This window comes from Phyllobates terribilis, unplaced genomic scaffold, assembly GCF_046119375.1.
Source record: "Phyllobates terribilis strain yellow unplaced genomic scaffold, ASM4611937v1 Scaffold_239__1_contigs__length_3013552, whole genome shotgun sequence".
NCBI classification, from domain to species: Eukaryota; Metazoa; Chordata; class Amphibia; order Anura; family Dendrobatidae; genus Phyllobates; species Phyllobates terribilis.
The window spans coordinates 9162-81250 of NW_027362999.1; the positions used below are offsets into that span (position 1 = coordinate 9162).

General features: G+C 48.5%; 1 protein-coding gene across 2 annotated transcripts; it reads right to left on the reverse strand.

Annotated features, from left to right (window-relative positions):
- Window positions 1-10291: 10291 nt before the first annotated feature.
- On the reverse strand, window positions 10292-50704 carry LOC141217365 (isovaleryl-CoA dehydrogenase, mitochondrial-like). Of its 2 annotated transcripts, XM_073665791.1 has the most exons (4): window positions 50403-50704; window positions 47757-47843; window positions 14849-14921; window positions 10292-10781 (listed from the first exon to the last, which is right to left on the reverse strand). In XM_073665791.1, the coding sequence occupies exons 2-4, from the start codon at window positions 47799-47801 to the stop codon at window positions 10648-10650; spliced, it is 252 nt and encodes an 83-aa protein (XP_073521892.1). In that variant the 5' UTR covers window positions 47802-47843; window positions 50403-50704; the 3' UTR covers window positions 10292-10647. The 2 variants fall into 2 exon arrangements, 1 of the variants encoding a protein (XP_073521892.1); XR_012286207.1 differs by lacking the exons at window positions 47757-47843; window positions 50403-50704 and adding an exon at window positions 18850-18926.
- Window positions 50705-72089: the final 21385 nt, after the last annotated feature.

Here is a 72089-nt window from a genome sequence, read left to right on the forward strand (position 1 = left end):
AACAAAATACCAGCGTATACATATATACATAAATATATAACAACAAAATACCGGCGTATACATATATACATAAATATATAACAACAAAATACCGGCATATACATATGTACATAAATATATAACAACAAAATACCGGCATATACATATATACATAAATATATAACAACAAAATACCGGCGTATACATATATACATAAATATATAACAACAAAATACCGGCGTATACATATATACATAAATATATAACAACAAAATACCGGCGTATACATATATACATAAATATATAACAACAAAATACCGGCGTATACATATATACATAAATATATAACAACAAAATACCGGCGTATACATATATACATAAATATATAACAACAAAATACCGGCGTATACATATATACATAAATATATAACAACAACATACTGGCATATCATATAAACATAAATATATAACAACAAAATACTGGCGTATACATATATACATATATATATAACAACAAAATACCGGCGTATACATATATACATAAATATATAACAACAAAATACCGGCGTATACATATATACATAAATATATAACAACAAAATACCGGCATATACATATATACATAAATATATAACAACAAAATACCGGCGTATACATAAATATATAACAACAAAATACCGGCGTATGCATATATACATAAATATATAACAACAAAATACCGGCATATACATATATACATAAATATATAACAACAAAATACCGGCGTATACATAAATATATAACAACAAAATACCGGCGTATGCATATATACATAAATATATAACAACAAAATACCGGCGTATGCATATATACATAAATATATAACAACAAAATACCGGCGTATACATATATACATAAATATATAACAACAAAATACCGGCGTATACATAAATACATAAATATATAACAACAAAATACCGGCGTATACATATATACATAAATATATAACAACAAAATACCGGCGTATACATATATACATAAATATATAACAACAAAATACCGGCGTATACATAAATACATAAATATATAACAACAAAATACCGGCGTATACATATATACATAAATATATAACAACAAAATACCGGCGTATACATATATACATAAATATATAACAACAAAATACCGGCGTATACATATATACATAAATATATAACAACAAAATACCGGCATATACATATATACATAAATATATAACAACAAAATACCGGCGTATACATATATACATAAATATATAACAACAAAATACCGGCGTATACATATATACATAAATATATAACAACAAAATACCGGCGTATACATATATACATAAATATATAACAACAAAATACCGGCGTATACATATATACATAAATATATAACAACAAAATACCGGCGTATACATATATACATAAATATATAACAACAAAATACCGGCGTATACATATATACATAAATATATAACAACAAAATACCGGCGTATACATATATACATAAATATATAACAACAAAATACCGGCATATACATATATACATAAATATATAACAACAAAATACCGGCGTATACATATATACATAAATATATAACAACAAAATACCGGCGTATACATATATACATAAATATATAACAACAAAATACCGGCGTATACATATATACATAAATATATAACAACAAAATACCGGCGTATACATATATACATAAATATATAACAACAAAATACCGGCATATACATATATACATAAATATATAACAACAAAATACCGGCGTATACATATATACATAAATATATAACAACAAAATACCGGCGTATACATATATACATAAATATATAACAACAAAATACCGGCGTATACATAAATACATAAATATATAACAACAAAATACCGGCGTATACATATATACATAAATATATAACAACAAAATACCGGCATATATATATGTTTTTCTGGGCCCCGGGCGAAAGAGTCTCAGTGGGCCCCTTTAACACATACCACGATTCATGATGCAGAGATACAGCAGAGAAATATATATATATAGTACAATGCAAAGATTTCACTTCTTACATTACATGAGCGATATCTATTGTAAATTCCACAATAGCTCAGAAACCGGCGAATCGCTCCACACAGAATACTGTCCCCCATATAACGCTCCATACGGAATACTGGCCCCCATATAAGGCCCCATACGGAATACTGGCCCCCATATAAGGCCCCATACGGAATACTGGCCCCCATATAACGCTCCATACAGAATACTGGCCCCCATATAAGGCCCCATACGGAATACTGGCCCCCATATAACGCTCCACACAGAATACTGGCCCCCATATAAGGCCCCATACGGAATACTGGCCCCCATATAACGCTCCATACAGAATACTGGCCCCCATATAAGGCCCCATACGGAATACTGGCCCCCATATAAGGCCCCATACGGAATACTGGCCCCCATATAAGGCTCCATACGGAATACTGGCCCCCATATAAGGCTCCATACGGAATACTGGCCCCCATATAAGGCTCCATACGGAATACTGGCCCCCATATAACGCTTCATACGGAATACTGGCCCCCATATAAGGCTCCATATGGAATACTGGCCCCCATATAAGGCTCCATACGGAATACTGGCCCCCATATAAGGCCCCATATGGAATACTGGCCCCCATATAACGCTCCATACGGAATACTGGCCCCCATATAACGCTCCATACAGAATACTGGCCGCCATAAAATGCCCCATACAGGATACTGGCCCCCATATAACGCTCCATACAGAATACTGGCGCCCATATAACGCTCCATACGGGATACTGGCCCCCATATAAGGCTCCATACGGAATACTGACCCCCATATAAGGCTCCATACGGAATACTGGCCCCCATATAAGGCTCCATACAGAATACTGGCCCCCATATAAGGCTCCATACGGAATACTGGCCCCCATATAAGGCTCCATACGGAATACTGGCCCCCATATAAGGCTCCATACGGAATACTGGCCCCCATATAAGGCTCCATACGGAATACTGGCCCCCATATAAGGCTCCATACGGAATACTGGCCCCCATATAAGGCTCCATACGGAATACTGGCCCCCATATAAGGCTCCATACAGAATACTGGCCCCCATATAACGCTCCATACGGAATACTGGCCCCCATATAACGCTCCATACGGAATACTGGCCCCCATATAACGCTTCATACGGAATACTGGCCCCCATATAACGCTCCATACAGGATACTGGTCCCCTTATAACGCTCCATACAGGATACTGGTCCCCTTATAAAGCTCCATACAGGATACGGGCCCCCATATAACGCTCCATACAGGATACTGGCCCCCATAAAACGCTCCATACAGGATACTGGTCCCCTTATAACGCTCCATACAAGATACTGACCCCCAAATAATGCTCCATGCAGGCTGTCCCCCCCCTTATAATGCTCCATGCAGGCAGTTCCCCCCACATAATGCACTATGCAGGCTGTCCCCCCCCCTTATAATGCCCCATGCAGGCTGTTCCCCCCCCCCTTATAATGCCCCATGCAGGCTGTCACCCCTCCTCTTTATAATGCCCCATGCAGGATGTACCCCCCTCTTTATAAGGCCCCATGCAGGATGTCACCCCCCCTCTGTATAAGGCCCCATGCAGGATGTCACCCCCTCTCTTTATAATGCCCCATGCAGGATGTCACCCCCCCCCTCTGTATAATGCCCCATGCAGGCTGTCCCCCCCTCTCTTTATAATGCCCCATGCAGGATGTCACCCCCCTCTTTATAATGCCCCATGCAGGATGTCACCCCCTCTTTATAATGCCCCATGCAGGATGTCACCCCCCCCTCTGTATAATGCCCCATGCAGGATGTCACCCCCCCCTCTGTATAATGCCCCATGCAGGATGTCACCCCCCCTCTGTATAATGCCCCATACAAGATGTCACCCCCCTCTCTTTATAATGTTCCATGCCGGATGTCACCCCCCTCTCTTTATAATGCCCCATGCAGGATGTCACCCCCCTCTTTATAATGTCCCATGCAGGATGTCACTCCCCTCTTTATAATGCCCCATGCAGGATGTCACCCCCCCTCTGTATAATGCCCCATGCAGGATGTCACCCCCCCTCTGTATAATGCCCCATGCAGGATGTCACCCCCCCTCTGTATAATGCCCCATGCAAGATGTCACCCCCCACTCTTTATAATGCCCCATGCAGGATGTCACCCCCCCCCTCTCTTTATAATGCCCCATGCAGGATGTCACCCCCCCCCCATATAATGTCCCATGCCTCAGCTCCGGACTCCAGCGTCGCCGACTCGCCGGTATATTCCCGCTCTGCGCGGCCTGTGACGGCTCAGGGGAGGGCACGGTGTAAAGACGTCACCGCACCCTCTGACCTGAGACGTCACAGAGAGCATAGAGCAGGAAGACAGCAGATCTGCGGAGGCACGGGGAGAGGTAAGTATCCGGCTGCCGGGGCGCTGAGCAAGCGGCGGAGAAGGGCGGGCGCTGGCACAGCTCTCCTCCGCCCATAGCCCGGCGGGGTGCGCGACCGCCAGTGGGCCCCTCTACCTGCTCAGGGCCCCGGCATTTGCCCGGGTGCGTCGGGTGCTGACGCCGCCCTGATGGTGACTGTGGAGCTATTTTTTTTTTTTTATATGTAAGGAGGTTTGCTATTTACCTGGAGGATGGGCACCCACCCATTTACAAGTTGGTTGTTTGCTTGTGCTGCTCTTTTTCTTTTCTTTTTTTCTATATTATATATATATATATATATGTATATGTGTGTATATATATATATGTGTATATGTATATATATATATATGTATATATGTGTATATATATATATATATATATATATATATACATACATACATACATACACACACACAACCATCAGTATTATTGCAAGTTAGCCCAGCGGATTATTAACAATGCCCCCTGGTCCTAGACCCTCACCATGTAGATCGTTTAATGGGCACACAGAGTTATTTATTCCTGTAGTCTTCTCACATAGACTATGGACTATTTGCAACTTCCAGGGGGTCAAACAAACCCCAATTGCAGCAATTTACAGGGGTCACAGAAACCCCAATTGCAGCAACTTACAGGGGTCACAGAAACCCCAATTGCAGCAACTTACATGGGTCACACAAACCCCAATTGCAGCAACTTCCAGGGGTCAAACTTCCAGGGGTCACACAAACCCCAATTGCAGCAACTTACAGGGGTCACACAACCCCAATAGCAACAATTACAGGGGTCAAACAAACCCCAATTGCAGCAATTTCCAGGGGTCACACGAACCCCAATTGCAGCAACTTATAAATACCATTAATACTGGACTAATAATATTACCTAATTAATAATAATAATACCATTTTTCTTACCCAAATTCAGATGTGGTCGACTCTCAATTCTCCTTGGCCTCTTTTGACGCCAATTCAGGCGGAGGACTTGTTCCACAGAGGGTATTTCCATCCCTCCTCGTGCGCGGTATCAGCACTTACCTCATGTTGGAGGAGATGATGAATTCCGGCTCGAAGGACCAAGATGACAGGAGAATTTCACCTTTTACCAAGAGGATAAGACGACACCTGAATTCTGAAGTAAAACTCTGTTTACCTGTTAACAAGGAGACAAACAAGCTGAGCGGCTGTCTGACCCTAATACATTGTGATCAAGGTTATACAGACAATGCAGAATCAGATAATAGTCAGTTACAATTAATTCTTGCTGCTGACTATAGAGAACATAACTAAGGATTCAAATCTCCACTAATGGACACAGTGAATATATATATACAACATGGATGACATGATATACTCATTACAGAAATTATTATAACTCTCCCTTACAGATCCAGGTCCAAGTCACAAGAAGTTGGACACTCGGTTACAGGGGTTGTTGGTTATGGATGACCCCTAATAGGATAAATCCCCCCTCCCCTCTACCCATCTCCCCACAGCACCCATGAAATTCATAGGTCTATCCATGTTCACCCTGAGGAGAGGGGCTGTATGTAGAGGGTCTCTCTATCCTCTGCTGCGGACCCCCATCTATTATCTTCATACACCCTGGGGGCGTCTAAAGCGGACAACCCCTCCCCCTGCTAGAACCTCCATATTACACCCAGGTGGGTACATTACGTGGGGGGCCGCGCTCCAGGTCCTCGGTCCATCAGTAATGGCGCTGATCGTGGCAGCGCGGCCTTCTCTCACGGAATCTTCTTTATGACATGTGTTTATGACCTCATAACAGTTGTCATGGTGACTACAGGGGCTATTACTGATGCAGGGCCCCAGTATTAACCCTTTCACCACAGGCCATTCTCTTCACTGTAGCGGCCATTAATCTGCACTTGTTACCAGGCAGGCGCCTTATCATTATGGCGTCCCTTACACGGCCTGAGAATACAGGTTACAGGCTCCATGTAGAGGTGTTTAGGTGACCTGTAACGCTGAGGTCCATAGACCGGGCTTATAACCAGCACCAGGGTCGCCGGCCCACCACAAACTCCAGCACAGAACAATACGGCACTTTATCGCCCGCTCTGGAGAAACAATTACATTTTCTGAAGCTGAAGAAACTTCTGCAGATTATTGTGAGTAATTCTCATCATGTTACAGATGACAGTGACTGCAGCTGACGTTACACATCAGGATTATGGGCTGTGGACATTTATCACTTATAATCACAAGCATTTATTATGGTTTTCCAATGTGTCCGTAATAAATATCGTCTGGCCGTGATTTTTTTCATAAATCGTCTAGAAATAGTAAAAGTGCAGTTTGTCATTTGCAAACAGGTAGTAAACTATTTTTTTAATTCAATTTCATTTTATTGCATAAAGTGTTTTAGGCTGCGTGCCCACGATGCGGATTTAATGCATTTCCACCACGAAAGTGCATTAAAAACGCTTGGTAATCTGCATGTGCTGTGCACATGCTGCAGAAATTTCCGCTGCGTATTATCATTGCGGAAAAATCGACAGCACGTCCATTTCTTGTGCGTAATTGCCGCCATTGACTTGCATTGAACTGCATAACATCCGCATGTATGCATGCGAATGTTATGCGGTTCAATGCGTGGATGGTACCCGGGTCTGGAGCAGAGGAGACTCTCATCCGACCCGGGTACCATTAGTAAAAAAAAAAAGAATTAAAACGTAAAAAAAAAAAAAAACATTATACTTACCTCTTCCGCGGTGTCCTCTGTAATTGGCGTCCTGCCGTGTTCTAAAAGGACCTGCGCTGACGTCATTTAGTCATGTGATGGTCACACGACCGCTGATGTCGGCGGTTGCATGACCCGTTTTTTACATGCGGAAATGCATGCAAAAATGCTTAAAAAACGCTTCTCCCTGGCAGAAAAAAACGCATGTAAAATCTGCATGTGTTTTTTTTTCTGCCAGGGAGAGGCAGAAACGCTCAGGAAAAATCTGCATCTATTCTGCATCGTGGGCACATAGCCTAAATCTGATTTTGATGTTACATACATCTACTGGAGTACGGAGGAGTTTCTGTACAATCAGTACCCATTGATAGGCAGAAGTGCTCACGGCAGCCTGCGTTGTAGGACGCAGATCACTCAGGATCCGGTTTATGGTGAATATATAATTATTTTACATTTTTGGGCCCTATTTTTTGTGGGCGACAGTGTCAATATAACTGTAAAAGGAATCCTCAGGGGGGCATTATTAGCAGTTCAGTGGACACCTAAAGGGCATTATTACACTATAGGGACACTCAGGGTATGATAACTTTCCAATGAATCCACAGGTAGCATTCATGTTTCTAGAAGGCAATTTTACCAACTATAGGGCACAACGGGGACATGAATACTATGTGACTCACGGAGAGGAGCACGTACAGTAATAGGGAAAAATAACTGGTATCTACCACTACATGGCCGCTATAGAAGAGACCTCGGTGCAGATACCTGCGAGCTAGTGAAGGCAACAGTGAAATGGACGTACAGACCCCCAAATTCGGCATATACTGCTGTGAGGGAGGCTCCAGATGAGAAATATTAAAACAGGCTGCAAATATTGTTCCTTTGTCAGTGGCCTTTAAAAGGGTTTTTCCTCATCTTCATAGATGGGCACTGTCAGATAGTGTTGGTAAAAACAAGCACTTTTGCATTTCATTGCTTATTAAACTTTTCAGTCGTTCTTGAGTTAACGCTTTTCTTTTGTTTACAGCTTGTTGCCTTGGAGACCGACCACCGCTGTGGTCTACCTTGTGCTGAAACTGGTTAGGAAGTTGTGGTGCGCTTCAGCGTTTCGGGACAGGTTCAATACAGCGCTTACAAGCTCAATGGAAAAGAGCATGTAAGCACTGCTTATGTTCTGCTGTCCAGCAGCAGTGGTCGGTCTCCAAAGCAATGAGCTGTAACTAAAAGAATAAAGTGTTAATATTTCAAGAACGACTGACAATTTTAATAAGCAGTAAATTGCAAAAATCACTTGTATTTACAAGAACTATCCAACAATACCCATTTGGGAATAACCCTTTTAAGGCCACGACCCCACTATCAGTATTCAGTCAGTATTTTTTCTCAGGAGTGGGAGACAAAACCAGGAGTGGGTGATAAATCCAGAATTGGTGACTTGTTTCTATTATACCTTTTCTCTGATTGTTCCTCATCTGGTTTTGGCTCCCACTCCAGAGGAAAGATACTAACCGAATACTGATAGTGGGGCCGTGGCCTAAGTGTGATTTCTGCCCCTGCCGCGGTCAGTCCGTCGGGTGTCTGGCAGGTTATTCATTTACTGCATATTAAACAATTCTGTGGTGATTATTTCCCATGTTAGGAGCATATGTGCTAATGGATAGAATAACTTTCTTTTAGATTTTAATAATATGCCCATAGGGGCGATCTATTAAATGTTTTATTTAGAAATCTGTCTTGTGCTAAAACTTGCAATTGTTTCTTTTTATAAAGTGTCTGTGATTAGGCCTGAGGGGCGGCCTATACATCTGATAGACTTTCTATAATATACCAGAATTCAGCACATAAAGCAGCTCTATGGCTGCTCACAGCAGATGGAGATTTCAATTTGCTTCAAGAACGGCTAAATCTTTACCTTATTTATTACATGGTGTTCCCCTCTTCATAAATCCAGCACAAATCAGACTGGACTGTGACTCGCCTGTCTTAGGAAATTTCCCTCCTTAGTATTTATTGTGAGATGCAGCAAGAATAGAATTAAAATACAATTGAAAACAAATCCCCACCACTACCAGCAGGGGTCACTAAAGTACATTGTGACACCTGCCTGCAATCTACTAAACCTCCACCGGGGGGATATATTTCTATTATTTTACTCCTCGTATCAACTCTTTCCCCATTTATTCCATGTGTATTTTATTTAGGACTACTGCTAAAGAGAACCTGTCGCTTGCTTAAAAACAAAAAATTGAGTTATATTCTTTGTAAAAATTCCAGATCTCCCCCTGATTCTGCCACAGAAGAATCAGTGATTTTTACAAGTAATTTAACTGAAATTTTCTATAATTTTTCTTAAGAGCTTATATTTTCTTAAAGCCCTTCACATAAATCCTGTAGAAAAGCAGAGTGAAGCCGACCACATACACCACAATAAGCTAAAACCGCCACTGGTGCTGATATAGTCTAATATGTCCAAAAACTCTCATACTCTGAATGTGCAGTATTTCATCAGCACTATAGGAGCTGGAACTGACTTCCTTTCACCTCCCAGCATGCATTTCTCCTGCCATTGCCTTCACTGGACTATGCAGGATGACAGACAGGACAGGAATGAAGAGATGAAGCATCCACTTTCTGTAATGCATCTCTGCTCTTACAGGGTGGGTTACACTTAGACAACCCCTTTAAGACTTACATTGGTGACAGGTCACTAATGTATGATTGGTGGGGGTGAGACACCCGGGACTCCCACCAGTCAGCTGTTCCTGATGTCGGCGGCGTCACAAAACTGCTCAGTTATGGATCTGCACAGCGCCTGTATAGTGGCCGCGGCCGGTACTGCACATCCGCCCCCTATTCAAATCAATAGCAGGTGGAGTGCAGTGCCCGGTGGAGTGCAGTGCCCGGTCGCACCCACTGTGCAGCTCTGTAACTGATCAGTCCTGGCCGCTGACACCAGGAACAGCAGATTGGCGGGGGTGCAGAGTGTCGCACCCCCACCGATCAGACATTGATGACCTATACTAAGGATAAGTCATCAATGTTAAATGTTTAAGTCCCAGACAACTCCTTTAACAGGCTGTAGATATCACTATAGACAGCACTGGGGAAAATAATGACAGATGATTGACGTATGCTTTATTTGTTCCTGGAGCAATACACAGACTCCATAAACAGTGATCAGTGGGGGTGATCAGAGCCCCCCATCTCTTGGATATAACTATACGGTTCATGGTTTCATGTCCCCGGTATAAGAATCTTCACATTCACTTGATAAAGAGTCGGTAGACAGAGCACTGGACCGGTCCGGTCTCCTAACAGTCCAGTCTGTGCGGCCACGAGGCTCGCAGCTACGAGGTAAGTGTTTTAGGCAGTGAGTGCCCATCGCTCCTCATCCACCCGGGTGCAGAGAGATTTTTGCGGATTGAGTTCGGAGTTAGAGCCATGATCGGTGATCTCCAAGGTCGGCAGGTTACTTGTACAGAGCATTGAAGGCTCTTCCTATGACCAGTCTCCGAACCTCGGTAGTACCAGCCCCTATTTCATAAAGCTTGGCATCACGAAGGAAGCGGCCCATCGGGTAGTCGTTTATATAGCCATTGCCCCCTGTGGAGAAATAAACATTTATAAAAGAACAGTGAACATGGGGTGGTCTCAGTCTTCATGGGTAAAATTGCAAAATACGGTAAAAACTTTTCAATTTACTTCTTATTAAAAATCCTCTCAGACCTAGAGAAGAGAGATATTTTTAGGTCACCAGCCACCTCTGCCAGTCTGTCAGAGGTGGTCGGTCTCCTAGGGAAGGAGTGCTGTCCGCTCTGGATCCGGCCGGCTTCATTATGCCTCTGTCCTCTGATTCTCCAGGAGGGAAGGCTGCTTCTGATTGCAGCACTGGAGAGCGCACAGGACGGGTGGCACCTCTGGTCCGAACTGTCAATCATCAGGAGCAAGCAGGAAGCCAGAGGATGGGGAGCAGAGGACGGGAAGAACCTTTTAATGGGAATCTGTCAGCAGGATTGTCTATGTAATCTGAGATCAGAATAATGTCCGGCCAGATTCCAGCAATGTGTTACTACAGGGCTGTGTGCTGCTGTATCAATAAAATCAGTCTTAAATCAGCAGGATATTATCATTACAGCACTAGGTGTCTGATCAGCAGCTTTCTATCAATATATAGTGTACACAGGAAGGTGCCAATCAGTAGTGTGGGTGGGGTTATACACAGCTGCCAATCAGTGGTGTGGGCGGGGGTTATACACAGCTGCCAATCAGTGGTGTGGGCGGGGGTTATACACAGCTGCCAATCAGTGGTGTGGGCGGGGGTTATACACAGGAAGGTGACAATCAGTAGTGTGGGTGGGGTTATACACAGCTGCCAATCAGTGCTGTGGGCGGGGGTTATACACAGCTGCCAATCAGTGGTGTGGGCGGGGGTTATACACAGCTGCCAATCAGTGGTGTGGGCGGGGGTTATACACAGGAAGGTGCCAATCAGTAGTGTGGGTGGGGTTATACACAGCTGCCAATCAGTGCTGTGGGCGGGGGTTATACACAGCTGCCAATCAGTGGTGTGGGCGGGGGTTATACACAGCTGCCAATCAGTGGTGTGGGCAGGGGTTATACACAGGAAGGTGCCAATCAGTAGTGTGGGTGGGGTTATACACAGCTGCCAATCAGTGCTGTGGGCGGGGGTTATACACAGCTGCCAATCAGTGGTGTGGGCGGGGGTTATACACAGCTGCCAATCAGTAGTGTGGGTGGGGTTATACACAGCTGCCAATCAGTGCTGTGGGCGGGGGTTATACACAGCTGCCAATCAGTGGTGTGGGCGGGGGTTATACACAGCTGCCAATCAGTGGTGTGGGCAGGGGTTATACACAGCTGCCAATCAGTGGTGTGGGCGGGGGTTATACACAGCTGCCAATCAGTGGTGTGGGCGGGGGTTATACACAGCTGCCAATCAGTGGTGTGGGCGGGGGTTATACACAGCTGCCAATCAGTGGTGTGGGCAGGGGTTATACACAGCTGCCAATCAGTGGTGTGGGCGGGGGTTATACACAGCTGCCAATCAGTGGTGTGGGCGGGGGTTATACACAGCTGCCAATCAGTGGTGTGGGCGGGGGTTATACACAGCTGCCAATCAGTGGTGTGGGCGGGGGTTATACACAGCTGCCAATCAGTGGTGTGGGCAGGGGTTATACACAGCTGCCAATCAGTGGTGTGGGCGGGGGTTATACACAGCTGCCAATCAGTGGTGTGGGCAGGGGTTATACACAGCTGCCAATCAGTGGTGTGGGCGGGGGTTATACACAGCTGCCAATCAGTGGTGTGGGCAGGGGTTATACACAGCTGCCAATCAGTGGTGTGGGCAGGGGTTAAACACAGCTGCCAATCAGTGGTGTGGGCGGGGGTTATACACAGCTGCCAATCAGTGGTGTGGGCGGGGGTTATACACAGCTGCCAATCAGTGGTGTGGGCGGGGGTTATACACAGCTGCCAATCAGTGGTGTGGGCAGGGGTTATACACAGCTGCCAATCAGTGGTGTGGGCGGGGGTTATACACAGCTGCCAATCAGTGTTGTGGGCGGGGGTTATACACAGCTGCCAATCAGTGGTGTGGGCGGGGGTTATACACAGCTGCCAATCAGTGGTGTGGGCGGGGGTTATACACAGCTGCCAATCAGTGGTGTGGGCGGGGGTTATACACAGCTGCCAATCAGTAGTGTGGGCAGGGGTTATACACAGCTGCCAATCAGTGGTGTGGGCGGGGGTTATACACAGCTGCCAATCAGTGGTGTGGGCAGGGGTTATACACAGCTGCCAATCAGTGGTGTGGGCGGGGGTTATACACAGCTGCCAATCAGTGGTGTGGGCGGGGGTTATACACAGCTGCCAATCAGTGGTGTGGGCGGGGGTTATACACAGCTGCCAATCAGTGGTGTGGGCAGGGGTTATACACAGCTGCCAATCAGTGGTGTGGGCAGGGGTTATACACAGCTGCCAATCAGTGGTGTGGGCGGGGGTTATACACAGCTGCCAATCAGTAGTGTGGGTGGGGTTATACACAGCTGCCAATCAGTGGTGTGGGCGGGGGTTATACACAGCTGCCAATCAGTGGTGTGGGCGGGGGTTATACACAGCTGCCAATCAGTGGTGTGGGCGGGGGTTATACACAGCTGCCAATCAGTGGTGTGGGCGGGGGTTATACACAGCTGCCAATCAGTGGTGTGGGCGGGGATTATACACAGCTGCCAATCAGTGGTGTGGGCGGGGGTTATACACAGCTGCCAATCAGTAGTGTGGGCGGGGGTTATACACAGCTGCCAATCAGTAGTGTGGGCGGGTGTTATACACAGCTGCCAATCAGTGGTGTGGGCGGGGGTTATACACAGCTGCCAATCAGTAGTGTGGGCGGGGGTTATACACAGCTGCCAATCAGTAGTGTGGGCGGGGGTTATACACAGCTGCCAATCAGTAGTGTGGGCGGGGGTTATACACAGCTGCCAATCAGTAGTGTGGGCGGGGGTTATACACAGCTGCCAATCAGTAGTGTGGGCGGGTGTTATACACAGCTGCCAATCAGTGGTGTGGGCGGGGGTTATACACAGCTGCCAATCAGTAGTGTGGGCGGGGGTTATACACAGCTGCCAATCAGTAGTGTGGGCGGGTGTTATACACAGCTGCCAATCAGTGGTGTGGGCGGGGGTTATACACAGCTGCCAATCAGTAGTGTGGGCGGGGGTTATACACAGCTGCCAATCAGTAGTGTGGGCGGGGGTTATACACAGCTGCCAATCAGTAGTGTGGGCGGGGGTTATACACAGCTGCCAATCAGTAGTGTGGGCGGGTGTTATACACAGCTGCCAATCAGTGGTGTGGGAGGGGTTATACAGGGCTAAGCATTTAGAGCTCTGCAGCAGAGAAAACTGTTTTTGTATCAAAAATGACACATCGCTGGAATCAGGGTCTCTGCCCCTCCACCATGCTGCTCTCCGATTATATAACAAAAACCTACTTAAAGATTCCCTTAAAGTGAATACAGGCAACAATCTAAACCTGACACCTTTACTTGCACAAATCGCAACGCTTGTCAACACTGAATTCCTAAACATTGGAGATGCCTATATATGAAAACACAGCGGTGGTGGTGCGCTTGCTCCCAGAGCCATCCCAGTCTTTTCATACAGGTGAAGACACATAGGGCAAGTTTCATTTGCAGTTAAAATTTAAAGTCATTTTCTCATTTTTTTTTTTTTTTTACATCTTGGATCATTACTTGATGGGGTTTTTTTTGCACCAAAATAATTCTTCAAAATGGCGCACACAGTACAATGAATTCTTTATTTTCGTCTTTAATCTTTTTTTTTTTGTGACTTTAATGAAAAAAAAATTGGATGCTCCTCTAACACAGCGCAAAATTTTGTGCGAGAAATGTATCATATAAAATCAATTATGGAGGTTATATTTTTCGGGCACAGAGTTTGCTCAATTGATGAATCGGCTGAAAACATTAGGCAAAAAAAAACCAAAAAAAACCCCCACAGCCGTAATGGTGATCGCTTTGTGTTGTGGACTGCTGGAAACATCGAGGGCAAAACTGAAGAATAAATATGTATCAGTAGTGCTGGTGGATTTAGGTGTTGGCCAAAAGGCACAGGTTAGACTCTCCTTACCTAGACACTGAATACCATCGAGGGCCACTTGGGTAGCAGATTCAGCAGAGTAAAGGATAACGCCAGCACAATCCTGTAAGTAAATGACATGTTCCCAATTTATCACATACAATAACCAGAATTGAAGAAGAACAAAAATTCTACTTTAAAGAGGACATGTCACCAAGTCAGAAGTGACCAGTGTTTGCCCTTACTTTATTCCCGCTGCTCCCCCGAGTATTACACTTTTTCATTTTTTTAAATCCACCATACGGTTGCAGAGATATGGGCCTTTTTATTTAGTGTTGATTGTGTGTAATCTTTATAAGGGGGCGTGGCCCACAGGATAATTATGCAGAGCAGCCTAAAGACACGCCCCTGAGGATCCTGTGAGCCACGCCCCCTTTGATATAGATCATAAAATTTAGCAGTAAGTAAAAAGGCCCATATCTCTGGAACAGTATGGCAGATTTAAAAAAAAATAAAAAATCATGTTCAGGGAAGAAGTAGGAATACAATAAAAGAAAGAAAGAAAAAAAAAAGCTCCCTTTTCATCTAAAGACAGGTCAATGTTTAATAAGACCCCTCTTCGGTGGGGTCTCCTCTTCGGTGGGGTCTCCTCTTCGGTGGGGTCTCCTCTTCGGTGGGGTCTCCTCTTTGGTGGGCCTCCTCTTGGGTCTCCTCTTCGGTGGGGTCTCCTCTTTGGTGGGGTCTCCTCTTTGGTGGGTCTCCTCTTCGGTGGGTCTCCTCTTGGGTCTCCTCTTCGGTGGGTCTCCTCTTCGGTGGGGTCTCCTCTTCGGTGGGGTCTCCTCTTCGGTGGGGTCTCCTCTTGGGTCTCCTCTTCGGTGGGGTCTCCTCTTCGGTGGGGTCTCCTCTTTGGTGGGTCTCCTCTTGGGTCTCCTCTTCGGTGGGTCTCCTCTTCGGTGGGGTCTCCTCTTCGGTGCCAATTCTGGTGTTCTTAACAGAAGCATACAGTCTAGATCACGTGAAGTCATTATCGGTCTTTACTCCTCTTTGGTCAGACCTCATCTGGAATACTGTGTACAGTTTTGGGCACCACATTTTAAAAAAGACATCGACAAACTGGAGCAAGTTCAGAGAAGAGCGACCAGAATGGTGACTGGTCTGCAAACCATGTCCTATGAGGAACGGTTGCAGGATTTGGGAATGTTTAGCTTGCAAAAAAGAAGACTGAGAGGAGACTTAATAGCTGTCTACAAATATGTCAAGGGCTGTCACATTGTAGAAGGATCATCTTTATTCTCATTTGCACAAGGAAAGACTAGAAGCAATGGGATGAAACTAAATGGGAGGAGACACAGATTAGATATTAGAAAAAACTTTTTGACAGTGAGGATGATCAATGAGTGGAACAGGCTGCCACGAGAGGTGGTGAGTTCCCCTTCAATGGACGTCTTCAAACAGAGGCTGGACAGACATCTGTCTGAGATGATCTAGTGAATCCTGCTTTGAGCAGGGGGTTGGACCAGATGACCCAGGAGGTCCCTTCCAACTCTACTATTCTATGATTCTATGATTCACATGCTGTTGTGCAAATGGAATAGACAATAGATGGAAATTATTGGCAATTATCAAGACACCCTCAATAAAGGAGTGGTTCTGCAGGTGGGGACCACAGACCACATCTCAGTACCAGTGCTTTCTGGCTGATGTTTTGGTCACTTTTCAATGTTGGTTGTGCTTTCACACACGTGGTAGCATGAGACGGACTCTACAACCCACAGAAGTTGCTCAGGTAGTGCAGCTCATCCAGGATGGCACATCAGTGAGAGCTGTGGCAAGAAGGTTTGCTGCATCTGTCAGCGTAGTGTCCAGAGGCTGGAGACACTACCAGGAGACAGGCCAGTACACCAGGAGACGTGGAGGGGGCCGTAGGAGGGAAACAACCCAGCAGCAGGACCGCTACCTCCGCCTTTGTGCAAGAAGCAACAGGAGGAGCACTTCCAGAGCCCTGCAAAATGACCTCCAGCAGGCCACAAATGTGCATGTGTCTGCACAAACTGTTAGAACTGACTCCATGAGGGTGGTATGAGGGCCCGACGTCCACACATGGGGGTTGTGCTCACAGCCCAACACTGTGCAGGACGCTTGGCATTTGCCACAGAACACCAGGATTGGCAAACTCGCCACTGGCTCCCTGTGCTCTTCACAGATGAAAGCAGGTTCACACTGAGCACATGTGACAGACGTGACAGAGTCTGGAGACGCCGTGGAGAGCGATCTGCTGCCTGAAACATCCTTCAGCACGACCGGTTTGGCAGTGGGTCAGTAATGGTGTGGGGTGGCATTTCTTTGAAGGGCCGCACAGTCCTCCATGTGCTCGCCAGAGGTAGCCTGACTGCCATTAGGTACCGAGATGAGATCCTCAGGCCCCTTGTGAGACAATATGCTGGTGCAGTGGGCCCTGAGTTCCTCCTAATGCAGGACATTGCAGTGTGTATTTTCTTATGTCCATGTATTTACTACTAAAAGTAATTTTTTACATTTAGATTTAATTTTTCACTGGTTATTACAGACTTATTGCTTCCCTGCACATTCAAGTTTCATGTTTTCTTTGGGCATAGATCAGCTAAAAGGCACTCAGGAAAAAAAAACAGATGAAAGATCTACAAACTCTCCCTTAAGACTGTCAGAAGGAGCTCACTGATAGATTCTCAGTTAGCTAATTTTGCAGCCAGGAATAGACAGTGCAGCACAGATGCTACAGAACGCAACATTTTTAATGAAACTCAATAACGGAAATCAATTTTAGCCCCAAATACTTGCATTAAAGTAAAAAAAACAAATGGCCGCAAAGCAGGACAACCGCTTTAACTCCTTACCAACATCTGCCGTACATGTATGGTATAAGTCAGTAGCGGGTGCATGGAGCAGAGTCAGCTCGCCCCGTACATGGCAGATAATGGCTGTGACAAACAACCAGGACCTGCCTCTAAGAGCTGCGAGTGGAGCGAAGATCTGCCCACCACTGTTAACCTGTTCAGTGCTGCTGTCAATCTCTAACAGCAGCATTAACAGCGCGCCGGCATTGGGACGCATCGTTCCATGCGCCCACCGGCGCTCCTGTGACGCGATCACAGGGCACACACGGACTGCTATGACATCCGGGGGTCTGCTGAAGCCTCCATGCCTGTCATCATAAAGCTTCATTTGGGCTGTAAAGAAGAAAGTGATTTTGCTATATGGAGCATTACTGTGGTATCGCTGTATATAGCACAAGCAATCAGATAATGTATACAAATGCAGTGAAAATTTAAAAAAATAAAAAAAGTTTAAAATATTAAAACCCCACACGTTCAGCTCACCTCCCACTAAAAATAAAGATAATAAAAATATACACATTTGTGGTATGGTCTCTTTCAGAGAAATACAATCTATCCAAATATAAAAAACAAACGATCAGTGAACACAGAAAAAAATTCAAAAAGACAAAATTGCATTTTTTTCGTTCGCCACAATACTGCAGAAAACCCTGTAAGAAGCGATGACCATGTCATATGTGTCCCAAAATGTTATCAATAAAGTCCTCTTGCCCTTCAAAAAATAAGCCCCCACACAGCTCCATCAACCCGAAAAACGAAAATGTTACGGGTCTCAGAAAAACTCTTGGAGAAGTTTGGTCTTGCTGTAATCACACTGAGGAGTAGGATCCTATTACCAGGTCATTTTTACCACACTATGTGCGCCGTTAAAATCCTTCCCAGAAAAACAGTGTCAGGCTTTTTTTTTCCTCGCACTTTTACTGCACTTGGACTTTTTTCCCCGTTTTCTAGTACTATGTGGTAAATGAATGGTGGGATTTATAAGTACCGCTCATCCTGCAAAATAACAAGACCTCACACTATGTGGACAGACATTAAAAGTTATAGCCCTTGGAAAAAGCCAAGGAAAAAACAGAAAAAACCATCAATTGGTTCTGTTGGGAAGAGGTAAAGCTGAAGAAACACATGTAACAGCAGAATATGGAGGAAGGTGAGATATCACCGGCTGGTGGATACTACCTGCTCCATCGCTGGCAGAGTAACCCATCCCCATGGTGGCCGCTGAGATCTTCTCTTGTAGAAACGGATCCAAAATCTATAAAACATGGGGAACAGTCAGCAGAGGGTTTGGTGATTGGCTCATATTGGCGATATACCCAGGGGCATTACTGGGCACAGGGAAGATTGGGAATGAATAGGATTGGCTGTTAGATATGTGATCTCTTCAATTAAAGGGGATGTCTAGTTGGAACAAGTTCTCACTGATCTCTGGATAGGTGATGACTCTTAGATCGGTGGGTTTGGCCGCTATGACCCAATCAGCAGAACAGCATTTATAGATAGAAGTGAGCGAAGTGCAAATGTTCAGCCGCCGGTCCGTTCATTCTCTATGGGGGGCGCTGTACTCAGCTTTCTCCTGCATAGAGAATGAATGGAGCGGTGGCCGGGGAGGTACTAGCAGGGATTAGTTGGGTTCCCAGCAGATCTAGAAGTTGTCACTTATCATGTGTTGGGGAATAATGACTTCTCCTCTGATAAATGTGCTGATTCCTGTCAGTTGTGGTCGCTGAGTGCGTGTGATGGGATGTGGCTCCGTCCGTTATATTATATCACGTCTTATACCTATAATCTCGCTGATCGCAGGTGTCTGTCTTCACACTCAGATGAGATGGAACAAACTGACGATATAGGACTTTTTTTTTTTCTTCAAATTCAAACCGAGCAATCCTATTGGCTGAGTATGAATGCAGTTACCATGGTGACAGAAGTAGCTGCAGATTTAAAGGGACAAGATACTAATATTGTACTAAAGTGTATTTTATTATATACTTCACATAACTGACTGGGTACACCTTGGTGCTGGTGGGATGGCTTTTTTTTTAATCAAACAACATGTTTACTAAGTACCCTATATTATATATATTTCCTATTGCTTTTTACTTACTTATAGCAGGGTATATGTTCATATTGTTTCTATCCTAAGTTTGTCTATTTTCTAATAAAGACATGACCAGTCCTCTTTATAATTTTATAGTGACCCCATTGAGGTCATGGACTGATATTGGGGATTGCAGAGTTGGGGCAAGGTGTTGGTGCTAAGTAAGTGACATCAAATGAAGGCTATGGTGCATATGACTCGCCCCCTGGGCCGTGGGGCACTCGGATCCGGGCAGTAGGGGAACGATGGGAGTAGTAGTGGCAACTCGGTTCCGTGGCTCAGGGTGGTCAGGCCAGTGGTAGTCCGTTATGTGCTGATGTTTATGTCCGACTACGCCACCCGTGGATTTGCGGTTATTAGGAACCGCCGCTGCATGCAGACCGCTGGGGCTGATGAGGTGTGCAGCTAGGGTAGTGTGACTCCCCACGGGAAGAGTGCGGCCCCAGGGCAGTATAGTGGATGGTGGGAGTGATGGTAGTGAGGGTCCCAGTGCTGATAGTGCTGGAGAAGCAAGGAGCACACAGACAACAGGTTGCAGTCCAGGGTCTTTACTAGAACAGGTAAATTGACCCATAAACAGTCCCGGCTAGGAGGGGGACCTGGATGTCTGAGAGTAACGGGGAAATTGGCCCTGGTCAGGGTGAGGGTGTAGGCCTACCGTGCTTTCTGCGCTCCTTCTGGCTATCTCCTCCTGATAGGGTAACAGCCCACGTTTCCGAGCTTTCCGTGTATTCTCGCCTGTATGGCCTGCGACGTGGGTTCCTTTCTGCTCCCAGCCTTGTACGGCTTTACTGGTCCCTTCGGTTGTGGCAGGGCCTCCAGGCTTCTTAGGCCAAGGAATATACAGTCCCTTGCGGACTGGTTCTCTGCTGGGGGATGTGGAATCCTTCCAGCCTCAGACACCAAAGTCTGGTAAGGTCAGTCTCTGATTTGCCAAGACAGGCTCTCTTCGCCTCTCGTCTCTGGCTGGTGGCTCTCCTACTGCCACACTTCCTCTTAGGTGCAATCAACTTTCTGTCCCTGCTCCACTCTGGGACACGTCTCAGTGCTGAGACAGGCCATCCATTCTCTCTAACCCTGCCCCCAGTACCAGCTTTTATAGGGGCAGCCAGCTCCCCCTACTGGCCTGAGACAGGAGGCATTGCATGCTAATGTTCCCCTGACTAGAGAACCTCCCCCTTGCTCTCAGACACAGCTTTAATTACACTTGTGGCATCCAGGCCAGGGTGACACACATACATAGTAAATCAGTCTTGTTGTGCCACAGAAATCCTGTTCTATAACACAAAATATCTTCATATGATGAGGAGTTGTGTTGTGTTTTTCTCCATTTACATTCTAGCGTGGTGATCACATAAAATGTAAAATTCCTATTAAATAATTACTGAATGACAGTAGCCTGTATCCCTGGAGGACAAGTCATTTACCGCTTCACCAGGTTTGATGTTCTAATGCATTTAGATGTTTCAGTATTTGTATATATCTTTTTTTTCCCCCCTTAAGGGTATTCAAGCGCAGACTGTGGCAAACTTCTTCCTCGCCTTTGAAGCACAGCTTTCAATTATTCCTATCGTAAACCAGGTAAAAAGCTTCGAGCCGAGCGCGATCAGACTCCTTCAGTCCCGCAGCAGGTAAATCTGTGAACATCGCCGGCACTCCTGCTGTTCCTAGCACCGATCCCTCTATGAGCGGCTGTGCAGTAATGAAGGCAGGATTCACCCCAAACTTGCTCGTCTTTTTTTTCGATTTCCAGTTCTGGTAATTAGTGATACACATGTGTATATCCAGTGGTCAACTCAAAACCTATGTATGGAAAATCAATTGTTTGCTGTATGCATCTCATTTGTAGGATGCACACTATTCATTTCAATATGGAGCGGAGTAGGAGGAGACTTTCATTGCTGTCGCCCTTTACTTCCTCCCTGCTGATAGGAAATGCCATGCTGTTTGCTTGTGTCCTGTGATTACAGCAGCCTGCAACAGTTTTCAGCGTGCACTCCCCGGCTCAGGCATCAAGCAGTAAATGATAACATTAAAACGCTGCTACCCCTTTGTTAGTCACTTTTTTATCTTCTTCTCCTTCTACGAATGCTATAGTCCGTTATTCTAGAACTGCTCTGAAAATGGTTCTCTGGAGTGTTGGGATTTGGGTTTAGGGTGGGTTATGGGAATTGAAGTTCAGAATGATTTGATTAAAAAAAATATGAAATTAAAATTCCTCTGTTCTTGAGAAGGTCAGGAGAAAATGAAAGGATTCATCTAGTCTGTTCAGCGCTCCCAGGAGACAGGCACCAGGCGGAGGTATTAAAAGTCTTCAGAAATTTACTTAGATAAAAATCATCATAAAAAAACGATACATAGAACAACGCGTTTCGGCTATATATTGGTACAGAATAGCCTTCCTCAGGTAAGATATTGCTTTACAGTCTGTTAGAGTTATATAGTCTATATAGGTTCACTTGAATAAATTAATTAGGTTAAATGGTCAAGACCTGGTGGTTCTTCATTAGCTTAATTGCTGCTTGGTGGTTTTCAGTATGCTTGTTTCTTTTGTTGTTACAGGTATATTTGCAGTACATGATAAAATATATGGTGAAAAACACACACACATGAAAAACATTACAAACATTGATTTGCGTGTGTACAGTAGAGATGAGCGGTGTTCTACTCGAACTGTTCGCCAATCTCAAATTCGAGCTGTTTTGGGCGGTGTTCGAGCCGGTCGGCGAACACGAACAATTTGAGAAAAATTCGGCTGTTCGAGGTTATGTTCGATAACTGTTCGTGCACCAAAATCATAACTGGATTTTTTCTCAGTAATGATGAAAATTAATGTTAATACGCAGTTTGAGTGTACAGCGGGGTGGGGGGAGGGGCAGGGGATGGATCTCTGCAGGAATAATGAAGATCTCCATTTTTTTTTCTCTTTCCCGCATTTGCAGTGGGGAGGTGCAATCTGTCAGCCTATCAGCAGCGCACACACGGAGCGAAGTGCTTTTTTTCACACAAGCAAGGGCATGTGTGATTGGCAGTGTATGTCACATGTCCTTGCCCTATAAGACCAAGCCATTTTCCCCGTCGCCACCATTTTCTCACTGCTGCAGCTGCGTGTTAGACGGCACCGCTGTTGCTGTGTGCGCTATACCTTGTTAATTTCAAGCCAATTTTCGCACAAATCTACAGATAGCTTGGGAGTAGGGAATAGTTGTGATTGCAGTCCTTTTAAGGACTAGGTTACAGCATTTCCTACGACTTTTATCAGGCAGGTCTGTGCTCTTAAATAGATAGATTGTGGGAGTAAAGACTAATTGTAATTGCAGTCCTTTTCAGGACTAGGTTACATCAGTTCCTATCAGTTTTTGCGAGGCAGGTCTGTGCCAGTGCTGTGCAAGTTTTTTTCACAGCATTTGGCTGAATCTAGCAAAGCTAATCCTTTTTGGCCTATTGCAGAGTGTGTTAGTCAGTGGAGTAGCCTATCTGTGTTGCAAGATATACCACCTGTGTATAGAATACCAATTTTTTTACTGCACCTAGTGAAGTAAAATCTTTTGGGCATAGCATCATTCTATTAGTCCATCTATACTGACCTCCATCAGGTTGCAAATTAAAAATAATTTTTATCTGCATCTACCTCTGAAAAAATATTTGGGCTTCTAGCTGTGTGTGGGACTTGTTCTATTAGTCCATCTATACTGACCTCCATCAGGTTGCAAATTGAATATAATTTTTATCTGCATCTAGCTCTGAAAAAATATTTGGGCTTCTAGCTGTGTGTGGGACTTGTTCTATTAGTCCATCTATACTGACCTCCATCAGGTTGCAAATTGAATATAATTTTTATCTGCATCTAGCTCTGAAAAAATATTTGGCCTTCTAGCAGTGTGTGGGACTTGTTCTATTAGTCCATCTATACTGACCTCCATCAGGTTGCAAATTGAATATAATTTTTATCTGCATCTACCTCTGAAAAAATATTTGGCCTTCTAGCAGTGTGTGGGTCTCATTGTATTAGGCCATCTATACCAAGCTCCACCAGCTTTGAAATTAATAATAATTTTTAGCTGCATCTAGCCCTGAAAATAATTTTTCCCAATAGTGGTAGCAATAGAAATATGGGGCGCGCGCCTGGCTAACAAAAATATACGCTTAATAACACAAAACACCAGCCTAGCGCACTGCATTAATAAGATGGCATCATCGTCTCTCCCAGTGCTAGGCCTACTACGCAGGCTAGTATTCCTGTGCCTAAAACACAATGTATGGGTCCGCGCTAGCCACTATGTTGAGGGGTATAAAGCTGCTGCTAACGCTTTATAACAATTCAATTGGCAGATTTTCACAGAGCTCTTCCACAACGCCCACCCATCGGGCAACAGTTGCCCACCCTCCCTATGGGATCTAGTGGCGAATAGTTGATGCCATTAATCAGAGCGTCAGTTGCCCCGTCAACGTGGCAAGCATACGGTAAGGCATGGGAAGAGTGGACACGACTAGTAGCAGGCAGACGGGTTGACCAATGTGAACAAGCCAGATCACAAGTCACCATAGAATTTCTCCACCAGCTAATGATGAGGGGCATATCAGGGGCGTCAGCGCAGCGGTGGCGGACCGGAGTAGCATTTCACTTCCAACTACTGAATTGGGGAGATGTGACAAAGATTCATCATCAGACAATCCATAAAAGGGTGGAAAAGGGGTCAGCCAAGTCAGGAATGTAGACGTCCCGTCCCGTGTCACTAAAACTGATTTCTCACATCTTATCCCTAACACCATTAACATGACACTCACAATTTGAAGCAACACTAATGTCTACTGCATTTGTGATCGCCTTCTTCGGGGCGCTATGTATAAGCGAATTAGTCCCTCAATCCAAAATTACCACCAGTGGACGCTTATTACACCAGGAAGTAGTCATAGCCAATAATGCAATACGTGTACGCATACACCAATCGAAAACGGTTCCAGCGGGCAGGGGTACTTGGGTACTTCTACAACCCACAAACGGTACACTGAGTCGGGTAACAATAGTAAAAACATATCTAACCATCAGATCACAAAGTAATTTCTTCGTATCACACATTGATGGAACGCCATTATCAAGATACCTGTTCCAAGCTATATTTAATAAATGCATAACATCGGCAGGGAACCACCCCAAAGATTACGGGACACACTCATTCCGCATAGGTGCGGCCACGGAAGCAGCAAGAGCAGGACTGTCAGAAACGGAAGTTCAGAGGATAGGGAGATGGCGATCCACGTGTTTGGCGAGATACATAAGACCGGACTTGTTATCCTAACGTGGTTTGTTTCTTTTACAGGTGACGATAAGCCAACAGTGTGAGTGATAGGCCACTCGTATATATATTGGGCACAAAAAAGGGCGAAAGTCCGCCCAGGCGGGAGGAAATTAGAGTTTCATAACACATATTTCAACTGGAGAGGTATTAGAGGCCTGCTATGGCCACAGGTACTAATGGAGGTAATCAAGGTAGGGAGAGAGGCAAGAGGTCCGGTCATCTTAGTTATACAGGCCGGGGGAAACAACCTAGGTCATCACAAGAGCGCATAACTAATGGCAATAATGAAACTAGACACTGAGCGCTTCAGAGAATTTTTCACAAAATTAGCTATAGTATGGTCAGAGATTGTGCCGATAGCGGTATGGCAAGGTGCGCGAGACATCACGGCCATCGAATGGACAAGGCGGGTAATAAATATTCGGATGGCAAAATTTAGAAGAGACAGAGGCAGTGTAGTGATACGACACCGACAACTGGAAGGAGATAAAGCAGGCCTCATACGGCCCGACGGTGTTCACTTAATAGATATTGGACTGGACATATTCCTGTCAGGACTCCAGGACAGAGTGGAACAAGCGTTAAGAGTGATGGGTGGGGGTCAGAGTCCTGCATACGAGTACGCTGGATCCTCCGTGGCCTGGAAATAGAAAGGACATGTTGGAGAGTTACACTTGTTGGCCAACTTGCCGGAGTGGGGACCCAGGGCATGCTGCAACAAGCTGAATTATTTTAGAAATAAAATGCCTTTCTAATGGAATGAGTATAAAGAGTTAATAAAGCTGTGACCGATCCTCACCTATCCAGTTGTAAGAGTTACATTATTGGGTTGTCCATAAAAGGGGGGCGGTAGGGGGGCTGAGCATCTGGGTTTGGTTGGGGGTCCCCACAGTCTGCCTAGGCTAGATTAATTTAAAAATTCTTATTAGATACACAGGCGGTGCAGCTTGCTTCGCAGCTGGGCTACTATGCCCAAAGTATTGCCTAGGCTAGATACAGTTAAAAATTCTACGCTGACTAGCAGACACTGAAGATTTGGAGCAGACCTCTGAGTAAACAGCTCTTCAGACTCAACCATCTGTGTTACCCCAAGCCATAGTGTATGTAGTTTCTTACAGTTAAAAGGGGGGGTGCGACCCAACCCACCTGGAATTGACGATGCCAACGTCACGTAAGACACAGCAAGGGGACTCCCAAAATTGTGGCACAGACACCACTTAACCCTAGAACGCATACCTGTGGCCTTGCAGGCCCGCCCAGTTAATTGTTTTCTATTTTCTGCAAGATTGCTTTAGTTAGAATTTTGAAACTCTAGGTATTCTTCATGTATATAGTTGTTTGTCATTTGAGTTTGAGTTATTCCATGTTATTTGCACACGGGCCTAAAGGGCCCCAGGTATGTGAAAGTGTAGATTTTTATGGTCATGCGTTCTAGGGTTAAGTGGCATCAATTGCCCCACTGTTGCTTAAAACGGTTGGTGAGGTGATTTTACCAAATCCCCAAGCTTTTAGTCTCCCAAGGATGACACAGGGGTAGAAATGTCCTTGCGAATCCATGATTTGATCATCTTTATGAACGTGAGTCTGTCTACATTCTCAGTGGACAGCCGCGTGCGCTTATCTGTCAGCACACCACCAGCAGCGCTGAACACACGTTCAGAGAGAACGCTGGCTGCATGGCATGACAAGATCTCCAAGGCGTGAGTGGCGAGCTCCGGCGATTTTTCAAGATTGGAATACCAAAATGAGCAAGGGTCCAGTGACACAGTCATGGCTTCGATGTTCACTTGGAGATTCTCCTGTACCATCCTCTCTAGGCATTGACTATGTGTCAGACTTCTTGTCTCCTGTGGCCTTGCAAAGGATGGTCTAAAAAAGTGGTGAAACGATTCCACAAAATTGCTGTTACCAGCAGATACTGTGTTACTGTTACTGTTTGAGTGATGAAGACTCGACAGTCCCACCGTTGGCAAGTTAGAACTGTGAGATTCACTACGTGCACCACTGGTGTTTTGTGGAAAAGCACATGTAAGATTCTGCAACAGATACTCCTGCATTCGTCAATACCTTTTTATGGCAGGAATTATTTCGGCAAATATACTTTTGTACCGGGGATCTAAGAGTGTGGCAACCCAGTAGTCGGGATTACTTCGAATTCTGACAATCCGGGGGTCATGTTGCAGGTAGTGCAGCAAGAAGGCACTCATGTGTCTTGCGCATCCAGAAGGACCAAGTCCTTGTTGTGTTGGTAGCGAGGTAAGAATCATGCTTCCTTCCTCTGCCCTCTCCCTCCAACCTCGCACAACAGAAATGTGATCAAGGTCTCCCTCATCTGATGAGTCTTCCATGCCCATTGCCAGTTCGTCCTCCACTTCTTCCTCGGCTCCTGCACCTTCCTCAACAGTTTGGCTGCTACCATGCGCCCTGGTTAATCCCTCTCCCCCACCCTCCCATGCCTGCCGCCTTGGTGCTGCCAACCGTCTGGACCTTGGAGATGTTATCCCTTCCGCATACGACTCCTCCTCTACTTCCTCCACCTCCTCTTGTCCCACCACCTGACTCCGAATTCTGTTTAACATGTGCTCCAGCATGTAAATCACCGTAATAGTCATGCTGATAATGGCATCGTCAGCACTAAACATCTTCGTCGCCATTTCAAGACTGTGCAGAAGGGTGCATAGGTCCCTGATCTGAGACCACTCCTCCAGCGTGATTTGCCCCACCTCTGGATCTCGTTGGCCCAGGCTATACGTCAGAACGTATTGCACCAGGGCTTGTCGGTGCTGCCACAGTCGCTGCAACATGTGCAGAGTTGAATTCCACCGTGTCGGCACATCGCATTTCAGCCGGTGAACTGGCAGGCCCAACGACTTCTGTAGAGATGTAAGTCGTTGAACTGCGGGATGCGAACGGCGGAAGTGAGCACACAGCGACCGTGCACTCTGCAGAAGGCCATCTAGTTCGGGATAATGGGCTAAAAATTGCTGGACAACCAGGTTCAACACGTGAGCCATACAAGGCACGTGTGTGACATTGCCCCTGCGAAGGGCCGCACCCAGGTTTGCAGCATTGTCGCACATGGCCTTCCCTGGTTGCAGGTCCAGTGGAGACAACCTTTCATGAAACTGGGTCTCCAGAGCTGACCAAAACTCCTCAGCTGTGTGACTCACATTTCCCAGACATTTCAAAGTAAACACTGATGCGTTGAGCCCAGCTGCCAGCATAGTAAGGAGGTGTGCAGGATTCCTTCTGCGCAGTTAGAAAGCAGGTGGCATTACCAGACAGGCTTTGGGTGCAGGTGGAGGACCGAGAGGAGGTTGAGGAGGCAGAAGCAGTGGAGGAAGTTCGAGATAAAGAGGATTAACACACAACTCGTGGGGACGGTAAGACTTGGACAGCAGCCCCTTGTCCTGCTGTCACCATAGTTACCCAGTGCCCAGTCAGCGACATGTAACGCCCCTGTCCATGCCTTCTCGTCCAAGTGTCTGTGGTGAAGTGCACCCTGTCACACACAGAGTTTCTCAAAGAAGCGGTGATGTTGTGTGCGACATGCTAGTGGAGTGCAGGCACACCTTTCTTTGAGAAGTAGTGCCGACTGGGCATCTGGTACTGGGGCACTGTGACGGACATAAGGTCTTGAAAATCCTCTGTGTCCTCCAGGTGGAAAGGCAGCATTTCTGTAGCCAACAGCTTGCAGATGGTGAAATTCAACCTCTTAGCTTTCTCATGGCTAGGAGGAAATGGTCTTTTACTTTTCCACATCTGAGGGACCGAGGGCTGGCTGTTGTGCTTAGACGGTGTTGAGTAGGGTGTCCCCGGCAACTGCCGATCTGTGAGGAAGATGCAGGCGGACATGTTAGGTTGCCTTGATCCAAAGGTGGTGCTCTCGATGTCGGAGAGCGCTCAACACTAGCAGGTGTTTCCACTTCCCAATGAACTGACGACCTGCCAATCACACTGGCTGTTGCGGGTAAAGAGGTGGCAGGTCTGCGTCCAAAAACATGTGTGACTGCTGTCCCCCCAGTCACAGAGGATGAAGAGGCTGCGGATGCACAAGATGGGGCAGACGGTGGTTGGCCCAGCCGGCTAGGCCGCATTGTAGCACAGTGAGCTTCCCACTGCAACTTATGCTTCATATCCATGTGACGGTACATGCATGAAGTACTCAAACTATGGATTTTTTGGCCTCTACTTAGCTTTTGCTGACAAATATTACAGATAACACGAGTTGGGTCATCCTTATCGATCTGAATAAATGCCCAGGCTATGCAAGGCTTAGAGCCCATGTGACCTGAAGAGCCACTACGACTTGTGGTCAGAGGCAGAGTTGTGGTTGAGGATGCAGTTGTTGACGTGCTTCCAGTACTCCGTCTCTGTTCAGGAAGGCGCAACCTAACCTCGTCGTCAATAGCATCTGTGATGCCCCGCTGCGCTTGGTATCACAGATCCTACAAGAGTGCATTGATGGAATCCTCCACATGAGGCCCCCATAAACATTTGTAGAGCCCCGAGGGCTCGGCCGCTACAGGGGTATTGCACCTCTGCCAGAGGTGTGGTATTCCACTCCCGGGTAAGGATGGAGTGTGGACCAGGGCTCAGTTAGCTGCATGCAGCACACACACCCCATTTCCGAGGGACAGCTCAACGGTGCTCCCACTAGACATAAGTGCAGGCACGACCGACCATGTCCCTGCTGGAGTGGGGAGGGAGGGGTGGAACACCCAGTGCTGTAGGGGCAGATAGTAGGCGGTTCCTGAGTGTAGGAAGGAGCCCATTGGTTGCTGGTCACCTGGGCTCATGGCTAGAGGGAGGTATAAAAGGTGGGCACCATCTTAGTTCTGGGTCAGTTCAGCCAGAGGAGAAGACAGGGAGTAGAGGCTCTGTAGGAGCTCTACTCCAGGAGGGCCTAGTGAGAGGCCGAGGAGGAGGTGAAGGGGAGCTGAGATTCTGGCTCATCTCAGCTCCAAGAGAAAGGAACAGAAAGGAACAGAACAGGAACTGCAAAGAAGGAGAGACAGAGAAACAGAAGGGCTCAGGAACAAGAAGGTGGAAGGGACCCTAAGAACCCACGAGAATCCAGGGTGCAGGGTCAGGCAGATTAAGGGTACCGGATCCCAAGTTGGTGGAGGAGAAACAACCCTCAGCCAAAGACCGGTCGTCGTGATCATCTATTGGTGCGACACCTCATCAAACCTGCTAGGAAGGCACCATATAGGACAGCGGAGGACGGGGCCCACGTTTAACCGCACAAGTCCGCGGCAGCTGGACAAAAGTGGGTCACTGGTGAGGCAGGCCAGAGAAAGGATTAAAGGGGGTCCTGTGCCATGCTCCTGAGCTGCCTGGGAGTTGACCAAGCCCCTCACCTGGTGGACGCAGCACGGCTCGGGCGGTCACTGCTGACAGAAGTGACCCGGAACAAACGAACTGTGAGTAAAGACCCTGGACTGTAACTTGTTGTCTGTGTGCTCCTTCGCGCCTCCAGCACTATCAGCACCGGGACTCGCACTACCATCACTCCCACCATCCACTACACTGCCCTGGGGCTGCACTCTTCCCGTGGGGAGTCACATCACCTCAGCTGCACCCATCATCAGCCCCAGCGGACTGCCTTGCAGTGGCGGTTCCTAATAACCGCAATCCACGGGTGGCGTAGTCGGACATTATCTAAAGTACAGTAGCAGACTACCATTGGTCTGACCACCCTGAGCCGCGGGACCGGGCCGCCACTACTACTCCCAGCATCTCCCTATCGCCCGGATCCGCGTGCCCCACGGCCCAGGGGGCGAGTCAGCTTTGGCGTAGTCGGCAGGATTTCGTGCCCGCTAACCACGGGTACTGCGCGCCTGAAAAGAGACTGTTTCACGGTACTAAAGATGGCGCCCGCCCCAGAAGAACGAGCGCCATAATGTGCGCGCCAAAAGACCACAGGAGGCCGCCTCCCATCGTGGGCCGGGTCCCAGAATGGCGCCAAAGAGTAAGCCCGCCCCCAACAACCATGAGCACTGCTGTGGAAATGTCCGTCAACGTGGGGGGGCTGCCCCTGAGAGTGATTGTCAGCAGAATGCCCCAGGACCACCCCCCATGGGGGCAGATAGGAAAGAAAACTGCGGGGCAGGGAGTGGTCTGGATCAGTCCAGACAGACCGCACCTGGGAATGGACGCCCTGAGCAGCACCAGCCTCCTGGCCCGAAGCCTGCTGCAGGCCGAACCGTTCTGCAGCCTAGCAGAAGTCCTGGCGCAGCTCCCCAGAGATCCGGAGCGTGCGCAAGCTGCACTGGAGGACCTAGAGCGGAGGATGGTCCGGGCGCAGCGGAGTGCACTCACCGAGTGGAGAGAGGAACTGGCCCGGCAGGCCGAGACCCACCAGCGACAGGCTTCAGCCGCACCCCGCGGTTTGCCTGCCTCGGAGGACGGCGCAGGAGGAGAGAGGACCGGAGGCGACGCCGCAGAGGGAGCCACGAGGACTGAGGCAAGTGAAGGGGACGTCACCACCCCAAGCCCAGCACCCGCAAGCCTGCCCCAGCCTCCCGTCGCAGCACCAGAGGCCCCACTCACCGCACCTGTTGCCGCGCCGCCACTGCTCCCGGCTAGGCCTCAAGCGGCGAGCGCCGCGGCCACGCCCCGCCCAGCGCCATGCCCCTTGACCCCGGGTGCCGTAAAGCAGGAAGCATCATCGGCCCGGTCGCAAGGCCTGGATCATAGAATCATAGAATGTAGAGTTGGAAGGGACCTCCTGGGTCATCTGGTCCAACCCCCTGCTCAAAGCAGGATTCACTAAATCATCTCAAACAGATGTCTGTCCAGCCTCTGTTTGAAGACGTCCATTGAAGGGGAACTCACCACCTCTCGTGGCAGCCTGTTCCACTCATTGATCATCCTCACTGTCAAAAAGTTTTTTCTAATATCTAATCTGTGTCTCCTCCCATTTAGTTTCATCCCATTGCTTCTAGTCTTTCCTTGTGCAAATGAGAATAAAGATGATCCTTCTACAATGTGACAGCCCTTGACATATTTGTAGACAGCTATTAAGTCTCCTCTCAGTCTTCTTTTTTGCAAGCTAAACATTCCCAAATCCTGCAACCGTTCCTCATAGGACATGGTTTGCAGACCAGTCACCATTCTGGTCGCTCTTCTCTGAACTTGCTCCAGTTTGTCTATGTCTTTTTTAAAATGTGGTGCCCACATTTTATGACCCGGGCGCCATCGCCAAGCCTGCGCCCCTGTCCCGGATGGGACTGCCACCTAGCGCAGCCACAAGACCCCCGGCCTGGTCGCAAGGCCGAGTGCCCCCGGGCGCTGCTCCCAGATCAGGTCCCCCCACTATACCATCGCTGGGCGTGGACCTGTTTGCCCATCACACCGGTCCGGATGGACTGCCGCTGGAGTGGCCGGCTGAAGTGACCGGCAATCATCCATGGAAGGCCCAGCCCCCGCGCGAGCCTCTGATACCGGCTCCTGAACCCGTCGAGGTCACCCTACCCCCACTAGAAGACGTCCAATTTGCGTGGGACTCCACCGGCGAGAACTTGATGGGGTTCTCTCAAGAGACCCGGACAGACGCGGTCCGTCGTCTGGAGGCCTGTCACCAGCAACTGGCGACCTTTGAGCGGGAGCAACGAGAGAGGCGCGTCAGGGAGGAACGGCTCCAAGTCCAGAGTGCTGAACAAAAGCGCAAGGCCCGCCAAGACCCCCAAGCAGCCCGTGGTCCCCGAATCACCGGGACCGTAGTCAAGTTCCACATGGAGAACGGCTGGGGCTTCATCAGGGGCCCAGAAACCGCAGGCGATGGTCTTTGTGACCCGCAGGGACGTGGAGAGTCATCTACCTGAGGGGCATCGTGGCCGTGACCTGTACCCTGGTGATGTGGTCGCCTTTACCCGCCACGTGGGTGCAAAAGGACCATACGCCCTACATGTTCATCGGCTCACCGAGGAGGAGCTACAATACCGCGGCTATGAGGAGAGCCAAGAGGACCCGGACGGGTCTGAAGAACCATATGAGGAGGAAGAAGGAGCATATGGAGGACACCGCTACTAGTAAGTAGCAAAGTACCCGTGTACATAGTTACCCGTCAGGGTATCAGAACTGTTTTTGGGACTGTTCCCGTCTTGAAAGTGTGGTCCCCGTTGGGACAAATATTGAACTGCTACCGGTGTGCCCCTCATCCCCTATCAGGCTGAGGACTGTGAGCAGCCATTCCCTTCCCAAAACTGGCCGAGGACTGAGAGCGGTCAACCCTTTGTATATAGTTGCGCTTCCTAAAGCGCCCCCTACTGGTTTTATACAAAAACCGCAACGTCTACCTCAAGATTTACTGGACTGTTGCACCTTTACCTGGTTGCAAGTTGCACCGCAGCCAAGAATCCAAGAATGTGCTTTACTTAAAAATGTGTTACATGAGAAAGTTTTATATGCTGCTAGAAAATGTTTTACATAATTTTGAGACCGTTTTATATGATAAGTGACAAAAGAGTTCCAGAGGCATTAGCAAAGTGTTTTGTGGTAGTGGCAAGAGAAGAGGAGTGTTTCCCATAAAGGGAATTGAACCATGTTACCTGTTTTCTGATGTGAAAAGTTATTGAAAAAGTTTTTGCATGTCCTGTAATTATCTGTTTTTGCTCTTTTCCAGCCCGAGGACGTGCTGTGGTTTACCGGGGGGGAATGTAGCGCCCCGAGGGCTCGGCCGCTACAGGGGTATTGCACCTCTGCCAGAGGTGTGGTATTCCACTCCCGGGTAAGGATGGAGTGTGGACCAGGGCTCAGTTAGCTGCATGCAGCACACACACCCCATTTCCGAGGGACAGCTCAACGGTGCTCCCACTAGACATAAGTGCAGGCACGACCGACCATGTCCCTGCTGGAGTGGGGAGGGAGGGGTGGAACACCCAGTACTGTAGGGGCAGATAGGGGGCGGTTCCTGAGTGTAGGAAGGAGCCCATTGGTTGCTGGTCACCTGGGCTCATGGCTAGAGGGAGGTATAAAAGGTGGGCACCATCTTAGTTCTGGGTCAGTTCAGCCAGAGGAGAAGACAGGGAGTAGAGGCTCTGTAGGAGCTCTACTCCAGGAGGGCCTAGTGAGAGGCCGAGGAGGAGGTGAAGGGGAGCTGAGATTCTGGCTCATCTCAGCTCCAAGAGAAAGGAACAGAAAGGAACAGAACAGGAACTGCAAAGAAGGAGAGACAGAGAAACAGAAGGGCTCAGGAACAAGAAGGTGGAAGGGACCCTAAGAACCCACGAGAATCCAGGGTGCAGGGTCAGGCAGATTAAGGGTACCGGATCCCAAGTTGGTGGAGGAGAAACAACCCTCAGCCAAAGACCGGTCGTCGTGATCATCTATTGGTGCGACACCTCATCAAACCTGCTAGGAAGGCACCATATAGGACAGCGGAGGACGGGGCCCACGTTTAACCGCACAAGTCCGCGGCAGCTGGACAAAAGTGGGTCACTGGTAAGGCAGGCCAGAGAAAGGATTAAAGGGGGTCCTGTGCCATGCTCCTGAGCTGCCTGGGAGTTGACCGAGCCCCTCACCTGGTGGACGCAGCACGGCTCGGGCGGTCACTGCTGACAGAAGTGACCCGGAACAAACGAACTGTGAGTAAAGACCCTGGACTTTAACTTGTTGTCTGTGTGCTCCTTCGCGCCTCCAGCACTATCAGCACCGGGACTCGCACTACCATCACTCCCACCATCCACTACACTGCCCTGGGGCTGCACTCTTCCCGTGGGGAGTCACATCACCTCAGCTGCACCCATCATCAGCCCCAGCGGACTGCCTTGCAGCGGCGGTTCCTAATAACCGCAATCCACGGGTGGCGTAGTCGGACATTATCTAAAGTACAGTAGCAGACTACCATTGGTCTGACCACCCTGAGCCGCGGGACCGGGCCGCCACTACTACTCCCAGCATCTCCCTATCGCCCGGATCCGCGTGCCCCACGGCCCAGGGGGCGAGTCACATTCACACATCTCCACCTTCCACCTCAGTCCAGCAGAGGGAGCCCGTTAGGGATATAAATAGGGAAGGTGGAGCTAGGCAGTTCAGTTCCTCTGAAGAGTTCCTGCAGTAGAGAAGCCTAAGAGAGGTCAGTCTGCAGTGGAGCTCAGTCTAGTCTAGAGAACGCAGTTAATAGTTCAGCAGTGGAGCACGAAGCTCCTGCTTGCTAGATTCAGCGAGCCCAGATAGAGCTTAAGGTGTGCCGGTGCCGTAAGATCAATGAAGCGCGGCAAGCTGCCGTTAGTGTGTATAGCCTAGTGAGGGCCCGAGTAGGCCGAAGGCGAGTGGCGAGTTAGTACATAAGGGGCAGAGGAGCTTAACCAGCTCACCCCGAAGCATTTACCGGACACAGGATCCGAGCTTACCGGTATCTCTATGACCCAGTAAGGCATAACCGGAATCCCTGGAGAACTACAAGTCCCAGGATCGCTAAGGTGCTGATATGTAACAGAGCCAGGAGACGCTTAGGCCCCGCATACTGGGAGCGTGAACTCCAAGAGAAGGCCCTACCACAAGGTCAGCCAGCGCAGGACAGAGACAAAGTTAGGCCTAGCTCCAGGCAGGTCAGAAACTTACTGCGCAGAGGCAAGAAACAGGAGGCCCTACACCCGCTCATTGGGGAGGATCCTGATATGCACCCTTCACCCTACAGTGCTCCGGGATGTGCCTGAATTTCCACCAGTAAAAGGTACTGAAGTGACTACCGTGTCCGTTCCCGTTCTTGCTCTGATCCAGCTGGGTCTCGCCTGTCCTGCATTCCCCCTGCATACGCTGCCCTGAGACCTAGCTCCACCTGTGGGGAGCTATACCATCGAGCTGCCTTATCACCGGCCTCAGTGGACTGCTGCAGCGCTGGTGCTTGTCACCAGATACCACAGGTGGCGTCATGAACTCTTATAAAATTAACAATTATCCACCCTTTTAAAGAGAGACCCCAGGGTACGGGCCAGGGAGCCGACCACCGCGACATCCCCAAGGCCAGGCAAATGTCCGGGTACCGAGTCATCCCCATCCCCAGGGCTAGTCACATCCTCCTCCACCTCCTCTGCTGACCTCATCGACTGTCTGACTGTGGGTTGACAGTAAGTGGGATCTCCAACCTCGTCATCATCACCCTGTGTGTTATCACACCCGTCGCCCTCAGAGCCAACCTCTTCCTGCCCTGACCGAAAAGTCAAGTTGTCGCTCCAATCAGGTATTTGAGTCTCATCATCGTCTTCATCATTGTCTCCACCAACAGGAGTTACAGTTTGGGAACAAGGGTCTACATTATGCTCAGAACCTTCTTCATCTGGTCCTGGATCCAATATATAAAGATTCTGGGCATCGGATCAGATCATTTCCTCATCTGGATTAACAGAAGCTCTGGAGCAGACCTCCGTTTCCCAGGCTATAGTATGAGTAAACAGCTGGGCAGACTCAGCCATCTGTGTTATCCCATACTCAGACGGGCAGCTGGAGACTTGGGAGCTGTGAGGAAGCAAGTGCGATTGGGGTGACACCTCTGAGGACTGGAGTATTTGTGATGTTGAAATTGAGGTGATGGAGAGCCCACTTGAAGGAGCACTTGATATCCGTTGAAGCACCTGCTGTTTTTGTGCCTCATCTAGAATTTGTAGCGATGGGCGTGTCCGTAAGAATGGGATCGTATCACATTGTCCACGAAAAGAAGTCGACATCTTAGTTTGGCTGGAAGATGGTCTTTCTTCTGCAGATGTTACTCCCCCCCCACCGTGGGGGGCCTCGACCCACCGGCGGACAGGCACCAGTATTGGGATAGGGGGGCTGGCCGTCAGGGTCCACCGCGGCTCTGGCACAAACCCGGCGACACGGAGGTGGCACAGGCAGGAACGGACTGGCCGTGTCGGCTTCTCACTTTTTGGATTTTAGAAGGGCATGACATGCCTATATCTGTGTCTCCCCCTCCTTTTACTCCTCCACCTCTTTTCTTTTCACATGACTATATGTACTTGTCACTTTTCCATGTGTTAGTTGTGTCTTCTGAGCAGTTTGTCAGCTTTTGGACACCTTTGAAGGTGTTTTCTATGTGTTTCTATGTGTTTTTGTTTGCCTGCCATTGGTTTCAACGGTGTTCGAAGGTGTTCGACGAACAGTTCGACGAACACACGGGTGTTCGACGAACCGAACCGAACTCGAACACTACGGGGGTGGCTCAACACTAGTGTACAGCATGAGTGGATGTATAAAAAAATGTAAATCTATGGCATTATCCACACATACAGCATATATTCAATGATCATATTAGGACTATTATATTATACTTCTTTTACTAGAAAAACTTTTCTTATGAGAGAAAACACAACACAAAAAAAAAATAATTAAAAAATAAAAAGAATAATCATATTACATTAATCTAATCATATTGTGAGTTCTATATCTTTAATTGCTGTGGGAACTTTTTAGATAAGTTAGTTTTTTCTATTGGGATTGAACTCGTGTAGTCCACACTCCAGGGTCTATTGTGTTTCTCTCATTGGTATTTACTTCTATGCTGTGGATGTCCTCATGATGCTGGCTTCACTAGTCAGGGGTTTATGGGCAAACCCAAGAATATATCATAAAAAATATCTAGCCTGGGTTACCATATATTCCATTCTTTCTATATATTTCTATTGGTCAGCATCGCTGTCCTGATCTAATTCGATGTTCTATATGTTCTCCAGTCTATCATTGAGGCCGTCCGGATGTAGAGAGCGCAATCTGTACATCCAGAAAGCCTCTTTCTTGTTCAGTAGATGGATTCTGTTTGATATATTCTGCGGAATTTCTTCGACAGGAGTCAAACTTATCTCAAAGCTCTTATTATGATTTAGTAAGAGATGTCTCGATAGGCTATGTGATAGTAGCCCAATTTTTGCATTATGTCGGTGTGCGTTTAAACGTGATCTGACCATCTGTGTCGTCCGGCCACCATATTGCATTCCGCAACTACATGTAATTACATATATAACATAGCTGCTAGTGCAAGTCAGGTGATGTTTTATGGGAAAGGTTTCTCCTGTACTATTGGAGGTGATAGATTGATGGCCATGGGTTATTGTTTGGCAGCATTGGCACTTTTTCTGGTTGCATTTAAAAGTGCCATTGAGTGTATTGGTTGTCTTTTTTATTATAGGATTAGTAGTTTTAGATTGGAGAGACGTTTGTTTTTTTCCAGAGCTTTTCACTACAGATTTTTTCAAGCGACTAGGTGCTATAATGTTTCTGAGTGTTTTACCCCTTCTAAAGGTGATGCCTGGTCTCTCTGGTAGTACATCCCGTAGAAGGGGATCTTGTCTCAGTATGTACCAGTATTTTTGTAATATTTCTCTAATTTTTTGGTTACCTTTATTACAAAGGTGAGTGTAACTTTTTTTTTTTTGTTTTTTTTTGTGTACAGTGTGAAAGGGATGAGGGGGCCACACATAAAAGGATTGTGGGGTGAGGGGACCATGTATATATCAGGATTGGGGGGTGAGGGGTACCACGCATACCAGGATTGGGGGGTGAGGGGTACCACGCATACCAGGATTGGGGGGTGAGGGGTACCACGCATACCAGGATTGGGGGGTGAGGGGTACCACGCATACCAGGATTGGGGGGGGTGAGGGGTAACACGCATACCAGGATTGGGGGGTGAGGGGACCATGCATACCAGGATTGAGGGTGAGGGGTGCCACCCATACCGGGATTGAGGGGTGCCATGCATACCGGGATTGGGGATGAGGGGTGCCACGCATACCGGGATTGGGGATGAGGGTTGCCACGCATACAAGGATTGGGGATGAGGGGTGCCACGCATGCCGGTATTGGGGGTGAGGGGTGCCACGCATGCCGGGATTGGGGATGAGGGGTGCCACGCATACCGGGATTGGGGATGAGGGGTGCCACGCATACCGGGATTGGGGATGAGGGATGGAATGCCATGCATACCGGGATGAGGGATGGGGTACCATGCATACCAGGATGAGGGATACCATACACACCAGGATAGTGATGATGGGTGCCATACATACCAGGATAGGGATGAGGGGTGCCACACATACCGGGATGAGGGGTGCCAAGCATAACGGGATTGGGGGTGAGGGGTGCCACGCATACCGGGATTGGGGGTGAGGGGTGCCACGCATACCGGGATTGGGGGTGAGGAGTGTCACGCATACCGGGATTGGGGGTGAGGAGTGCCACGCATACCGGGATTGGGGGTGAGGGGTACCACGCATAACAGGATTGGGGGGTTAGGGGTAACACGCATACCAGGATTGGGGGGTTAGGGGTAACACGCATACCAGGATTGGGGGGTTAGGGGTAACACGCATACCAGGATTGATGGTGAGGGGTGCCAAGCATACCGGGATTGGGGGTGAGGAGTGCCACGCATACCGGGATTGGGGGTGAGGGGTGCCACGCATGCCGGGATTGGGGGTGAGGGGTACCACACATACCGGGATTGGGGATGAGGGGTGCCACGCATACCGGGATTGGGGATGAGGGATGGAGTGCCATGCATACCGGGATGAGGGATGGGGCACCATGCATACCAGGATGAGGGATACCATACACACCAGGATAGTGATGAGGGGTGCCAAACATACCAGGATAGGGATGAGGGGTGCCATGCATACCGGGATGAGGGGTGCCAAGCTTAATGGGATTGGGGATGAGGGGTGCCACGCATACCGGGACTGGGGGTGAGGAGTGCCACGCATACCGGGACTGGGGGTGAGGGGTGCCACGCATACCGGGACTGGGGGTGAGGGGTGCCAGGCATACCGGGACTGGGGGTGAGGGGTGCCAGGCATACCGGGATTGGGGATGAGGGGTGCCACGCATACCGGGATTGGGGATGAGGGATGGGGTGCCATGCATACCAGGATGAGGGATACCATACACACCGGGATAGGGATGAGGGATGGGGTACCATGCATACCAGGATGAGGGATACCACACACACCAGGATAAGGATGAGGGGTGCCACGCATACCGGGATTGGGGGTGAGGGTGCCACGCATACCGGGATTGGGGGTGAGGGGTGCCACGCATACCGGGATGAGGGGTGCCATGCATACCGGGATTGGGGGTGAGGGGTGCCACGCATACCGGGATTGGGAGTGAGGGATAGGGTGCCAGGCATACCAGGATGAGGGATATCATACACACCAGGATAGGGATGAGGGGTGCCACACATACCAGGATTGGGGGTGAGGGGTGCCACGCATACCAGGATTGGGGGTGAGGGGTGCCATGCATACCAGGATTGGGGGTGAGGGGTGCCACGCATACCGGGATTGGATGGTGGGTACAGGATGGGGGCAGCACATACCAGCATGGGAGACGATATACCAATAAAAATGCTCACCACCCGGGCGTAGAACGGGTTCAATAGCTAGTATGTATATATATATATATACACACACACACACAGAGTTGAAATCAGAAGTTTCCATACACTGTATAAATAGACACATCTGCATGTTTTTCTCAATATCTGACATGAAATCAGAATAAATCTTTCCCGTTTTAGGTCAATTAGGATTACCATAATTTTTAATATTTGCTAAATGCCAGAATAATGAGAGAATGTTTTAAGGCATCATTTTTATTAGTTACTGCAAAGTCTGTAACATCTGTCCCTGCTGAAAAGACACTATGATTATCATCTTTATATATAAGTACAAAGTCAATAGGCTATAACATAATTGTGTGACAGGAGCCATGCAGTAATCATCAGTAACTGTAATAGGAGTTTTTAACCCCCTCGGTGGAGAACTTCAGTGGCCCCATATGGTGCCCCACAGCGTAATGGACCTATATGGTGAGCCACAGCGTAATGGCCCCATATGGTGAGCCACAGCGTAATGGCCACATATGGTGAGCCAAAGGCGTAATGGCCACATATGGTGAGCCAAAGGCGTAATGGCCGCATATGGTGAGCCAAAGGCGTAATGGCCCCATATAGTGCTCTACAGCGTAATGGTCCCATATATGCCCCACAGTATATGCCCTCCCCATACTTGTATATGGCCACATCTTCGTATATGGTATATGGTCCCCATCCTGGTTAGGTGTATATGCCCCTCCATCCATCCATTCTGGGTAGGTATATATGCCCTTCCATCCATCCATCCTGGGTAGGTGTATATGCCCCTCCATCCATCCATCCATGCTGGGTAGGTTTATATGCCCACCCATCCAGGCTAGATGTATATGCCCCTCCATCGATCCATCCATTCTGGGTAGGCGTAGATGCCCCTCCATCCATCCATCCTGGGCAGGTGTAGATGCCCCTCCATTCATCCATCCTAGGTAGGTGTAGATGCCTCTCCATCCATTCTGGGTAGGTGTATATGCCCCTCCATTCATCCTGGGTAACTGTTAATGCCCCTCCATCCATCCAGGGCAGAAGTATATGCCCCTCCATCTATCCTGGGTAGGTGTATATGCCCCTCCATTCATCCTGGATAGGTGTATGTGCCCCGTCATCCATCATGGGTAGGTGTATATGCCCCTCCATCCATCCATCCTGGGTAGGAGTATCTGCCCCTCCATCTTTCCTGGGTAGGTGTGTATGCCCCTCCATCCATCCATCCTGGGTAGGTGTATATGCCCCTCCATCCATCCTGGGTAGGTGTATATGCCCCTCCATCCATCCATGCATGCTGGGTAGGTTTATATGCCCCCCAATCCATCCATCCTGGGTAGATGTATAAGCCCCTCCATCGATCCATCCATTCTAGGTAGGCGTAGATGCCCCTCCATCCATCCTGGGCAGGTGTAGATGCCCCTCCATCCATCCTGGGTAGGTGTAGATGCCTCTCCATCCATTGTGGGTAGGTGTATATGCCCCTCCATTTATCCTGGGTAGGTGTTGATGCCCCTCCATCCATGCCGGGCAGAAGTATATGCCCCTCCATCCATCCATCCTGGGTAGGTGTATATGCCCCTCCATTCATCCTGGGTAGGTGTATGTGCCCCGCCATCCATCCTGGGTAGGTGTATATGCCCCTCCATCCATCCATCCTGGGTAGGAGTATCTGCCCCTCCATCTTTCCTGGGTAGGTGTGTATGCACCTCCATCCATCCATCCTGGGTAGGTGTAAATGCCCCTCCATCCATCCATGCTGGGTAGGTTTATATGCCCCCCCATCCATCCATCCTGGGTAGATGTATATGCCCCTCCATCGATCCATCCATTCTGAGTAGGCGTAGATGCCCCTCCATCCATCCATCCTGGGCAGGTGTAGATGCCCCTCCATCAATCCTGGGTAGGTGTATATGCCCCTCCATCCATCCATCCTGGGTAAATGTATATGCCCCTTCATCCATCCATCCTGGCTAGGTGTAAATGCCCATCCATCCATCCTGGGTAGTTGTAAATGCCCCTCCATCCATCCATCCTGGGTAGGTGTAAATGCCCCTCCATCCATCCATCCTGGGTAGGTGTAAATGCCCCTCCATCCATCCATCCTGGGTAGGTGTAAATGCCCCTCCATCCATCCATCCTGGGTAGGTGTAAATGCCCCTCCATCCATCCATCCTGGGTAGATGTATATGCCCCTCCATCCATCCATCCTGGGTAGATGTATATGCCCCTACATCCATCCATCCATTCTGAGTAGGCGTAGATGCCTCTCCATCCATCCATCCTGGGCAGGTGTAGATGCCCCTCCATCAATCCTGGGTAGGTGTACAGTACAGACCAAAAGTTTGGACACACCTTCTCATTTAAAGATTTTTCTGTATTTTCATGACTATGAAAATTGTACATTCATACTGAAGGCATCAAAACTATGAATTAACACATGTGGAATTATATACTTTACAAAAAAGTGTGAAACAACTGAAAATATGTCTTATATTCTAGGTTCTTCAAAGTAGCCACCTTTTGCTTTGATGACTGCTTTGCACACTCTTGGCATTCTATTGATGAGCTTCAAGAGGTAGTCACCGGAAATGGTCTTCCAACAATCTTGAAGGAGTTCCCAGAGATGCTTAGCACTTGTTGGCCCTTTTGCCTTCACTCTGCGGTCCAGCTCACCCCAAACAATCTGGATTGGGTTCAGGTCTGATGACTGTGGAGGCCAGGTCATCTGGCGTAGCACCCCATCACTCTCCTTCTTGGTCAAATAGCCCTAACACAGCCTGTTGTCCTGTTGAAAAATAAATGATGGTCCAACTAAACGCAAACCGGATGGAATAGCATGCCACTGCCAGATGCTGTGGTAGCCATGCTGGTTCAGTATGCCTTCAATTTTGAATAAATGCCCAACAGTCTCACCAGCAAAGCACCCCCACACCATCACACCTCCTCTTCCATGCTTCACGGTGGGAACCAGGCATGTAGAGTCCATCCGTTCACCTTTTCTGCGACGCACAAAGACACGGTGGTTGGAACCAAAGATCTCAAATTTGGACTCATCAGACCAAAGCACAGATTTCCACTGGTCTAATGTCCATTCCTTGTGTTCTTTAGCCCAAACAAGTCTCTTCTGCTTGTTTCCTGTCCTTAGCAGTGGTTTCCTAGCAGCTATTTTACCATGAAGGCCTGCTGCACAAAGTATCCTTTTAACAGTTGTTGAAGAGATGTGTCTGCTGCTAGAACTCTGTGTGGCATTGACCTGGTCTCTAATCTGAGCTGCTGTTAAACTGCGATTTCTGAGGCTGGTGACTGGGATAAACTTATCCTCAGAAGCAGAGGTGACTCTTGGTCTTCCTTTCCTTGGGCGGTCCTCATGTGAGCCAGTTTCTTTGTAGCGCTTGATGGTTTTTGCAACTGCACTTGGGGACACTTTCAAAGTTTGCCCAATTTTTTGGACTGACTGACCTTCAGTTCTTAAAGTAATGATGGCCACTCGTTTTTCTTTACATAGCTGCTTTTTTCTTGCCATAATACAAATTCTAACAGTCTATTCAGTAGGACTGTCAGCTGTGTATCCACCTGACTTCTGCACAACACAACTGATGGTCCCAACCCCATTTATAAGGCAGGAAATCCCACTTATTAAACCTGACAGGGCACACCTGTGAAGTGAAGACCATTTCTGGTGACTACCTCTTGAAGTTCATCAAGAGAATGCCAAGAGTGTGCAAAGCAGTCATCAAAGCAAAAGGTGGCTACTTTGAAGAACCTAGAATATAAGACATATTTTCAGTTGTTTCACACTTTTTTGTAAAGTATATAATTCCACATGTGTTAATTCATAGTTTTGATGCCTTCAGTGTGAATGTACAATTTTCATAGTCATGAAAATACAGAAAAATCTTTAAATGAGAAGGTGTGTCCAAACTTTTGGTCTATACTGTATATGCCCCTCCATCCATCCATCCTGGCTAGGTGTAAATGCCCCTCCATCCATCCATCCCTCCTGGGTAGGTGTAAATGCCCCTCCATCCATCTATCCATCCTGGGTAGGTGTAAATGCCCCTCCATCCTTCCATCCATGGTAGGTGTAAATGCCCCTCCATCCATCCATCCTGGGTAGGTGTAAATGCCCCTCCTTCCATCCATCCTGGGTAGGTGTAAATGCCCCTCCATCCATCCATCCTGGATAGGTGTATATGCCCCTCCATCCATCCTGGGTAGGAGTATCTGCCCCTCCATCTTTCCTGGGTAAGTGTATATGCCCCTCCATCCATCCTGGGTAGGTGTAAATGCCCATCCATCCATCCTGGGTAGGTGTAAATGCCTTTCCATCCATCCATCCATCCTGGGTAGGTGTAAATGCCCCTCCATCCATCCATCCTGGGTAGGTGTATATACCCTTCCATCCATCCATCCTGGGTAGGTGTATATGCCCCTCCATCCATCCATCCTGGGTAGGTGTATATACCCCTCCATCCATCCATCCTGGGTAAGTGTATATGCCCCTCCATCCATCCCGGTCAGTATATGCCCCCCTCCATCCATCCATCCTGGTGGGTATATCCCCCCCTCCATACTGGTGGGTATATGCCCCCCCTCCATCCATCCTAGTGGGTATGTGCCCCCCCCCTACATCCATCATGGTGGGTATATGCCCCCCCTCCATCCATCCTGGTGGATATATGCCCCCCCTCCATCCTGGTGGGTATATGATTCCTCCTCCATCCTGGTGGGTTTATGACTCCTCCTCCATCCTGGTGGGTTTATGACTCCTCCTCCATCCTGGTGGGTTTATGCCCCCATATATTCAATGCAAAGGAGAAAAAAAAAAAACAATAAACGCTTCTACTCACCTTCCACGTTCCCACGCAGCGCTGTGTCTGTGTTGCCTGAAGATGTCGGCAGTGATAACAGCAGAGAAGCTGAGATCACCGCACGGCGCCGCCGCAGATACTCACTCGGGGCCTCCACTCCCAGGCATTTCCTCCCCGGCAGCTCCTGTCATGGCACGCTCTGACTGAGCAGTGCGTGCGACGACAGGGGGAATGTACAGCTTACACTGCAGGCTCCACAAAGATGGCTGCAATCTCCTCCCACGGCTGCGACCTGAACAGCCAAGGGGGCGTGCCCAGGTCACAGCTAGAGGCAGGAGGAGCGGCCTCTAATGTTAGAGATGGGGTCGGTGACAGACTACTGTCTCTTATGGCCAGGGCTGCTGTAAATGAGGTGTGTAAGAGCACTTTTTACACCCCCCCCCAAATAAAAATGGCAGCCCCCAGTGGCCAATGTCAGCATAAATAACTAAAAAACTAATAAAGTCGGACATTTAATTTTGTATTAAAAATAATTGATTACATAATCAATAATTATTAATACAAAACATAAAATGGTGGCCCCTTCCCTGTAAGAATAGCACATGGCTCTTTTCACGTCTGGTTATTTCTCTAACAGGTAGAATATGCTCCGTTATAGACCGGGGACAGGTTTACAGCTCTATTTTTTGTGGACGATTGATCTGTAAATCAGAACTGAGACCGGTCCGATTTTCATCCGATTTGTAGATAAAGATCATCTATTGAAGTCAATGAGTCTGTCAGAAAAATGGCCAGAACCAACCATGTTGCCTGTACTGCTTGTTTTCCAGGGTCTATAGGCCGGGCAAGCGAGGCTAGGAAACCTTTAGCTTTTTACTTTACATATAAAAAAATATGCCCCACTGAGGAGAAAAACTGCCACACTGACCAAAATCAGATGAAAATGAGAAAAAAAACACTGATTAAAACCTGACATGTGAACGGGGCCTTAGGCCTTAATCAGATGTCAGCAGGGTCGGACTGGGGCGTCTGGGGCCACAGGGGACATTGACTCTAGGGGCCACCTACAGCAATATGCAGATCTCTTTTCTCTGCTCTCCCTGTTATAGTGGAGCAGTGACCGGCGGCTCCTCACATCTACTGTGCACAGACTAGAACAGGGACGGACAATTTCTGGAGTTTGCATGAAAGAGCTTCTGTGGTTAAAACAAGTGATCACAGATTCATGGGCTACACAGGATAGGTGATCACTTATTGATTGGAAGAATGGGGAAGTTTTATCCCTGACAGGACACTTATCCCCATTTTACAATGCAGCGACAGGTGGGACGTATGACCACAGCCTCATTCGTTCTCTTGGGGGCTTCCAAAAAAGGGCTTCTTTGGTGAAAACAAGTTATCACCGATCCATGGGCTCCTCAGGATTGGTGATAACTTAATGATCGTTTGGGTCCGACCATTGGAAACTGCACTGATCAGAATTGGGAAGTTTTATCCCTGACAGGACACTTTTATCCCCATTTTAAAATGCAGCGACAGGTGGGATGTCTGACCGCAGATTCATTCATTCTCTTTGGGGCTTCCAGAAAAAAACAAGAGCAGCGCTCGCAGCCTCTGAGGGAATGAATGGATCAGTGGTCGAGTCGCACATGAGCTCCAGTCTAATGGGGAGAAAAGCTCCACATTCTGCCGATCGGTGCAGGTCCCAGTAGTCAGACCTCCACCAATCAATAAGTTATCACTTATCCTGTGGAGAGATGATGACTTGTTTTCACCGGAGAACCCCTGTAAGTGCATCTCTGACGCTCTGCTCCAAGTATTTCATCTCTAAGGCCACAGCCCCACTATCAGTATTCAGTCAGGATTATTCTCAGGAGTGGGAGCCAAAACCAGGTGAGGAACAATCAGAGAAAGAGAATAATAGAAACAAGTCACCAATTCTGGATTTATCACCCACTCCTGCTTTTGCCTCTCACTACTGAGAAACAATACTGACCAAATACTGATAGTGAAGCCGTGGCCTCATGGAAAAAAATCTTTTCCTAGTTAATCTCAGCGAGAACAAATGACCGCCATACACAACATAATCCACTATAATAACACCAATAATACCACATACAAAAGGGACAAATATCGCCACACCATGACCAGACCACATATTACCACCACATAGTGACCAAATACTACAATACTGATCAGGAATACAAACCACAATACTAACAACACTGTCACTATACATATGAGCTCTGTATATAGTGTCAGTGTACAGGTAATACAGTGATCACCGGTGACATTATACACAGGAGCTCTGTATATAGTGTACAGGTAATACAGTGATCACCGGTGACATTATACACAGGAGCTCTGTATATAGTGTACAGGTAATACAGTGATTACCGATGACATTATACACAGGAGCTCTGTATATAGTGTATAGGTAATACACTGGTCACCAGTGACATACACAGGAGCTCTGAATATACTATATAGTGTAAGTGTACAGTAATACACTGACTCACCAGTGATGTCTCTAGGTGAAGTTCTTCATCTTCGCTTTTCTTCATCTGGCACAGTCCGCCATCACTTCTTCCAGCGAGGAATCATCTCTGCAGAAAATAACACACAGTTATCAATAACTGATCTCTTTTAGAGCACATTCCCACTTTTCCCCAGGCTTCTACACTACACCAGTTGAAGAAATAAAGCGACATAGTGGCGCCCTGCACAGTAACAGGACCCCCCTTTTGTCCCCTCTTATGGAAAACAGTTTCCTAAAAAGTAAATTATATTACAGAAGTAATAATGTCCCTAATTGGACTTTAAAGTAATAATGTTCCCCACTCGCCATCATAAACTAATAAAGTTCCTCAATCTGGCCACTAAACAGTAATAAAGTCCCTTGTCCAGCGAGGCCACCCATCTATCCATCCTGACCCCCCCCCACCCATATATCCATTCTGGTCTCCATGTGTCCAGCCTGCCCCTCCCATATATCCATCCGGGCCTCCATGTGTCCACCCTGTCCCCCCCATATATGCATCCCACCCCACCCCATATATCTATCCAGGTCCCCATGTGTCCAGCTTGCCGCCCTTCACCTCCATGTGTCCATCCAGGTCCCCAACTTGGCCACCTTCACCTCCATGTGTCTCCCCATGCGTCCAGCCAGCCCCCTCTTCAGCCCCGTGCCTCCATCCATAAGTCCCCCCATGCGTCCAGCCAGCCCCCCCTTCAGCCCCGTGCCTCCATCCATGTCCCCACGCGTCCAGCCAGCCCCCCCTTCAGCCCCATGTCTCCATCCATGTCCCCACGCGTCCAGCCAGCCCCCCCTTCAGCCCCATGTCTCCATCCATGTCCCCACGGGTCCAGCCAGCCCCCCCTTCAGCCCCATGTCTCCATCCATGGCCCCACGGGTCCAGCCAGCCCCCCCTTCAGCCCCATGTCTCCATCCATGGCCCCACGGGTCCAGCCAGCCCCCCCTTCAGCCCCATGTCTCCATCCATGGCCCCACGGGTCCAGCCAGCCCCCCCTTCAGCCCCATGTCTCCATCCATGGCCCCATGGGTCCAGCCAGCCCCCCCTTCAGCCCCATGTCTCCATCCATGGCCCCATGGGTCCAGCCAGCCCCCCCTTCAGCCCCATGTCTCCATCCATGGCCCCATGGGTCCAGCCAGCCCCCCCTTCAGCCCCATGTCTCCATCCATGGCCCCATGGGTCCAGCCAGCCCCCCCTTCAGCCCCATGTCTCCATCCATGGCCCCATGGGTCCAGCCAGCCCCCCCTTCAGCCCCATGTCTCCATCCATGGCCCCATGGGTCCAGCCAGCCCCCCCTTCAGCCCCATGTCTCCATCCATGGCCCCATGGGTCCAGCCAGCCCCCCCTTCAGCCCCATGTCTCCATCCATGGCCCCATGGGTCCAGCCAGCCCCCCCTTCAGCCCCATGTCTCCATCCATGGCCCCATGGGTCCAGCCAGCCCCCCCTTCAGCCCCATGTCTCCATCCATGTCCCCATGGGTCCAGCCAGCCCCCCCTTCAGCCCCATGTCTCCATCCATGTCCCCATGGGTCCAGCCAGCCCCCCCTTCAGCCCCATGTCTCCATCCATGTCCCCATGGGTCCAGCCAGCCCCCCCTTCAGCCCCATGTCTCCATCCATGTCCCCATGCGTCCAGCCAGCCCCCCCTTCAGCCCCATGTCTCCATCCATGTCCCCATGGGTCCAGCCAGCCCCCCCTTCAGCCCCATGTCTCCATCCATGTCTCCATGGGTCCAGCCAGCCCCCCCTTCAGCCCCATGTCTCCATCCATGTCCCCATGGGTCCAGCCAGCCCCCCCTTCAGCCCCATGTCTCCATCCATGTCCCCATGGTTCCAGCCAGCCCCCCCTTCAGCCCCATGTCTCCATCCATGTCCCCATGGGTCCAGCCAGCCCCCCCTTCAGCCCCATGTCTCCATCCATGTCCCCATGGGTCCAGCCAGCCCCCCCTTCAGCCCCATGTCTCCATCCATGTCCCCATGGGTCCAGCCAGCCCCCCCTTCAGCCCCATGTCTCCATCCATGTCCCCATGGGTCCAGCCAGCCCCCCCTTCAGCCCCATGTCTGTCCCCATGGGTCCAGCCAGCCCCCCCTTCAGCCCCATGTCCCCATGGGTCCAGCCAGCCCCCCCCTTCAGCCCCATGTTCCCATGGGTCCAGCCAGCCCCCCCTTCAGCCCCATGTCCCCATGGGTCCAGCCAGCCTCCCCTTCAGCCCCATGTCCCCATGGGTCCAGCCAGCCCCCCCTTCAGCCCCATGTCCCCATGGGTCCAGCCAGCCCCCCCTTCAGCCCCATGTCCCCATGGGTCCAGCCAGCCCCCCCTTCAGCCCCATGTCCCCATGGGTCCAGCCAGCCCCCCCTTCAGCCCCATGTCCCCATGGGTCCAGCCAGCCCCCCCTTCAGCCCCATGTCTCCATCCATGTCCCCACGGGTGCAACCAGCCCCCCCTTCAGCCCCATGTCTCCATCCATGTCCCCACGGGTCCAACCAGCCCCCCCTTCAGCCCCATGTCTCCATCCATGTCGCCACGGGTCCAGCCAGCCCCCCCTTCAGCCCCATGTCTCCATCCATGTCCCCATGTGACCAGCCTGCGACCCCTCCATATATGGATGATGACCAATGCTGGGAACACTCACCCAGAAAAATGTGGCTATTGCACTTGACTTGAAGTTGAAGCAGGGAGAGCTGTAGCCGGGGCCGGCAGCCTTGTTTCCAGGGTGATGGTGAGAGAGCAGAGTGCAGGTCACCGCATACTCAGCCCAGGAGCCGGCTTAAAAGGCCAAGAGAGCAGGAGAGAAGAGGGCGGTGCGCGGTGCTGGTGCGGTGTTACATACCCGGACGGGAGCCGGTGTTACAAGGCCAATTCCAAGGGAGCAGGAGCCGGGACTGGAGAGCAGAGCGCGGCGTCGGCGTATCAAAAACCGGCAGGGGAGCAGGGAGAGGAGAGCGTGACGTCAGCGTGTCACCTGACACCACACAACTGCCAGCCACCAGCGGGAAAGCAGAGCGCGGTGCGTGTCACCGCCCACCAAGAACACGTCCTCCTGTCATGTGACTATGCGCGTCACCCGCTGTCACCACTGAATAGTATGAGCGCCGCACGCGACGCTACATTTCCTTCGGCTGCGCTTTTAAAGGGCCCGCACTTTTTAAGAGCCCCCGTTACTAATTCTCTCACTCTCTCATCGGGGCCCACCGGGAATTTATCACACCAGGCCAGTCCGAACCTGCATGGGCCCATCAGGTAAAGTGATGGAATGAAGTTTTCTCTCCTCATGTTGTAAAATGACATTTTCTGCCACCTATTGATGAGAGAAAAAAAGTGATGAAGATTTACAAACTTCTAACATTAGTCAGTGAAAAACATACAGAACAAGGATGCAAATGGATCTTTTTTTGGCAATCCAATCATTTGAATGGCCAGTTTTATCTGCAAATCAGATTACAATCAAACATGTCTCAAATTTCTTTTGTGAACCATCAGCATCAGAAAAGGTTCATAGACTATAATTATTATGTTTTTATAAGCTAAGAAAAGGAACACAATGCAAACTCTAAAATCAGACATTTAAATGGATGAGTTTGGTGGGCAAACAGGGTCTGACTGGAGCACCGGGACACTGGACGATTATCCGGTGGGCCAGGGTCCTTGGCAGGACCCTGAGCAGGACGTAGAGGGGGCCCACTGGTTTCAACTGAATGTGCATCCGAGGACATTTCATTAATGATCAGTATTGTAATATTCGGTCACTATGTTGTAATATCTGGTCCGGTCATGGTGTGGTATTTATCCCTGTATGTGTTATTATTTGGTCACTATGTGGTGTGGACATGGTGTGGTGGTATTTCTCCTTTGTATGTGGAATTATTTGGTCGCTATATGTTGGTAATATCTGGTCTGGTCATGGTGTGGCGATATTTCTCCCTTTTACAGTATGAGGTATTGTTCGGTCACTATGTGGTGGTCATATGTGGTCTGCTCACGGTGTGACGGTAGTTCTCCCTTCTATGTGGAATAATTTGGTCGCTATATGCTGCTAAAATCTGGTCTGGTCATGGTGTGGCGATATTTGTCCCTTATACAATATGTGGTATTGTTCGGTCACTATGTGGTGGTCATATGTGGTCTGCTCACGGTGTGACGGTAGTTCTCCCTTCTATGTGGAATAATTTGGTCGCTATATGCTGCTAAAATCTGGTCTGATCATGGTGTGGCAATATTTGTCCCTTATACAATATGTGGTATTATTCGGTCACTATGTGGTGGTAATATGTGGTCTGGTCACGGTGTGGCTGTATTTCTCCCTTCTACGTGGGATTATTCGGTCGCTTTATGCTGGTAATATGTGGTCTGGTCACAGTGTCACTTTAGTTCTCCCTTGAATGTGGTATTATTGGTCTTGAAAAAGTGGAGTGTGTTGTGTACAGCAGTCAATTGTTCTCTCTGATATTAGGAGAATAATCTTTATTTAGATTTGTGATTAAATACTTGGAACAAGATGCACTTACAGGAATTCTACTGTGAAAACAAGTAATCACCTTTCCAAAGGATAAGTGATAAGGTATTGATTGGTGGGGGTCTGACTGCTGGGACCCACACCGATTAGTAGAATGTGGAGCTTTTCTCCCCATTAGACTGGAGCAGCATGTGCGACTTCACCACTGATCCATTGATTTCCTCAATGGCTGCGAGCGCTGCTCTTGTTTTTTTCTGGAAGCCCCAAAGAGAATGAATGGATCTGCGGTCAGACATCCCACCTGCCGCTGCATTTTAAAATGGGGATAAAAGTGTCCTGTCAGGGATAAAACTTCCCAATTCTGATCAGTGCAGTTTCCAATGGTCGGACCCAAACGATCATTAAGTTATCACCAATCCTGAGGAGCCCATGGATCGGTGATAACTTGTTTTCACCAAAGAAGCCCTTTAATGCAAACTACCGTAATTGTCCATCCCAGTTGTGCTGTGCGCACAGTAGATGTGCAGGAGCCGCCTGTGTTTTACAGTCGAGGTCCCACTATAACGGGGATAACGGCTAACAGGTATCTGCATCTAGCTGTAGGGTGGGCCCCAGTCTCCCCAGTCCCACGCTGTGGGCAAATATAACCTGTCTGGGCAATTGTAGCCAATTTTGCTGCAAAAAAAGAAAAGTCTTTTTACCTTTTTAACCATAACTTTCAATGTCTTGGATAAATGTGTAACCCTTTATTAAATTCTGCCTTTATTATGGGGATCTCATGGTAGTAGAGCATACCAGAGGTTGACTATATTTTATTTTTTATTTATTTATTTTTTACAGATCCACGTAAAGAAAAAAAAGAAGAAAAGTAAAAAAAAATGGAAACCAAAAGAAAATAAACAGAACACACCTTTTTGGTAAATTTTTATACTCTGAGCAGCCCCATGATATAAGCTGGTGCAGGTCACTAATCAGACAAATCCACATGAATGAGTGTAAGAAGTGAATGCGGCACTCACCGCTATAATAAAACATTGTATTCCATCATTAATAACCATCAGCTTCTCACAGAGGGAGGTCGGCGAGTGGTAGATACAGTGCATTGTGAAAGGATTTGGCCCCCTTGAACTTTTCCACCTTTTGCCACATTTCTGGCTTCAAACATAAAGATATAAAATTCACATTTTTTGGGGAAGAATCAACAAGTGGGAATGAAATTTATTGGATATTTTAAACTTAAAAATAAAAAATGAAAAGTGGGGCGTGCAATATTATTCGGCCCCTTTACTTTCAGTGCAGCAAACTCACTCCAGAAGTTCAGTGAGGATCTCTGAATGATCCAATGTTGTCCTAAATGACTGGTAACGATAACTAGAATCCACTGATCCAATGTTGTCCTAAATGACTGGTAACGATAACTAGAATCCACCTGTGTGTAATCAAGTCTCTGTATAAATGCACCTGCTCTGTGATAGTCTCAGGGTTCTGTTTCAAGTGCAGAGAGCACCATGAAGACCAAGGAACACACCAGGCAGGTCCGAGATACTGTTGTGGCGAAGTTCAAAGCCGGATTTGGATACAAAAAGATTTCCCAAGTTTTAAACATCTCAAGGAGCACTGTGCAAGCGATCATATTGAAATGGAAGGAGTATCAGACCAATGCTAATCTACCAAGACCCGGCCGTCCCTCTAAACCAGTGTTTCCCAAACTCCAGTCCTCACGGACCACCACAGGTCATGTTTTCAGGATTTCCTTAGTATTGCATAGGTGATGGAAGTATCATCAAGGCATCAGGAATTTTCTCACCTGTGCAATACTATGGAAATCCTGAAAACATGACCTGTGGGGTCTGTGAGGACTGGAGTATGGGAAACACTGCTCTAAACTTTCATCTCGAACAAGGAGAAGACTGATCAGAGATGCCGCCAAAAGGCCCATGATCACTCTGGATGAACTGCAGAGATCTAGAGCTGAGGTGGGTTAGTCTGTCCATAGGACAACAATCAGTTATACACTGCACAAATCTGGGCTTTATGGAAGAATGGCAAGAAGAAAGCCATTTCTCAAAGATATCTATAAAAAGTCTCGTTTGAAGTTTGCCACAAGCCATCTGGGAGACACACTAAACATGTGGAATAAGGTGCTCTGGTCAGATGAAACCAAAATCAAACTTTTTGGCCACAATGCAAAACGATATGTTTGGCGTAAAAGCAACACAGCTCATCACCCTCAAAACACCATCCCCACTGTCGAACATGGTGGTGGCAGCATCATGGTTTGGGCCTGCTTTTCTTCAGTAGGGACAGAGAAGATGGTTAAAATTGATGGGAAGATGGATGGAGCCAAATACAGGACCATTCTGGAAGAAAACCTGTTGGAGTCTGCAAAAGACCTGAGACTGGGACGGAGATTTATTTTCCAACAAGACAATGATCCCAAACATAAAGCAAAATCTACAATGGAATGGTTCAAAAATAAACATATCCAGGTGTTAGAATGGCCAAGTCAAAGTCCAGACCTGAATCCAAACGAGAATCTGTGGAAAGAGCTGAAAACTGCTGTTCACAAACGCCCTCCATCCAACCTCAATGAGCTCGAGCTGTTTTGCAAGGAAGTATGGGCAAGAATTTCAGCCACTCGATGTGCAAAACTGATAGAGGCATACCCCTACCACTACAAAGTATTAACTCAAGGGGGCCGAATAATATTGCACGCCCCACTTTTCAGTTTTTAATTTGTTAAAAAAGTTTAAAATAGCAAATAAATTTCATTCCACGTCACGATTGTGTCCCACTTGTTGTTGATTCTTCCCCCAAAAAATAGAATTTTATATCTTTATGTTTAAAGCCAGAAATGTGGCAAAAGGTAGAAAAGTTCAAGGGGGCCAAATCCTTTCACAATGCAGTGTATAGGTGACGGCAGTGCTGTGTATCTACAGGATTCCAGGCCAGTATCTGCCACCCGCTGGATTTCCCATGTGAGAAGCTCTGGGATTTTATTACAGGGAAACTGTCATCAGGTTTTTGCTATGTAATCTAAAAGCAACAAGTCGGGGCAGAGGACCTTATCCCAGCGATGTGTCACTTGCTGGTCTGCATGATGTCATTTTGATATAATCCCTCTTTTATCTGCCGCAGATCTAGCAGTTCCCTGAATTCACAGATCATGTAGAGACCAATGCGGGAAAGTTACCCCAAATGTTCTAGAAGTCAGCACTGGATTTTCTGCTTTCAGATCACCTCACAGACCAATGTAAGTTAAGGGACAAGTTCAGATGACTGTTTATCCCACTGTTTTTTGAAAGAATTTCGCCATTAAAACTCATGCATCCAGTACAAAAAGAAATAGATGCCACAACCAGGGCCGGCTCCAGGATTTCATGGGCCCCGGGCAAAAGTCTCAGTGGGCCCCTTTCACACCTACCACGATTCATGATGCACAGAAATATAGGTATAGTACAATGCTAAAGATTTCACTGACTTCTCACATTACATGAGTGATATCTATTGTAAAGTCTACAACAGCTCAGAAACCGGCGAATCCTCCCAGCGCACAGTTCAGACCAGACAATATAGTCCTCTATACAGTATTATGGGCCCCACGTAGTCCTCCATATACAGTATTATGGGCCCCACGTAGTCCTCCATATACAGTATTATGGGCCCCACGTGGTCCTCCATATACAGTATTATGGACACCACGTGGTCCTCCATTTTCAGTAGTATGGGCACCACGTGGTCCTCCACATACAGTATTATGGGCACCACATGGTCCTCCATATACAGTATTATGGGCACCACGTGGTCCTCCATACAGTATTATGGGCACCACGTGGTCCTCCATATACAGTATTATGGGCACCACATGGTCCTGCATCCAGTACTATGGGCACCATATATTGCTCCATACAGAATAACGGATCGTATATAATGCTCCATACAGTATGATCCCCATATATTGCTCCATTCAGTATAATGGATCCCATATATTGCTCCATAAAGTAAAATGAGCCCCATATATTGCTCCATACATAATGGGTACCATATAATGCTCCATACAGAATAATGGAGCCCAAATATTGCTCCATACAGTATGGGCCCTATATATTGCTCCATAAATAGTGGGACCAATATATTGCTCCATAAAGAATAGGCCCCATATAATGCTCCATAGATAATGGGCCCTATATAATACTCCATACATAATGGGCCCCATATATTGTTCAATAGATAATGAGCCCCATATAATACTACATACATAATGAGCCCCATATATTGTTCAATAGATAATAAGCCCTATATAATACTCCATACATAATGGGCCCCATATATTGTTCAATAGATAATGAGCCCCATATAATACTCATAACATAAAAAAAAAAATCAAATACTCACCGCTCCTTGCTGGAAGCAGGCCTGTCTCATCAGCGTCTTCTGACTCTCTGCACTGGGACTGCTCAGCAGAGGGCGCTCTGTAGTGACGTCATTGCGCCCTCTGCCCTGAGATGTCACAGAGTAAGAAGACGCAGAAGACAGAGGAGCAGCAGAGGAACAGGGAGAGGTAAGTATTGCAAACAGTTTAAAGCACTGGGGAAGTCCCAGTGCAAGTGCCCATTCGCTGGCATCAGGCCCCGCTGACTCATGGGCCCCATAGCGTGCTGGTGTCCCAGAGGGTGAGTGGGCCCCCTGCTCGCTCAGGACCCAGGCACTTGCCCGGGTGGTGATGCCGGCCCTGGGTACAACACATACGGCACCCGTTTTTAACTGATCCGCTGCAATGATTATGTAGGAAACTGTATTCATTTACAATCATCCACAGCATGAGAGAAAACAGCTACAACATTACTGAATAAACAGAAACCCTGCAAGTATACGAAAATGATTTTATTAAAAATATTTTGCATATCAATCCAGTTTGAAAAAAAATAACTCATTAAGCATTTTTTGGAACGTAGCAGTCCACATCTGACAGACTCCTGTAACTCTGGACACAGTATAATAGTGTGGCCGCTGTTCTCTAGCAGGACCCTCTAATGATAGAAGCAGGACGGCATACTGGATCTCGCACAACGCTACCTGCATGCCATCTGATTGGCTACTGTAAGTGCTCCAGCCGTATAAAGATCACTATGTATACAATATACTCCGAAAAGATGTCAGTGATTACTGTGAAGTAAAAATATTGTGGCCCCCATTGAGCAGGAATGATTAGAGATGGACAAGCTCCAGTCTGCAGACAGTCAGTGATGGCGGAGAGCTGATCATCTTTACTCGCTGCTCATTAGGAAAGTGGTCGCTTTCTGAAACCATTTGACTCTGAACTCGGCGTCAGACGCCATTATGTAAGAGGCCAATGTCTGAGTGGTTTTTGTGTCCGTTTGTCCTTCCTCTGTTCTTTCTGCCAAAAGATCCTCACCCATAACCTAAGCATTAAAATAAAGTTGAATTGTTACTAATATTTTTTTACATTTATCACATGAATTGAATTTCATAAATTAAAAGAAAACTTTCCCTCCGATGTCCACAAAACTGAGCGCCACTACATAAGCCACAAATAGTCTCCTCTCTCTCTCCCAGTCTGTGCAGCGGACGGGAACCATTTAAATGGGTGCAGGGCCGATTTTAGATAAAGTGGGGCCCTGGGGAAAAGTTTAAAGTGGGGTCCCAAATGCTGACATACAGCACCACACAAACATTTAGCTTGTATGTACATGCGCTGAGATCAGGCCGCTAAACGAGCGCAATCCACAATACTGAAGCCGTTCGACGCTTGTTTCCCGACCTCTTTACACCAGCTGAGGAAGAATGATGGATACAGAACAATCACTAATAGATCAATCTGTCCCCATACAGCATCATGTTATCAGCAGCACATCTGCAGGTTACACCGGGCGATGTGCTGCTGAGAACAAGGATTTTTGTTCTGGCATAAACAATCCAATTACTCGATGAATAGGCAGCATTTTGCTTGTTTAGTATAATACATGCCATAGTCCTCCATATTTTATAATGTGCACCACAACCCCCCATATTGTATAATGAGGCCCATAGTCCTCCATATAGTATAATACACTCCCGATAGCCCTCCATATAGTATAATGCACTCCCCATAACCCTCTATATAGTATAATATACTCCCCATAGTCCTCCATATTGTATAATGTGCCCCACAGCCCTCCATATTGTATAATGTGGCCCATATTCCTCCAAATAGTATAATACACTCCCCATAGCTCTCTATATAGTATAATGCACCTCATAGTCCTCCATATAGTATAATGCACCTCATAGCCCTCCATATAGTATAATATACTCCACATAGTCCTTCATATAGTATAATGCACTCCCCATAGTCTTTCATATTGTATAATGTGCCCCACAGCCCTCCATATTGTATAATGTGGCCCATATTCCTCAATATAGTAAATACATTCCCCATAGCTCTCTATATAGTATAATGCACCTCATAGTCCTCCATATAGTATAGTACACTCCCCATAGCCCTCCATATAGTATAATACACTGCCCCATAGCCCTCCATATAGCATAATACACTGCCCCATAGCCCTCCATATAGTATAATACACTGCCCCATAGCCCTCCATATAGTATAATACACTGCCCCATAGCCCTCCATATAGTATAATACACTGCCCCATAGCCCTCTATATAGTATAATATACTGCCCCATAGCCCTCCATATAGTATAATACACTCCCTATAGTATAATGCACTCCCCCAAAGTCTTCAATATAGTATAATGTGCCCCACAGAGCTCCATATTGTATAATGTGACCGATATTCCTCCAAATAGTATAATACACTCCCCGTAGCCCTCCACATAGTATAATGCACCTCATAGTCCTCCATATAGTATAATGAACCTCATAGTCCGCCATATAGTATAATACACTCCCCATAGCCCTCCATATAGTATAATGCACTCCTCATAGCCCTCCATATAGTATAATGCACTTCATAGTCCTCCATATAGTATAATACACTCCCTATAGCCCTCTAAATAGTATAATGCACTCCCCATAGTCCTCCATATAGTATAATATACTCCCCATAGTCCTCCATATAGTATAATGCACTCCCAATAGTCCTCAATATAGTATAATGTGCCCCACAGCCCTCCATATTGTATAATGTGGCCCATATTCCTCAATATAGTATACTACATTCCCCATAGTCCTCCATATAGTATAATACACTTCCCATAGCCCTCCATATAGTATAATACACTCCCCATAGCCCTCCATATAGTATAATACACTCCCCATAGCCCTCCATATAGTATAATGCACCTCATTGTCCTCCATATAGTATAATTTACTCCCCATAGTCCTCCATATAATGGAATGCACCTCATAGTCCTCCATATAGTATAATGCACTCCCCATAGCCCTCCATATAGTATAATACACTCCCCATAGCCCTCCATATAGTATAATACACTCCCCATAGCCCCCCATATAGTATAATGCACCTCATAGTCCTCCATATAGTATAATACACTCCCCATAGCCCTCCATATAGTATAATGCACCTCATAGTCCTCCATATAGTATAATACACTCCCCATAGCCCTCCATATAGTATAATGCACCTCATAGTCCTCCATATAGTATAATACACTCCCCATAGCCCTCCATATAGTATAATATACTCCCCATAGTCCTCCATATAATGGAATGCACCTCATAGTCCTCCATATAGTATAATACACTCCCCATAGCCCTCCATATAGTATAATATACTTCCCATAGTCCTCCATATAATGGAATGCACCTCATAGTCCTCCATATAGTATAATGCAATCCCTATAGCCCTCCATATAGTATAATGCACTCCCTATAGCCCTCCCTATAGTATAATGCACTCCCCATAGCCCTCCCTATAGTATAATGCACTCTCCATAGTTCTTCATAGTGTATAATGCACTCCCCATAGTCCTTCATATAGTATAATGCATTCTCCTCAGTCCTTAATAGAGTATAATGCAGCCTCCCTATAGTATAATGCAGCCAAACATATAGTACATATAATATAATGAAACCCATAGTCCTCGTAATGTATAATTCGGCCCCAACCATAGAGTATAATTCAGCCACTCCATACAGTATAATGCAGCCCCCCAGTTCTGCAGTATTATGGTCACCACGTATAAAAAACAAATACATACAATACTCACCTCTCCTCGTTCTCCAGCTGCTCCATGCTCTGCAGAGCGTCTCAGCAGCTCCACTCTGCAGGCACAGTCATTCCCCCGCTACCGATACAGTTCAATGCCCAATGCGGGGGAACGAACTCACGGGCCCTATAGCGGCACGCCACGGGCTGGAGGCCCCAGGCAGATGCCTAGTCTGCCTGCCCTTACATCGGCCCTGAATGGGTGTCTCATATTGGGGACGTGTTTTTCTGCTTTTTTTCTTGCCATAGTACAAATTCTATTCAGTAGGACTATCAGCTGTGTATCCACCAGACTTCTGCACAACAAAACTGATGGTCCCAACCCCATTAATAAGGCAAGAAATCTCACTTATTAAACCTGAAGTGAAAACCATTTCCGGTGACTACCTCTTGAAGCTCATCAAGAGAATGCCAAGAGTGTGCAAAGCAGTCATCAAAGCAAAAAGTGGCTACTTTGAATAACCTAGAATATAAGACATATTTTCAGTTGTTTCACACTTTTTGTTAAGTATATAATTCCACATGTGTTAATTCATAGTTTTGATGCCTTCAGTGTGAATGTACAATTTTCATAGTCATTGAAAATACAGAAAAATCTTTAAATGAGAAGGTGTGTCCAAACTTTTGGTCTGTTACTGTATATATCCAGGATGTGTGATCAAGGGGTGCCATACATACCAGAATGGGGGATCAAGGGGTGTCATGCATACCAGGATGGGTGATCAAGGGATGCCATGCATAACAGGATGGGGGATCAAGGGGTGCCATGCATAGCAGGATGGGGGATCAAGGGGTGCCATGAAAACTAGGATGGGGATCAGGGGGTGCCATGCATACCAGGATGGTAGATCAAAGGGGTGCCATGAATACCAGGATGGGGGATCAAGGGGTGCCATGCATTCCAGGATGGGGATGAGGGCCACGTATACCAAGATGGGATGGGAGCCACATATAACCAGGAAGGAGGGACCATACATACCAGGATGGAGGATATTAACAGAATTGGGGGACATTACCCCAATACCAATGTCAGCAGCAGACTCCTATTAGACAAAGATAGCACAAGTATACAGAAAATGCAGTTTTTAAAAGGAAGGTTTTTATGATTAAGGGAAAAGGAAATCCAAACCTACAGGGCCCTGTGTGAAAAAGTGATGCACCTCCCTCCTTAAAACATAAATTAACTGTAATTTGTCACATCTTTGGGAAGCTGAGTTCAATTTCCGTAGCCCCACACAGCCCTGTTTACTCCCACACGTGTTCTCAATCAAGAAATCACTTAAATAGGACATGCCTGACAAAGTGAAGTAGAACAAAAGATCCTCTAAAGCTAGACATCATGCTGCGATCCAAAGAAATTCAGGACCAAATGAGAAACAAAGTAATTGAGATCTATCAGTCTGGAAAAAGTTCTAAAGCCATTTCTAAAGATTTGGGACTCCAGCGAACCACAGTGGGAGTCATTATCCACAATAGGCGAAAATATGGAACAATGGTGAACTTTCCTAGGTGTGGCCGGCTGATCAAAATTACCCCAAGAGCGCAGCAACGACTCATCCAAGAGGTCACAAAAGACCCCACAACAACATCCAGAGAACTGCAGGTCTCACTTGCCTCAGTTAAGGACAGTGTTCATGACTACACCATAAGAAAGAGACTGGGCAAAAATGACACGTATAGCAGAGTTCCAAGACGAAAACCACTGCTGAGCAATAAGAACAAAGGCTCATCTCAGTTTTGGCAGAAAACATCTTGATGATCGCCAAGACTTTTGGGAGAATACTCTGTGGACTGACAAGACAAAAGTTGAACTTTTTGGAAGGCGTATGTCCCATTACATCTGGCGTAGAAGTAACACTGCATTTCAAAAAAGGAACATCATACCAACAGTAAAATATGGTGGCGGTAGCTTGATGGTCTGGGACTGTTATGCTGCTTCAGGACCTGGAAGACTTGCTGTGGTAAATGGAACCATGAATTCTGCTGGTTAACCAAAAAATCCTGAAAGAGAATGTCCGGCCATCTGTTCATGACCTCAAGCTGAAGTGCACTTGGGTTATGCTGCAGGACAATGATCCAAAACACACTATTAAGTCCACCTCTGAATGGCTTAAGGAAAACAAAATTAAGACTTTGCAGTGGCTTAGTCAAAGTCCTGACCTTAAGAAAGCGGTTCATGCTTGGAAACCCTCCAATGTGGCTAAATTACAACAATTTTGCAAAGATGAGTGGGCAAAAATTCCTCCAGAGTGTTGTAAAAGACTCATTGCCAATTATCCCAAACACTTGATTGTAGTTGTTGTTGCTGAGGGTGCTTCAACCAGTTATTAGGTTTAGAGGGCAATCACTTTTTCACACAGGGCCCTGTAGGTTTGGATTTCTTTTTCCCTTAATAATTAGGATCTTCATTTAAAAACTGCATTTTGTGGTTACTTGTGTTATCTTTGTCTAATATTAAAATTTGTTTTGAGATCTGAAATATTTAAGTATGACAAACATGCAAAAGAATGAGAAATCAGGAAGGGGCAAACAACTTTTCACACATACACATATACATATATATATATTCATCCCACAATGTCCCATTCATGGTAGAAGAGAGGGATTGGTAAGATGGGACAACCATTACAAACCAGCCACCTGATCAGACGTTATTGAACACCTTTCCAGAAGCTTTAATCAATCTTATCTACTGTTATTTTCTGAAGAGAGGAAACAAATGTCCTAAAAATAAAAAAATATAAAAAAAAGTTAAAAAATAAAAATAAAAAAAAATAATCGGCTCACCTCCACTATGAGCATTTTTTGCTCTTCTAATAATCCAAGCTTTCCTAATTGTTCTTCTATTTGCTCCTGCGTCTTCATATTCCTCTCCAGCACAAATGATGCATGCTGGGGCTGTAAGAGCTGTAATAGAAGCCTAGAAGAACCATCAGAGGTCAGGCCCATCTGGTTACAGAAAGAACACAGATACATGCTGTATAAGACAATGGGATGGAAACAAGATTTATCAAACACTTTTATACTCCACTGGATAGGTCATTAATATAAGATAGGTGGGGGTCCAACCATCGGCCCCCCGATGATCAGCTGTCATCACCTCTGGCAAGATGCAGGCAATGTTCAAAGTGGAACAAAACCGCTCCGTACACTGCGGCCGCTGCCGGGTGCAGACCAGCTATTGAGGAGTACCGGAGGTGATCTGCAGCACCAGGCAGTGGCCACTGGGGTGCGCTCTGTTCACAAGTTACATCCGGCCGTTGCCAGAGCTATAAACAGCTTATTGGTGGGGAGCCAAGAGTCGGACCTACAACGATCTGATATAGACCACCTATTTTATGCATAAATCATCTGCATTAAAGTATTAGAGAACGTCTTTAAGAGCCCTGCATTTTCAGAGCCAAACTTCAGTCAACATCTAATAACCAATTCCAAGGTCTTTCCTAGGACTCGTTCACACGAATGTATTTTCAGTAGGAAAGTTGTCTGTGGAACAAATGGACGGCACTCAGACCAATGGGATTCAATGGGAAAGTGCAGAGGAGTCATTTTTCTTTTTTGTCACTGATCGAATCTGTGTGTGAGCAAAAAATAAAGAAAGAAAATGGCAGCATGTCCTCGTTTCATCCGTCAGCCAAGATTCACCCATTCAAGTCTATGGGTACAGAAAAAAATCTGCTTTTTACAGATACATTGCAATCCTGTAGCCCTGGAAACTGTAAATGGTTAAAAAGCCAGATTAGATCTGGACTGCACATGGACGACAAGTGAGGAAAGAATTCTCCCACTTTTCTGGATGAAACTCTGAATGATATTTTATCTGCTTGTGTGAACAGGCCCTTAGAGGTCTCGACAAGACGGAGGAGCTGATCCAGAGTGTCCAGGGAAAGCTAGCAGTCCAGGTAATGGCGGATACGGAGGCAACCATCCACATCGTGCTCCATGCCCTTCTAATCTGACCTCCGTGACAGTGATGCTCAGTGTAAAGCCTGAGCTCAGGAGATGTGGGCTCGGACCCTGTTCAGACACACTGGAACTGATCAATCTCCATTCAACATTATGAAGGTAAACCTGGAGCACTGGCCCCACTCAAATATATTGTATTATGGTCAAATCATTCCCTTTAGGAGCTGAGTGCTGTGTAATAGAGGAGGATAAGGCCCCCCGTATACAGCCATCTATTCTCTGATAGGCGGGAGGGCAGAGACGTCATCTCCTCCTTTCTGATAATGTCCCCTGTATCCTGGTGACAGTGATTGTGCCATCCCAGCAGGTGGCACTAGAGCCGCTCCCCGCTCTTAGGCTATGTGCCCATGTAAAACCGTCTGCCATGCAAAGCAATGTGAATTGGGATGTGCTGTGCACATGATGCGCTAATTAGAGCGCCGAATTCGCATTGCGTTGCAAAACGCAGCATGACCATTTCTACCGCGATTACACGGCCATTGAAAAGCAGCAAACCCGCAGGTATATGTGGATTTGCTGCGTTTCAATTAAATTCAATGGCCGAGAATTTGCAGCGTAATCGGGGTGCGTGTGGTACCCAGGATGAAGAAGAGACTACAACTCCTCTTCATCCCGGCTACCAAGCGGTGAAAAAAAGAAATAAATAAGTTAAAAATAAAAAACCCTGTATACTCCCCTCTCCGGTCTGCTCCCGGCGGCGATCCTCTCTCCTCGGCGTCCAGCGGTGTACTGGCAGGACCTGAGGTGACGTCATCTAGTCAGCTGATGGTCACTCGACCGCTGACGTCAGAGGTCAGGTGATGGTCGCGTGACCATCAGCTGACTAAATGACGTCACCGCAGGTCCTGCCAGTATACCGCGGGACGCTGAAGAGAGAGAACGCCGCCGGGAGGAGACTGGAGAGGTGAGTATACAGGGTTTTTTTTATTTTTAACTTCTTTTTTTTTTTACTATAGATGCAGCATTTAAAGCATCTAAGTTGGTCACACAATATAAATCCATGCCGGTTGCCGGTTCCATGGATTTATATTGTGTGACCAACTTGTCAAGCACTTTCCAGGTGATGCTCAAAATCACTTGGAAAAGTGCTTGAAAAAACGCTGAAAAAATGCTGAAAAAACACTTCTCTCTGGCAGAAAAAATGCATGTAAATCTGCTACGTGGGCACATAGCCTTAGCGTGTATGTGCTGTACTTATCATTCAGGACTGTGCAAAGACCTGCCTGTGACCAAAAGAACAACAAGGCTGTGTGCACACGCTGCAGATTTGGTGCGTTTTTCAATGGAACAGGCTGCCACGAGAGGTGGTGAATTCTCCTTCAATGGAAGTCTTCAAACAGAGGCTGGACAGACATTTGTCTGAGATGGTTTAGTGAATCCTGCATTGAGCAGGGGTTGGACACTAGGACCCTGGAGGTTCCTCCAATTCTAATGTTCTAGGATTCTATGTATAAACACCAGCTGCAATCTTCCATGGAGAAGTAACTGTGGTTTCAGGAGAACTTGCAGCAGAAGGTCTGTGCCTTCCGCTAGCTCCTCCCCCTTCCGCTAGCTCCTCCCCTTCCTTCTGTAAAGAGTATTAATAGCACTAACTGTCATTTATCTCACTAATAGGAAAGTTTGTCTTCACTGAATACAGATTTTACAGATGTTACCGCGAATTGAGACTGAAAGATCAATCCAGCAGGAAAAAGAAGACTTCTCTGATAAGATTATAAAATTACTTATTTTCATGTGTAATATTAATTTACAAAACAAAAATTAAAACAACGGTTATTCTTTAACTAATAAAGCACTTAGGACACGGATTCATTAAGACTGGCCATATTCAAGCTGCTCTTGATGAGGGAGCGTGCTGGAGTCAGACGGTCCACATTCATTAAGTGGCGCATGAATTATGCACTTCTGACAAGTGGTGTGTGCACCTTGCCACAAATCTTACTCCAGTCACGGACTGGAGTAAGATTTCTGGTGTAAGGGAAGCCACAGTTCGCTATGAATTAGACAAGCTGTGGTGCCACACTTCCATCCTGCCCCAACTCTGCCCATTTTGGTGAAGCTGGGCAAAACTGACGTGAAAACACCAAACGTCACAACATTTTTGATCAACTCAACAATGTACGAGGTGTATGAAGCGGAGCCGCGCGTGTACGAGGTCTGTGGAGCGGAGCCGCGCATGTACGAGGTGTGTGGAGCGGAGCCGCGCGTGTAGGAGGTGTACGGAGCAGAGCCGCGCGTGTACTAGGTGTGCGGAGCGGAGCCGCGGGTGTACGAGGTGTGCAGAGCAGAGCCCCGCGTGTACGAGGTGTGCGGAGCGGAGCCGCGCGTGTACTAGGTGTGCGGAGCGGAGCCGCGCGTGTACGAGGTGTGCGGAGCGGAGCCGCGCGTGTACGAGGTGTGTGGAGCAGAGCCCCGCGTGTACGAGGTGTGCGGAGCGGAGCCGCGCGTGTACTAGGTGTGCGGAGCGGAGCCGCGCGTGTACGAGGTGTGCGGAGCGGAGCCGCGCGTGTACTAGGTGTGCGGAGCGGAGCCGCGGGTGTACGAGGTGTACAGAGCAAAGCCGCGCTTGTATGAGGTGTGCGGAGTGGAGTCGAGCGTGTACGAGGTGTGCGGAGCGGAGCCGCGCGTGTACGAGGTGTGCAGAGCAGAGCAGCGCATGTACGACGTGTAAGGAGCGGAGACGCACGTGTACGAGGTGTGCGGAGCAGAGTCGCGCGTTTACGAGGTGTGCAGAGCAGCGCATGTACGACGTGTAAGGAGCGGAGACGCATGTGTACGAGGTGTGCAGAGCAGAGCCGCGAATGTACGAGGTGTACGGAGCGGAGCCGCACGTGTCCGAGGTGTGTGGAGCGGAGTGGAGCCGCACGTGTACAATGTGTACGGAGCGAGGCCGCGCAAGTACGAGGTGTACGGAGCGAAACTGCGCAAGTACGAGGTGTACGGAGCGGAGCCGCGTGTGTACGACGTGTACGGAGCAGAGCCGCGCGTGTACGAGGTGTGCGGAGAGGGGCCGCGCGTGTACGAGTTTTACGGAATGGAGACGCGCGTGTACGAGTTGTACGGAGCGGAGCCGAGCGTGTATGATGTGTGCGAAATGGAGCCGCGCGTGTACGAGGTGTATGGAGCAGAGCTGCGCATTTACGAGTGTGCGGAGCGGATCCGCGCGTGTTCAAAGTGTACAGAGAAAAGCCGCGCGTGTATGAGCTGTACGGAGCGGGCCGCACGTGTACGAGGTGTACGGAGCAGAGCAGCGCGTGTACGAGTGTGCGGAGCGGAGCCGCGCGTGTAAGAGTGTGCGGAGCCGAGCATGTATGAGGTGTGCAGAGCGGAGCCGCGCGTGTACGAGGTGTGTGGAGCGGAGACACGCGTGTACAAGGTGTGCGGAGTGGAGCTGCGCGTGTACGAGGTGTGTGGAGCGGAGCCGCGCGTGTACGAGGTGTATGGAGTGGAGACAGGTGTGTACAAGGTGTGCAGAGCAGAGCCGTACGTGTACGAGGTGTGTGGAGCAGAGCCGCGCGTGTAAGAGGTGTGCGGAGCGGAGCCGCGCGTGTACAAGGTGTGCGGAGCAGAGCCGCACATGTACGAGTGTGCGGAGCGGAGCCAATCGTGTACAAGGTGTGCGGAGTGGGGCGGATCCACACGTGTACAAAGTGTACAGAGCGGAGCCGCGCGTGTATGAGCTGTACAGAGCGGAGCCGTGCATGTACGAGGTGTGCAGAGCGGAGCTGCACGTGTAGAAAGTGTATGGAGCGGAACCATGCGTGTACAAGGTGTACGGAGCAGAGCCAATCGTGTATGAGTTGTATGGAGCGGAGCCGCATGTGTACGAGGTGTGCGGAGCGGATCCGCCCGTGTACAAAGTGTACAGAGAAAAGCCGCGCGTGTACGAGCTGTACGGAGCAGGCCGCACGTGTACGAGGTGTACGGAGCAGAGCAGCGCGTGTACGAGTGTGCGGAGCGGATCCACGCATTTACAGGGTGTACGGAGCGGAGCTTAGCGTGTACGAGGTGTGCAGAGCGGAGCCGTGCGTGTACGGGGTATGTGGAGCAGAGCCGCACAAGTACGAGGTGTGGAGAGGAGACACGCGTGTACGAGGTGTGTGGAGTACAGCCGCGCGTGTACGAAGTGTGCGGAGCGGAGTCGCGCGTGTACGAGGTGTGCAGAGCAGAGCCGCACATGTACGAGTGTGTGGAGCGGAGCCAATCGTGTACGAGGTGTGCGGAGCGGATCCGCGCGTGTACAAAGTGTATGGAGCGGAGCCGCGCGTGTACGAGGTGTGTGGAGCGGAGACACGCGTGTACAAGGTGTGCGGAGTGGAGCTGCGCGTGTACGAGGTGTGTGGAGCGGAGCCGCGCGTGTACGAGGTGTATGGAGTGGAGACAGGTGTGTACAAGGTGTGCAGAGCAGAGCCGTACGTGTACGAGGTGTGTGGAGCAGAGCCGCGCGTGTACGAGGTGTGTGGAGCAGAGCCGCGCGTGTAAGAGGTGTGCGGAGCGGAGCCGCGCGTGTACAAGGTGTGCGGAGCAGAGCCGCACATGTATGAGTGTGCGGAGCGGAGCCAATCGTGTACAAGGTGTTCGGAGTGGGGCGGATCCACACGTGTACAAAGTGTACAGAGCGGAGCCGCGCGTGTATGAGCTGTACAGAGCGGAGCCGTGCATGTACGAGGTGTGCAGAGCGGAGCTGCACGTGTAGAAAGTGTATGGAGCGGAACCATGCGTGTACAAGGTGTACGGAGCAGAGCCAATCGTGTATGAGTTGTATGGAGCGGAGCCGCATGTGTACGAGGTGTGCGGAGCGGATCCGCCCGTGTACAAAGTGTACAGAGAAAAGCCGCGCGTGTACGAGCTGTACGGAGCAGGCCGCACGTGTACGAGGTGTACGGAGCAGAGCAGCGCGTGTACGAGTGTGCGGAGCGGATCCACGCATTTACAGGGTGTACGGAGCGGAGCTTAGCGTGTACGAGGTGTGCAGAGCGGAGCCGTGCGTGTACGGGGTATGTGGAGCAGAGCCGCACAAGTACGAGGTGTGGAGAGGAGACACGCGTGTACGAGGTGTGTGGAGTACAGCCGCGCGTGTACGAAGTGTGCGGAGCGGAGTCGCGCGTGTACGAGGTGTGCAGAGCAGAGCCGCACATGTACGAGTGTGTGGAGCGGAGCCAATCGTGTACGAGGTGTGCGGAGCGGATCCGCGCGTGTACAAAGTGTATGGAGCGGAGCCGCGCGTGTATGAGTTGTATGGAGCGGAGCCGTGCATGTACGAGGTGTGCAGAGCAGAGCTGCGCGTGTACAAAGTGTATGGAGCGGAGCCGCGCGTGTACGGGGTGTGCGGAGCGGATCCGAGAGTGTACAAAGTGTACGGAGCGGAGCCGCGCGTGTGCGAGCTGTACGGAGCGGAGCCGCGCGTGTACGAGCTGTACGGAGCGGAGCCGCATGTGTACGAGCTGTACAGAGCGGAGCCGTGCATGTACGAGGTGTGCAGAGCGCAGACATGCGTGTACGAGGTGTGCAGAGCGCAGACATGCGTGTACGAGGTGTGCGGAGCGGACCCACGCGTGTACGAGGTGTGCGGAGCAGAGCCGCAAGTGTACGAGTGTGCGGAGCTTAGCCGCTCGTGTAGAAGGTGTACGGAGTGGAGCCGCGCGTGTACGAGGTGTATAGAGCGGAGACACGCGTGTATGAGGTGTGTGGAGCGGATCCGTGTGTGTACAAGGTGTACGGAGTGGAGCCGCGCGTGTACGAGCTGTACGGAGCGGAGCCGCGCGTGTACGAGCTGTACGGAGCGGAGCCGTGCGTGTACGATGTGCAGAACGGAGCTGCGCGTGTACAAAGTGTATGGAGCGGAACCGTGCGTGTACGAGATGTGCGGAGCAGAGCTGCGCATGTACGAGTGTGCGGAGTCACGCGTGTACGAGGTGTGCAAAGCGGAGTTGCGCTTGTACAAGGTGTGCGGAGCGGAGCCGCGCATGTACGAGGTGTGTGGAGCGGAGCCGTGTGTGTATGAGGTGTACACAGCATGGCAGCGCGTGTACGAGTGTGTGGAGCGGATCCGCGCATGTACGAGTGTGCGCAGCAGAGCCGCACGTGTACGAAATGTGCAGAGCGGAGCCGCGCATGTACGAGGTGTGTGGAGCGGAGACACGCATGTACGAGGTGTGTGGAGCTGAGCCGCGCGTGTACGAGGTGTGCGGAGCGGAGCCGCACGTGTACGAGTTGTGGAGCACAGCCGTGCGTGTACGAGGTGTGCAGAGCGGAGACACGCGTGTATGAGGTGTGCGGAGCAGATCCGCACGTGTACAAGGTGTACGGAGCGGAGCCGCGCATGTACGAGCTGTACAGAGCGGAGCCACGCGTGTACGAGCTGTACGGAGCGGAACCTTGCATGTACGAGGTGTGCAGAGCGGAGACACGCGTGTATGAGGTGTGCGGAGCAGATCTGCAAGTGTACAAGGTGTGCGGAGCGGAGTCACGCGTGTACGAGGTGTACGGAGCAGAGCCACACGTGTACGCGGTGTACGGAGGGGTATTGCGCGTCTATGAGGTGTACGGAGCAGAGCCGCACGTGTACGAGGTGTATAGAGCGGAGCCGCGCTTCTACGAGTTGTACGGAGTTGAGCCGCACATGTACAAGGCGTACGGAGCAGCGTCGTGTGTGTACGATGTGTGCGGAGCAGAGCCACCCATGTACGAGGTGTACAGAGCAGAGCAGCATGTGTACGAGTGTGCAGAGCTGGAGCGGATCCGTGTGTGTACAAGGTGTACGGAGTGGAGCCGCGCGTGTACGAGCTGTACGGAGCAGAGCCGCGCGTGTACGAGCTGTACGGAGCGGAGCCGTGCGTGTACGATGTGCAGAACGGAGCTGCGCGTGTACAAAGTGTATGGAGCGGAACCGTGCGTGTACGAGATGTGCGGAGCAGAGCTGCGCATGTACGAGTGTGCGGAGTCACGCGTGTACGAGGTGTGCAAAGCGGAGTTGCGCGTGTACAAGGTGTGCGGAGCGGAGCCGCGCATGTACAAGGTGTGCGGAGCGGAGCCGCGCATGTACGAGGTGTGTGGAGCGGAGCCGTGTGTGTATGAGGTGTACACAGCATGGCAGCGCGTGTACGAGTGTGTGGAGCGGATCCGCGCATGTACAAAGTGTGCGCAGCAGAGCCGCGCGTGTACGAAATGTGCAGAGCGGAGCCGCGCATGTACGAGGTGTGTGGAGCGGAGACACGCGTGTACGAGGTGTGTGGAGCTGAGCCGCGCGTGTACGAGGTGTGCGGAGCGGAGCCGCACGTGTACGAGTTGTGGAGCACAGCCGTGCGTGTACGAGGTGTGCAGAGCGGAGACACGCGTGTATGAGGTGTGCGGAGCAGATCCGCACGTGTACAAGGTGTACGGAGCGGAGCCGCGCATGTACGAGCTGTACGGAGCGGAGCCACGCGTGTACGAGCTGTACGGAGCGGAACCTTGCATGTACGAGGTGTGCGGAGCGGAGCCGCGCGTGTACGAGTTGTGGAGCACAGCCGTGCGTGTACGAGGTGTGCAGAGCGGAGACACGCGTGTATGAGGTGTGCGGAGCAGATCCGCAAGTGTACAAGGTGTGCGGAGCGGAGTCACGCGTGTACGAGGTGTACGGAGCAGAGCCACACGTGTACGCGGTGTACGGAGGGGTATTGCGCGTCTATGAGGTGTACGGAGCAGAGCCGCGCGTGTACGAGG

Bases quoted from the DNA above. Each gene is read 5' to 3' on its own strand.
- LOC141217365 (XM_073665791.1), bottom strand. From the start codon at position 47,801: ATGAAGAAAAGCGAAGATGAAGAACTTCACCTAGAGACATCACTG. The intron at 14,922-47,756 runs GTGAGTCAGTGT...ATTTACTTACAG, and splicing joins TTCACCTAGAGACATCACTG to GATTGTGCTGGCGTTATCCT. The intron at 10,782-14,848 runs GTAAGGAGAGTC...ATTTCTCCACAG, and splicing joins CGATGGTATTCAGTGTCTAG to GGGGCAATGGCTATATAAAC.